The 72089-nt window shown below is 45.3% G+C and overlaps 2 protein-coding genes across 2 annotated transcripts; both read left to right on the top strand.

Annotated features, from left to right (window-relative positions):
• Positions 1–21980: 21980 nt before the first annotated feature.
• On the top strand, positions 21981–31005 carry LOC123146092 (transcriptional corepressor LEUNIG_HOMOLOG). The gene is made up of 18 exons (XM_044565679.1): positions 21981–22256; positions 22357–22389; positions 22494–22591; positions 24397–24506; positions 24604–24899; positions 25013–25088; positions 25174–25285; positions 25783–25832; positions 25898–26200; positions 26309–26413; positions 27681–27896; positions 27997–28135; positions 28201–28310; positions 28419–28568; positions 29460–29615; positions 29732–29848; positions 30053–30250; positions 30490–31005. The coding sequence occupies exons 2-18, from the start codon at positions 22358–22360 to the stop codon at positions 30631–30633; spliced, it is 2412 nt and encodes an 803-aa protein (XP_044421614.1). The 5' UTR covers positions 21981–22256; position 22357; the 3' UTR covers positions 30634–31005.
• An 831-nt stretch (positions 31006–31836) lies between these two features.
• LOC123146093 (transcriptional corepressor LEUNIG_HOMOLOG-like) lies at positions 31837–40958 on the top strand. Its single transcript, XM_044565680.1, has 8 exons — positions 31837–32241; positions 32327–32405; positions 32481–32593; positions 32708–32857; positions 38928–39083; positions 39180–39293; positions 39708–39905; positions 40580–40958. Exons 1-8 carry the CDS (start codon positions 32107–32109, stop codon positions 40721–40723), a joined length of 1089 nt encoding a protein of 362 aa, XP_044421615.1. The 5' UTR covers positions 31837–32106; the 3' UTR covers positions 40724–40958.
• The last annotated feature ends 31131 nt before the right edge of the window (positions 40959–72089 follow it).

Here is a 72089-nt window from a genome sequence, read left to right on the forward strand (position 1 = left end):
GTCTCACCTGCCTCTCCGTCTTCTTCTACTACGTCCTAGGTAAGCCAACCGCTGCTTCCTCTCTGCCCTCTCCTTTACAGTATACATCGAGCCGTGCTATTTTTTTCTATAGTAGGAAGTTTTGTTTGTGATGTGGTGATTGCTACACTTGGGTTACACGAATTTCTCAATATAGCCAATCTTTTCTAATTGGTATTAATTACGATACTCTCGAATTGGAGTCGGAGTTCATGCATTCGAGTAATTGCTTTATCTGCCTCCCGCTTTATTTTTGCTATTATGTTCGTTGGCACTTTGACAGAATGTGATGTTTTCTCTTCAAAAACACAGAACTGAAGTAGTACAAAGCTGTATTCTAAATGTAGACAGTATGCTGATATACCGTTTCCATCCACGGTGCTTCATGTAATATTGATTCTTGTGAACCCTATGTTGGCTTCCCATGTGGCTATTATATCTGTAGGTAGATGGTAATCTGATCAAGAGTGATTCCTTTATGCAGGGAACTGGCAAAAGATTTTTGTGGTTTTTAATACTACTTCGGAATCATTATATGGTGCTTGTGGGTCCATGTACAAACCAGACATGGTATGTTTCCTTGCTCGAGAGATGTGTACTTGCTAATTACTCTTATGTATTTCCTCATGAAAAATGCTATAGTAATTTCCCTGTCAGGTTTTGTACTGTAAATATAACAATTTTTTAATCATTTATTTGATAAAGGAACCTGAAGAACTATTTGAGACAATCTCACAAGCATTGTTGTCTTCTGTTGATCGTGATTGCCTGAGTGGTTGGGGAGGTTATGTTCTTATTGTGTAAGTTTCACGCATCTCTCAACTCTTACCCCCTCGTTACATAATGCAATATACCAAAGTGTGATGATCTCCCCGCCGACCGACTGACTGTTGATGCAATTTGTTAGTTATTTGGGCACTTTGTGTGTTCTGTAGTGTAGCAAATGGGTGAGTGCCGGTGGCAACACGTTGCGAACATGTCAATGGCGGCTGTTGAAGCTTGACTTCAGCTACAAGTACAGGTGGCCGTCGGCACGGACATGTCGTCCCTGAGCTTTAGTTCCAGGCGAGATTCAGTTTTGCTCTATTATGCTTGCAGATTTGATTGTGAGAATTACAAGATTAGACTGGTTTGTGAAGGGACGGAGTTAATTATTTGCCTTCTGTGAATTAAGTTAATTTGACATGATAATATGTATCTGCTAGAAGGTCTATTAATCATAAAACGATAACAGTGATGGCACCAAGCATAGATCTTGACTCTATTAGTAAACATGTCAGGCAAGTTTCATGCCTAAGTATGTATCTCCCAAGCCATTATGTTCCGGAAAATCTACATCTTGCATTGCTAAATGTTGCAGTAAATCAAAAGGTCACATGTGGCATAATTTGACATAGGCAATCATTTATAGAGAACTTCCTTCTCAATGTTATACTATTTCTTGTGTATCTTAAGCTAATGCCAGGCATAGTTGAAGTATGCGCCAAAAGCATATTTACTTTGTCTCTTCTATTATGCTTGAACTCAGGCGCACAGAAGGAGCTCTTCTCCAAGATGCCAGTGGCCAGCGCACAGGGTCTCTGTTCGACCGTATCCCCGGCAAGCAAGGTAGATCATGTACCGGTTGCTTCTCTGAATCTATCTTCGTACCGTGATCATGTAGAATACACAAAACTAGGGTTTCTATTTTATTTATGCTGAACATAAGGTGGCTTGACACTTTATTTCTAGCTAGAGCACTCTTCTCTACAAAACATATTTGATCTGACTTTAAAACATGTCTACAATGCCACACTGTTATTAGCCATCATCTAAATGCTCCATCATAGCAGTGAAAAATATATTAGTCTGTCTGTTTGGTCGTCATACTTCAGATTACATTGGTTAGAGGATCCCATGTGTGTAGGTCTGGCTAGCACGAGTCTGGTGTCATCGGAAACTATTGTCGAGAGCCATATCCAACAAGTAGATAGCCTTGAGGTTGTCGGGTGGCACCAGCAGTCTCGCCGGCTCCGCTCTGTATATGGTTTCAATATGTGTTTTTTAGTCTTCATTACTGATAATACCATTAGTTGTCGGTCTTTGGATTCATTGTCTCTCAACTAGGTTACGACTTTTAAGTGAACATTACTGTGGTTAAATATCAGTCCATGTAGGTAGTTGGAGTTGATAATTACTATGTAGATTGTTTGCTTTATCGGACTGTTTGAATGCATTATTTGTTTCATTCAGGAAGGTTGTCGAAACGTAATTGCAATTTCCTGCTTCCTTCCATTAGGTAGAACATGATGTGACTAGGTACCACTAGCATCAGTCCCTCCTTGAAATATATTTTTGTGGAGTTCTATGCACCCTATTGAAGTAACTGTTATGACGATAATTCCCTAATTGTGAATGTGGTACTTAATCTTTATGCAAAGGTAGAAAAGTGATAATATTATAATAGTTTATTGCAAGTAAATTTTGCATACCATTGTTCTTGAAACAAGATTGCTAATATTAAGCCGGGTGTCACTGTATTTATGTTTCTTCCTATTGATAAATAGCATATCAGCCACTTTGCATTAACCCTGCTTTCTCACTTGAGTAATAGCTTATAAGAGCCATCAATTTGCTAAACTCCAATCCTTTATTACATGCATGTTATGCCACTTTGCGGGCCTTTATCAGGAAAACTTGGAAGTAGATCATGATGAGTGTCATCTGAGACTCGGGCTCAGTGAGAACATGATGAGTGTCATCGTTCTCTCTGACACTGATGTTCAAGACGACAGGACCTGTCCACCACGTATGCAGATTACTGGTGCTCACTCCTCCAACAACAATATCTACCGTGTATGAACATTGCATCCTTTAATTTACCCTGTATATGAACATTTCATCCTTCAAATGTGTTGTACTATCACCACTAGTAGAAAACTGGGCTTTGGTCACAGGGAAATATTCACATTAGTCCCGGTTCAATCACGAACCGGGACTAATGCGAGCATTGGTCCCGGTTCGTGCGGCCAGGGGCCTGCCGGGCCTCGTGGGGGCATTGGTCCCGGTTCGTCCGGTCCCTTTGGTCCCGGTTGGTGGGACAAACCGGGACCAATGGGCCACGCTCCTGGCCCACCACCCTTTAGTCCCGGTTCATACCACAAACCGGGACTAAAGGCGTGGTCCTAGTTGCGGCCAGTGTTTGGTCCCACCTCGCCAACCGAAGGGCGCTCACACCAGTTTATAAGCCCGTCCCTCTCTGCCTTGTTGAGCTCCTCTCAAAGTGAAAATAGATGCCCTTATACAGGAAATTTGACCTAAATTCACAGTAAATTTCTTTGAATTTCATAGAAATTTATTATGAATTTAGGTCGAATTTTCTCTATAGGCGTATCTATGTTCTTTTTTTTATAGTAAATAAAATAAATAAACCTTAATAAAATAAATAAATAAATAAACCTTAATAAAATAAAATAAAATAAACTGTAGTAACTAAAATAAATAAACCTTAATAAATTAAATAAAAATAGCAGCAGTAAAATAAATAAAAATAGCAGCAGTAAAATAAATAAAAATAAAATAATTAAAGTAAAATACATAAGTAATTAGAAATAAAATAAATAAGTTTTGTTGTAAGTAGAAACAAAACAAAACAAATAAAGCAAAAGAGAAAACAAAAAACAGAGGAAAAAAATTATGCCACCTACTGGGCCACCACGGCCTGAATACGACTTGAAACCCATCCGTGGGCCAGGATTCAGGCCCGCAGAAGGCCCAGTAGGCCCCACAGGCAAAGAGAACAGTTAGGCCCGAAAGCCTGCAGTTGAGAGGAGCTCGAGAGGGTGGGCGCAGCACCGCTTATAAACCACTCTCGAGCCCTCTCAACTAGCGAGGTGGGACTAAACTTTTGACGCGGGGCAGCACAAGGCCTTTGGTCCCGGTTGGTGCCACCAACCGGGACTAAAGGGGGCATTGGTCCCGGTTCGTGGCACCAACCGGGACCAAAGGCCTTTAGTCCCGGTTGGTGCCACGAACCGGGACCAAAGAGTTCCCTATATATACCCCATCGCCACAGCAGAGCACTCCAGAGTGCTCTGTTTTTTCTGGCCGGCGAGGGGAGGGCATTTGGGTGCTCTAGCTCACCTCCTATATACATGAGGTGTTCGATGAAATGTCTGAGCCACACTAGTTAATCTTTCTCCTCTCGAAACTCGACCTCCGAGCTCCATTTTCCCCGAGATTTGTCTAGGTTTAGCGGTCTGTCATGTCCCGTCCCCGTCTTCATCGCCGTCGATCGCCCGCGCCGATCTCGTCGCCAGCACCACCGTGGTGAGCCTCTTGTTCTTATCTTCTTTCTGAAAGGAAAAAAATTCTTACTTTAGATAGTTACTTGTCTAATTTTGTTACTTTTATTATTCCTTCTTATTACATAGTGCGATGGTTTTGGTATCCGCCCCCGTCGGCCCTCGTCCTGTCTATGATTCGGATGTGGTATATATTATCTTTTTATAACTATTTGGTTCATTTATTGTTTATGACAAATATACCGACCAACGTGACATAGATTTTATTTATCTAGGAGGTGGTTGAACCGGAAATTCTAACCGACCCTATTGTCGAGAGGTTAAATTTAGTTGAAGAAGAAAACAATTACTTGAAGGAAAAAAATAAAAAAATTGAGGAGGAGAAGATGATATTGGAGTTGCATATTGCGGATGTCGTCGATGATCACAAGATCAAGATGGATGCAATGCGCTTGAAGATTAGAAAGATTAGAAAATATGCCATTCATACCGAGGCTTGGTATCATTATGCCGTTGGATCAATTGTTACCTTGGTTGCGATTATGATCGCATTTGTTTTCGCATTGAAATATTTTACATAGTTTCAATGTATGGTTTTATTAATTAGATGCTCTCGAGAGCTATATGTTGTTAGATGAGAACTATGTATGTACTTTGGTTTTAATGTGATGATGAACTTCTATTAATTTGGTCACTTAATTATCTATTCATGATGTTCTGTAATGGTTTTTGACACGCTTAATTATATATAATGCACGCAGATGGAACCGGCAATGGATGTACGGTGACAGACACACCTCCGAGTACATTAAGGGCGTGCATGATTTTCTCGAAGTGGCTGAGGCAAACAAGCAGAATGGTTTTATGTGTTGTCCATGCCCTATATGTGGGAATACGAAGTCTTACTCTGACCAGAAAATCCTTCACACCCACCTGCTTTACAAGGGTTTCATGCCACACTATAATGTTTGGACGAGGCACGGAGAAATAGGGGTTATGATGGAAGACGGCGAAGAAGAAGAGGACGATGACAACTATGTGCCCCCTGAATATGGTGATGTTGCAACGGGGGAAGCTGCTGAAGATCAAGAGGAACCAGACGATGTGCCCAATGATGCTGCAAGGGGGGAAGCTGCTGAAGATCAAGAGGAACCAGTGCCCGATGATGATGATCTCCGCCGGGTCATTGTCGATGCAAGGACGCAATGCGAAAGTCAAAAGGAGAAGCTGAAGTTCGATCGCATGTTAGAGGATCACAAAAAAGGGTTGTACCCCAATTGCGAAGATGGCAACACAAAGCTCGGTACTGTACTGGAATTGTTGCAGTGGAAGGCAGAGAATGCTGTGCCTGACAAAGGATTTGAGAAGCTATTGAAAATATTGAAGAAGAAGCTTCCAAAGGATAACGAATTGCCCGACAGTACATACGCAGCAAAGAAGGTCGTATGCCCTCTAGGATTGGAGGTGCAGAAGATACATGCATGCCCTAATGACTGCATCCTCTACCACGGTGCGTACAAGGATCTGAACGCATGCCCGGTATGCGGTGCATTGCGGTATAAGATCAGACGAGATGACCCTGGTGATGTTGACGGCCAGCCCCCCAGGAAGAGGGTTCCTGCGAAGGTGATGTGGTATGCTCCTATAATACCACGGTTGAAACGTCTGTTCAGAAACGAAGAGCATGCCAAGTTGATGCGATGGCACAGTGAGGACCGTAAAAAGACGGGAAGTTGAGAGCACCCGCTGACGGGTCGCAGTGGAGAAAAATCGAGAGAAAGTACTGGGCTGAGTTTGCAACTGACCCAAGGAACGTATGGTTTGGTTTAAGCACGGATGGCATTAATCCTTTCGGGGAGCAGAGCAGCAATCACAGCACCTGGCCCGTGACTCTATGTATGTATAACCTTCCTCCTTGGATGTGCATGAAGCGGCAGTTCATTATGATGTCAGTTCTCATCCAAGGCCCTAAGCAACCCGGCAACGACATTGATGTGTACCTAAGGCCATTAGTTGAAGAACTTTTACAGCTGTGGAATGGAAACGGTGTACGTACGTGGGATGAGCACAAACAGGAGGAATTTAACCTGCACGCGTTGCTGTTTGTAACCATCAACGATTGGCCCGCTCTCAGTAACCTTTCAGGACAGACAAACAAGGGATACCACGCATGCACGCACTGTTTAGATGACACTGAAAGTATATACCTGGACAAATGTAGGAAGAATGTGTACCTGGGCCATCGTCGATTTCTTCCGACCAACCATCAATGTCGAAAGAAAGGCAAGCATTTCAAAGGCGAGGCAGATCACCGGAAGAAGCCCGCCATGCGTACCGGTGATCACGTACTTGCTATGGTCAATGATTTACACGTAATCTTTGGAAAGGGTCCCGGCGGACTAGCTGTTCCGAATGACGCTGAGGGACACGCACCCATGTGGAAGAAGAAATCTATATTTTGGGACCTCCCTACTGGAAAGAGCTAGAGGTCCGCTCTTCAATCGACGTGATGCACGTGACGAAGAACCTTTGTGTGAACCTGCTAGGCTTCTTGGGCATGTATGGGAAGACAAAAGATACACCTGAGGCACGGGTGGACCTGCAACGTTTGCACGAAAAAGACGGCATGCCTCCGAAGCAGTATGAAGGTCCTGCCAGCTACGCTCTTATGAAAGAAGAGAAAGAAATCTTCTTTGAATGCCTGCTCAGTATGAAGGTCCCGACTGGCTTCTCGTCGAATATAAAGGGAATATAAATATGCCAGAGAAAAAGTTCCAGAACCTAAAGTCTCATGACTGCCACGTGATTATGACGCAACTGCTTCCGGTTGCATTGAGGGGGCTTCTACCGGAAAACGTCCGATTAGCCATTGTGAAGCTATGTGCATTCCTCAATGCAATCTCTCAGAAGGTGATCGATCCAGAAATCATACCAAGGCTAAGGAGTGATGTGGCACAATGTCTTGTCAGTTTCGAGCTGGTGTTCCCACCATCCTTCTTCAATATCATGACGCACGTCCTAGTTCATCTAGTCGACGAGATTGTCATTCTGGGGCCCGTATTTCTACACAATATGTTCCCCTTTGAGAGGTTCATGGGAGTCCTAAAGAAATATGTCCGTAACCGTGCTAGGATAGAAGGAAGCATCTCCATGGGCCATCAAACAGAGGATGTCATTGGGTTTTCTGTTGACTTCATTCCTGGCCTTAAGAAGATAGGTCTCCCTAAATCGCGATATGAGGGGAGACTGACTGGAAAAGGCATGCTTGGAGGGGACTCAATAATATGCATGGACGGATATTCTTGGTCTCAAGCACACTACACAGTTCTACAGAACTCTACCTTGGTGACCCCGTATGTCGATGAACACAAGAACAGACTGCGCTCCAAACACCCGGAGCAGTGTGACGACTAGATTACATGTGAACACATCAGGACTTTCAGCAGTTGGTTGGAAACACGTCTCAGAGGTGACACCACTGTTTGTGATGAGTTGTACTCGTTGTCCAGGGGACCATCTTCGACTGTATTGACTTACAAAGGATACGAGATAAATGGGAATACATTTTACACGATAGCCCAAGATCAAAAGAGCACCAACCAAAACAGCGGTGTCCGCTTTGATGCAGCAACCGAGAGGGGAAAGGACACATATTATGGTTACATAATGGACATATGGGAACTTGACTACGGACATGATTTTAAGGTCCCTTTGTTTAAGTGCAAATGGGTCAATCTGTCAGGAGGCGGGGTACAGGTAGACCCACAGTACGAAATGACAACAGTGGATCTGAACAATCTTGGGTACACTGACGAACCGTTCGTCCTAGCCAATGATGTGGCACAGGTTATCTATGTGAAGGACATGTCTACCAGACCGAGAAAAAGAAAAGATAAGGAAGCGAATACATCATACGATGAGCCAAAGCGCCACATAGTTCTTTCAGGAAAAAGGGACATTGTGGGAGTGGAGGGCAAGACAGACATGTCTGAAGATTATGAAAAGTTTCATGAAATTCCTCCCTTCAAAGTCAAGGCTGACCCAAGCATCCTGATAAACGATGAAGATTATCCATGGTTACGGTGCAATAAGCAAATGACACAAGCGAAGAAAAAGTGAAGACTTCTCCCGCAACTATTATGATGATACCATGCCAACTTTGTAACAGACGAGTATGATACCATTGTCCGTTTTGTACACGAAGTGCATCTAGTTTTTGCCGTAACCCTCTCAACTTTCTTGCACATGCTATGTGGATGAAATGATGATACCATGCCAACTTTCAACCTTTTCAGAGTTCATTTGAAATGCTTTTCAATTTTAGGGTCTTATAGCTCAAAATAATTAGTAAATGCATAAAAAATAACAGGCCAAAAATTAAAAATTATGCCACCTACTGGGCCACCACGGCCTGAATACAATTAGAAACCCATCCATGGGCCAGGATTCAGGCCCGCAGAAGGCCCAGTAGGCCCACAGGCATGTACAGAGAGGTTAGGCCCGTAAGCCTGCTTTAGAGAGGAGCTCGACAGCTCAGGCGCACCGCACCTTATAAACAGGTGCGGCTCTCTCTCAGCTAGCGAGGTGGGACTAAACTCCCACCACCACGCCGCTGTGCAAGGCCATTGGTCCCGGTTGGTGGCACGAACCTGGACCAATTCCACCCTTTGGTCCCGGTTGGTGCCATGAACCGGTACTAATGAGGCTGTGGCCCCACGAGCACCTTTGGTACCGGTTCGTGGCACGAACCAGTACTAGAGTTTCTTACTAAGCAGTTTTTTAGTCCCACCTCGCTAGCTGAGAGGCACTAGGAGCGGTTTATAAGCCCTGAGTGCAGAGACGATGAAGAAGAGGCGCAATGCTCACGTTGCTTAGCTTCAAGCCTTGAGGAATAAGGTAGGCTGCATGGAGCTATGTGCAGTGCAGTCTACACTATTCCGAAAGGCTTGAAGCAAATCAACGAGCATTGCGCCTATTTTTTATTTTTAATAACTTATTACAACTCCGGACTTCTTGTGTTACAACAAAATAAAATAAACTTTAATAAAATTTATGAAACTAAAATTAACAAAGTATTTTCTGTTCAAAACATTATAAGAAACCTCTAGTATTATTGAAACTAAAATCATATAAAATTGATGCAACTAAAATTATCGAAGTATTTTCTGTTCAAAATCATTAAAAGCAAAAAGAATTTTCATAAAGAACTTTTTTTGATAGAAACTTTAATAGCAAAAAGAATTATCATAAAGTAAAATAAATAAGTAATTAGAAACAAAATAAAATAAAATAAATAAGTTTTTTGTTGTAAGTAGAAACAAAAGAAAATAAAGAAAGCAAAAAAGAAAACAAAAAAACTAAATACAGCAAAAAGAATTTTCATAAAGAACTTTTTTTGATAGAAACTTTAATAGCAAAAAGAATTATCATAAAGTAAAATAAATAAGTAATTAGAAACAAAATAAAATAAAATAAATAAGTTTTTTGTCGTAAGTAGAAACAAAACAAAATAAATAAAGCAAAAAAGAAAACAAAAAAACTAAATACAGCAAAAAAATTGTTGGGGCGCTGCCCGCTGGGCCTTCCAATCCTCGGGTTTGCAAATACAGGCCCAGAAGGGCTAGAGGGCTCAACGGGCAGCGCGCCAAAGTTAGGTCCAGAAGCCTGCTATAGAGAGGAGTTCGAGACAGCAGCCGCGCCGGGGCTTTTAAACTGGTGCGGGCGCCCCTCGGCTAGCGAGGTGGGACTAAACTTTTGGCCGCGACGCGGGCAGCAAGAGGCCTTTGGTCCCGGTTGGTGCCACCAACCGGGACTAAAGGGGTGCATTGGTACGTACCCGGTTGGTGGCACCAACCGGGACCAAAGGCCGCCGCTTCCCGCCCTTTGCGCTGCTGAAAAGAGGGCTTTGGTCCCGGTTGGTGGCACCAACCGGGACTAATGCCTACCTTTAGTCCCGGTTGGTGCCACGAACCGGGACTAAAGGCTTTGCTATATAAGCAAACACTTAGGAAATTTTTCGGAGTTCATCTGCAGTTTGCCCCGACGACACCGATGCCCCTAGGCTGCCCCGACGCCGCCCGCCGCCCGCCGTCGCCGTCGCCCGTGCCCGTCGTCGCCGTCGCCGTTGCCCGCGCCCTCGCCGTCAGTCGCGCCCCTGCCCCGACGCGCGCCGCCCCGGCCCGTCCCCGTCGTCGCCGTCGCCCTGCCCCGCCCTTCACCGCCGACGCCTCTGCCCCTGCCCCGATCACGCCGCCGTCGCCTCTGCCCCTGCCCCGACGCGCCGCCGTCGCCTTGGTCAGGGCCGGCACTGCCCCCTTCCTTCCTGTCTTTTTATTGCATTTTTATAAAAATGTATATATGTATGTTCATGTATATATGTTCTCTGTGTATATATATGTATGTTCATGTATATATGTTCTCTGTGTATATATGTTCCCATGTACGTATGTCGTCGTTGTCGATATAACCCCCTCCCGATAACTTCAACACATGGGGGGTCGATATACCCCCTCCCCGATAACATTATTTTCCCATGTATGTATGTCGTCGTTGTCGATATATATAACTCGACATGATGGACGGTCGATATTTATACCCCCTGTCGACCGTGATAACTTATACCACGGGAGCACCCCCCGGCCCTCTCGCTCGACCAAAACTCTCGAGGACACCCAAACCCTAGAAAAAAACGATGTCGGTCTCCTACCCCCTCCCGCCGCGCCCCTACCCTTGAAGCGTTGCCGAGGCAACCCCAAAGCCGGAATAAGCTAGGTCTACGTTTGCACTAACCACCTGCTGTCATGTTTGTGTAATAATTGTCATGTTGTAATATTTGCAGAAACAATGGAGCACGGACGAGACGAGCAAGCAGAAGAGGTGTTGGGGGACATAATCTTAGCCGGAGGTGATATCTTGTCATATCTTAACGACAATGATGGTCTGGAAGAACAGGGTGAAGAAGCAGGCTACGGTGATCGAAGAGTGGAGGAGGAAAGACATGATTATGATGGCTCCGGTGACCCAATGCTGGTGCAAGAAGGAGCCCGTGGTGACGGCTCCGGTGACCAAACAGAGTCCGGCCAGGTAAATATATTAGTTAAGCCTGTCCTGACTAGCTAATTGATGCATTCATTGTTTTGGTATGTACACATATTAATTAACACTCGTCTTTCTTCTTTTTCTAGCCCTCCGGATCGAGCACAACTGCGGTAAAGAGACGAGGCCCGAAGAGAAAGTTGCGCTCGGATGAAAGGTTTGAGATCACAGCAATCGCGCGCGACGGCCAACCGATTGAACCCATCCGGACAAAGGATGCATTTGCTGCTCAGTGCGGGGTTCTAGTTAGGGACAAGATCCCGATCAGCATCCACCAATGGTATAAGCCTAAGAAGGAAGACCCTGAGGTGTCTTATGTCAATGATATGCAGAAAGATGATCTTTGGACTGAGCTGAAGGCAAATTTCACCCTACCGCCAGAGGAGGATCCGGAGAAGCCAGTTAAAGAGCAATTAATCAAGTCTCATGCTCTTAAGAAGATGGCAGACCTATTCAGGAGGTGGAAGAATGAGCTGAAAATGTTTGTCGACAAAGAAGAGACACCAGAATTCATCGGCCGGTATGAGAAGATCAGAGATCACTGGCCCGCATTTGTGGCCCACAAGACATCGGAAAAGAGTAAGAAGATGTCAGCGACAAACAAGAAGAATGCTGCGAAGAAGAAGCTTCACCATCGCACGGGGTCAGGTGGCTACCTCAAAGCCCGGCCTAAGTGGGCCAAGGCTGAGAATGATCTGCTTGAAAAAGGGATCGAACCACAAACAATGAACTGGACAGACCGTTGCCGGACTTGGTTCTTCGGGGCTGGCGGAACCTTGGACCCTGTATCAGGGAGGTGCGTTTGGACGAACAAGCTTTTGAGAATACCAGTCAAGAAGATTCAGCAATATATCGATGCAGCGCAGGAAGGGACGTTCATTCCAGACAGAGAGAACGACGAGCTCACAATGGCCCTTGGGAATCCTGAGCACCCTGGACGGACACGAGGCACGCCAGGCTCCGTTCCGTGGAAGGCTGGTTTTCCGGACGCAGGCGGTTACAAAAGCCAGGAGAGGAGGAAAAAAATGGAGCAGACCCAAATTCAGAAGCTGCACGAAAGGGTTCAAGCGCTAGAGGAACGAGACAACAATTGACATGCCGAAACTACCCCCGAAGCTACCCCGCCATCTCAGCGGAGAAGCAGCGTGGCTTCCACCGAGCTGCTTCAGCTGGAGCATGTCTTGACGGCTCCTGCTAGTTACCCCGTGGATGCTATCACGGAGTCTCAACATTGCCACCTTATGGCGCAATGGCAGAACTTCAAAGTTAAGGCGGTTGTTGGCTCTGTTTTACCTCCTGAACCCGGCGCAACCTACCACTGCCGGCCGATTCCAGAAGGATATGCTAGGGTGATGGTGGATGAAATAACGGAGGGATTTGAGGACCTCTAGCTTGACCACCCTACCGGGGAAGGGGAGACTCGGCTGGGTTTAGCTCTGAAGACTCCGTGCCTATGGCGGAAGGAGCTCATCAACCTTCCGAACTGGACGGCTCCGGCGAGTAAGGGCACTCCGCCTCCTCCTCCGGCGAGTGATCAGGGCACTCAGCCTCCTTCTCCAGCGCGTGGCGGCACTCCGCCTCCTCCTCCACCTCCTCCTCTGGCGAGTGATCAGGGCACTCAGCCTCCTTCTCCGGCGCGTGGCGGCACTCCGCCTCCTTCTCCGCCCGCGCCGGCGCGCCAGAGCAGCCAGCCTCCTCCTTCTCCGCCTCATCAGCAAGGGCGGAAGAGACCCGCCGCCGCTGCGGCTGCTCCGGCGCGTCATAGTCCTTCTCCTCCGCCTTGTAAGCAAGGAAAGAAGACAGCCGCAGCCGCTCCGTCTGCTCTGCCGGCGTCTAGCAGTACAGCTGCCAGAGGTGGGAGGCAATACAGATTCTGTCCTTCTCTGAAGACTCCAGAGAAGTTACCATACGAGAGGACCGAGGAGGAAACCAGGAAGATCGTGCGAACCGAAGTGACAAACTTCTTTGAAGGGGTGAAAGCAAAGAAACATCCACCTCCGGAGGAGAAGGTAGATCCGGTGAAAGCAAAGCGCACTCTGGCTGCCCTGACAAAACCACCAAAGTCTCCGCCGAGAGGCAACTATGAGCGCATTCTTGCAAAGACATATGCCAAAGCGGAGTGGTCGGGAAGTACTGTCAGTGATCAAAGGTTAAAAGAACGACGAGCTGGGAAAAAATTGCCCAGCTCGGCGAACAAGCGAACCAATCGTGCCCCCCGCTCAAGGTGTCAAAAGACATCGTCGCTAATGATCCGAGGATGGTGGCCGGTTATAGCAATCTTGGAGATTACCTGCCCGACGATGTACATTATGAAATCATGGAGGTGGACGAACACAAATACCATTACGGGAAGCCTCTCGTCAAAGATGAAAGATCTCTAACAATGATGATGCGAAGATTACATGATTGGTACATGAAAACCTGCAGAAAGTCTGATGGGATGAATACTTTGACGCTGAGAGTTAAACCGGAGCATGACCTCGTTGGAATTGAACTGTTGAATGTTCCATTTGAGGATTTCTTCCAGTTTTACAATCAAAAGGCCCTCGATAAAACAACGATCACTTGCTACTGTCTGTAAGTAGTACTACTTCTGTCTTTAAGTCTCTCTATATAGGTCAGCTCTTTCATTGCATGTATTTATAATTATCCTCACTATATTATGCAGATTGAAGATCGCCGAATTGAAGAAAAGACAAATCGGTGATATTGGGTTCATTAACACAAATATCATAGATGCATATACGGTTGAAAAACATGCCAAAGAAGCCGAGGCCAACTTGCTACGATCGTTGGTATTAAATCAAAACAAAGATATAATACTCTTTCCTTACAACTTCAAGTGAGTGTTACTGTCTTGTGCATATTCGGTTTCCCTTATTAGTCCAGGTTATGGTAATGTAATTGATGACTTATGCATGCATGCGTAGCTTCCACTATATTCTCCTAGAGATTAAGCTTGAGCAGGGAGTAGTAACCGTCTTAGACTCGAGACGAAAAGATCCCCAGGACTTGCGAACATGACTCAAATACTCGAGAAGTAAGTTAAATCGATCATTATCCACCATATCAGCAACTTTGTTTATTTCCTGATATCAAGTAATTGTTTTCTTTGTCTGGCAGGGTTTGGAGAAAATTCACCACAAAAGCTCCGGGACTGCCGAAGAAGCTGCAATTTAAACACCCGAAAGTAAGTACTATAGTAGCATGTTCCGCGCATCTCCTAGTGATTCAAGCGCTAGTTTCATCAATACCATTTAGCATGCTTGCTTATCAGTTTGATTGACCTCTATTTCTTGTAAAGTGGTTGTGGCAGGAACCCGGGAATAATTACTGTGGATACTACGTTTGCGAGTCCATCCGCTACACGACCTATGAGCGGGGCTACTCTGACGAACAATATGAAGTGCGTAAGCAATAATATTCACAATTTTATTTTATTACCATCATTTGTGTTGAGTTTCATTTATTCATATATATATATATATGTATTGACCCCCTTCTTCAAATTAGATGTTTCGGAAGTGGGATGAACTCCTAGCACCAGATCGTATGCGAGCAATTCAAGAGGAATTGGCGGCATTCTTCCTTGACCACGTGATCGCTGAAAATGGAGAATACTATGTGGACCCTGCGTTCTTACAATTTAATTAGGAGATTGTATTGTAAGAGATAATTATTGTATATATGTAGCCGGTAGTGTCGGATAGATATACGAGAACTTGTTGTTCGACCAATCTCTCGGAGAAGGAGAGGTGGTCGATATCACTTCTCTCTGTATGCATATGTTCATGACGATCTTCTGTTTCCTTCATTTGATTACTAGCTAGCGTGTCTAGTCCTCTCCATACGTATATAGTACGTAGCGTCGACCAAGCACGGAGATAAGAGAGGACACTTCTCTCTATTAATTAGCTAGCTAACACAATATATGAAACACCTAAATTAACCCCCCAAACCCCCCCCCCCCTTTAAAAAAAACAAAACCCCCAGCCCCTGAAATGCTGACGCGTGGATGCCTATTGGTCCCGGTTGGTGACACCAACCGGGACAAAAGGCCCTGCCTATTGGTCCCGGTTGGTGGCACCAACCGGGACCAAAGGCCCCCCTGCCTGGGCTGGCAGCAGCGGCCACGTGGAGGACCTTCTGTCCCGGTTCGTGTAAGAACCGGGACTAAAGGGTTAGGGCTTTAGTAACGACCCTTTAGTCCCGGTTCGAAAACCGGGACAAAAGGCCCTTACAAACCGGGGTAAAAGCCCCTTTTCCTACTAGCTGGTGGCTATGGAGACGTATTGTTCTATAGTTTTGGTATCCATCGATGATGTCTTGCTCTGATTACGTGTGAATGTTTCTTCTTTTATTTTGTTATCCTCATTGAACGCACACGCTAAGCCTGGCTTTCTACGAACTTCACCATTATTTGCTTGGGCACATCGTTGGAACCGGCACCCTCGCGCCAAGGCGTGCTGCCGATTAGAGCTTAGTCTTAGATATTTTATTTGTAATTTAAATTTTCTCGGGTGATTACTCCACCATTACAATGCTGTTTATAGCGGCAAAATGATTTTATATATGACCGATTGATACAAATGCTGGACATTATGTCGAACCTTTTCTCTTGCTATGTGCTTGCATGTAGCTTTTTGTTTTAGTTAAACAATTATGCTTTGTTGTGGGGACGTGAGTATTTGGTTTGCTATATTTAGGACCAGATCACAATACAACTATGATACAAGATCCCATGGTCACCTATTAGCTGGTAGCAACGTCATGTTCTTTTGAGGTTGACACTTCTTCCTTAGCCTTTATTTTTTTAAATGGTTTCAACAGCCATACAATTAGGCTGTCGGCTAGAGAAAAGACTGGAAAATGGCCCCCATTAGACGTACAATCATTGCTCAAATGGCCATATGCTCTTCTTCTTTTTACTTTCGAGTCTTTTAACAATCGATCCCTTTCTTTAGTAATCTATTGTATTAGTTACTAGACATACACTTTTTAAACCTTATTGGGTTTGAAATTGGTATTCCATTATGTTTTGCCACTTCTGCAAGCAAGAGTGCTTAAAATAAATGTCATGATGTAACTTCATATGATTTCCAGTTAACAAATTCCTGCTGTTTTGGCACTCCAAATAGATACAAGGAAGTCTACCTGCTATTCTAAGATTCAGATATCATTCACATACATAATGTATCATCTCTCATGACTCTGATGGTTTGTATCTTGGAAGCAATTCGGGTGTTGGTCTAAGGTTGCCAAGGGGTATTGCTGATAGTTGTAGTCTGGTGATTGTTGTTATCTTATAGAAGTGCTTTTGCTTCGCTTCAAGGTACAGGATGTGGTCATTTTGTTTTGACTGCTTTCTTATATGCAGACAAGATAGCAGTACTATAATGGGGTTTCAGTTATGTATTTTCTTTTGCTCGTACTTAAACTGTGCTAGAATGGAGTAAGCATCCTTATTGGTTGGCATCCCTTGTTGGTTGGCATCCCTTGTTGGTTGGCATCCTTATTGGTTGGCCTATGCTCTTATGCCAGGCGCTCACAGCTGAGTCGTATGTGTATTGCAGGGTCTTCTATTTGGAGCACTGGACCAAGAGCACATGGAGGGAGCTCTTCTCCACCATGCCGGCGACAGGAACAAGGAAAATCCAGTCCATGGTGCCACCAATGAACAAGGTAAACACGAGCTATCAGCAGCTTATAGATTCCATATTTCTGTAGTGTTGATCTAGGGTTTATGTGAGTGAATCTTACTGTTCTTTGGTCTATATATAAAAATACTAATCGGTTGACAGTAGTTGCTATAGTTTTATTGTTGTGAAAGCCCCATGGTCCAGTAGAATGCCCTTTTCGGAGAGAATACTCCAGATCTATTGACTCTGATCTAGTTTTGGTATTGATTTTTATTTGGTATGACTAGATAAAGATAGTGAGATCATTTACGTTTTGGTACTTGCTGAGATAGTTAAGTTTGTTTATCTATGAAAAGAAAATACACTTGCAGTTCTGTATGTGTGACTTGGTGTATGCGTCAACTGCAGTTTAGAATGCCAATAAGTTTGCAGTGGTATACATGCGTACTACCTCGGGGATGCCAATAAGATTATACTGCTGATCAGTTTGTGTTGTGCTTCTTAGTATCTTGCCAATTCTAATTTGCCTGCTCGAGCATGTTCTTTTTCCTTGCTACCATGTCAAGAATCCAAAGAATGCCAACGTGTTCTTATTTAGTTCCACTATAATTTGTTTTCTGTTGCCAAAAGTGGTGTTTCTGAAGAAAAGAAAATGCATTGTGTCTTTTGTGCAGGTTGGTTTGCACAAGGTGCTGCAGTTTTCAAGATATATCATGTGCTCAAATGTTTGAAGGCTTATGTTGTGTACCGAAAGAATCCTCAAAAAAATTAGAAGGTGAGTTCTATTGGAAATATGTTGGTCCTTTCTATTATGATCTTATCTTTTGCATGAACATTTGATGCCCCAAGTTAAACAAAATCATAGTAATCTTGGTATTTTCTGCTTTTATTGTTCCTAATTTTATAGGAGACCTGGATGTCTACCTAGGATTTAGATGTGTTATCCCAGACCCCAAGATATATCATGTTCTCAATGTTACATATATATTCACATTTAGAGGAAATGAGCATGCAGTAATTAACTGGACTATATAGTAGATGGACTATAGTGTGATCCATTTCTGCTTATATCATAGTCAGTGTAAAATGTGCTTATACTGTTATACATCTGAAAATTATGTGTCTCTTTGTGCCTCCTTCCAATGACGACGATGAACATCTTTTCAATGTAAGAACATACATTCTCATGATTCTGTATATTTAATGTCAACCTTTTCTGTTATTAAACGTAGATGCCTACACGTCCCCTACCTTTTCTGTTATTAAACGTAGATGCCTACACGGCCCTCTGATTGTGTTGCTAATTTTGGTCGTCCAACGACGATAATAACAAATTGTAATTTTGAGCCTATTTACTATTATTGATTTGTTAACTCCCCTCAGTTCTAAGCATTGTGGAGTAGAAAGCATGACCCCATTTGAGTGTATTTTTCTGCTTAGTGTAAGCTATATAATCTGCTGGAGTTGAATACTATTTAATTCTTTTTCATACCATATTACTGCCAATTTAGACCTTTCTTTATTTCCAGTTCCAAGAATGATGATGTGCCGCGGGGATGGACAGTGAAGATTGTTTGTAGTTTTTCCACTTGATGTTTGTTCGGTAAGAAAACAACAATATATATGATTGATGAGTTGCATCCTATAACCGCTCACTGATGCTAATTGGTTCTTACACGTAAAAACAAGCTTCAAAAATTGTATCGGTACTTCTATCGTCAATGCTCCTCCTCTGTTTTTTCATCTTCAGTTCAAAGAATCATCCTCCAATCCAAAAAGTAAATGTTAATTACTGGTCTTCATCGCGTGTTGGATGGAAAGGCCCCTTCTATCTTAGCATCGCTTTTCATATGCCATGTTACTTATAATGTTGTGTTCCATTTTACCATTCATGGATGGCCTCACCTTATTGTCTATGAACAATCATACTCTACAGTTAGTGCTTTGGTTTGTAATGGATTTGTACTTGTGAAGCTCATTCGTTTAGCCATGTGTTGCTAACTGATGTACCTATGTATTTGACAAGCAGACTACAACATATATGATCATGGTATCTTTCCGTCTCTAAATGGTATCTGGCTGTGACATGCTCTGTAACAACTAGATTAACCTAGATACATAATATCTCCTTTTCATCACTATGACTGCATTTATCCACGACCAGTTTCCATGATGACCTTATGTTTTGTGTTCTCGTGCACTGCAGGATACCCAGCGAGTTTTTAGGATCCCGCACAGGACGGTTCTTGACAGCCTTTTAGCACACCTTTTGCTGTCACCATCCCAATACGATCGTGTTGTTCATAAGGATGGCACAATTCGTGTAACTGTCTCTTTCGACACCTCTACCTTGGATCTTGGACCAATCAGCGACATCTCCGTGCCGTGACTTTATTGCATGGACGACGAGACTGCTGAGGATACTGCTGCCATAAAGGCTGTTAGATACCTAGAGGATATGACCAACACGGTTGTCAGAGACTTAAACGTTGCTTCGTCCAAACGACAGCAGCGCCATGCCGAACGCCTGCACGGGAGTTAAAGGAGTCACGCACCAATAAGAAGGAGCTTGCTAGAGGTTGGCTTCTTGCTGTCAGATATATGCACTACTTCTCTGTGCACATTCGAAATGCAGTTGCCGTGGGTATTCTGTTGGAGATCTTCCAGACCAAATGGAAGACATGAGCGGCCGCTTGGAAGGGCATCTGGATAAAAGGTCGCGCTATTAGAAGCCGGTTCTCCTACTGAGTAACTACCGCTATGCCTATCGAAATGATCTGGACTTATTGTACATATGCTGCACTTTATTTTGGATGTGTCATGTTGTCGTTTCTATTATGCTAAGACTTTAGGTACCTATGCAAATTTCTGGATCGTCTTTAAGCCACCCCGTGCTGTCGCACACTCTATGCTTATGATATTTGGTGTTAAATCTATCGTGAAGTGTGCTTTCTATGTTTGTATGCTGTTTGGTGGCTTCTCATTTTGTGCACGTGAACAATCTTTGTTTCCAACTGGTTCTTTGGTGATTCTTCCTGTTATATATGTATCCCCCTTAATTTTTTTGATATGGCTTCATTTCATTCTGTTTTAGCTTACTTACAGTTACTGATTTTACAGTCAGCTCTTGGCATCGCGCCCTTTTGCCTCACGTACACAAAGTATAACATTTATCTATACCTTGCAATGCAACAGTTTTATGGATGGGTGTATCGAGGTTTCTCAGGTTGCAATACGAATAGTTTGAAAGACGTTAAGCAAATACCACCTCGCTTACTTTGATACAATATGAATAGTTTGAAATACTTTGATAAATACACAAAGTATAACATTTATCTATATTTTTGGTGGTGACCTTCTCACACGTACGTACGTACGTTAAAAGGCTGTATGTATACGTACGTCACCACCGGCATCAATTGCATCAGGGCAATACACAGCTCTGCCTACCTTACGTGCACATTCAAAAGCTCCACCTGCGTTACAGCTAGCTTCCCCGCCCTCCCTTACGTGCACGAAAGAATTAAAACCAAAAGCCGAACAGAAAAACTGCACACGAGGACACGCACGCAGCGCAGCGGGCACAGAGGTGGCCACAGCGGGGCGGGCCGCATGGGATCCCGGACACGCGGGACATCGTCACTGTGAAAGCTCACCACACCTCGCCCCCGCCCTTTCACGGATCCCCTGGCGAAACAGCAGACACCAAACGGGTCCAGCGGCTCGCGCCGCCACATCATTTGCTCGCGCTGGGCTGGCTGGATTTCGTGTTTGCTGTTCGGCGCGGCGCACCGGGAGCGCCATAGTAATCCGAGCCTAATCGAGTGCTCCAATCCCCACGCCTCCGAGCCTGCCGCCTCGGCTCCGAGTCTAGTCGGACGGATTCGCCTCGCGGTCCCTGTGTTTCCCTGCGTATTGCCAGCACGGGCGTAGGGGGGCTTTGTGTGTAAAAAATGAGGTCTTCCAACATTTTAACTTTGGCATGCACTCCTCTAATTAGTCCTTTTTATTTTCGCGGCTGGAGGCAATCGTCGCATGCCTTGAAGTAAATGCAAATATCTCACGTATAAATAAGCATGAACGTATCATAATATTTCTTTTGATACACTGGCGAGCAGTGCCGGCAAACGCCCCCACGTCTCCTACGTCAGACTCGATGTTGTCGTGACCTAGGATGGTGGAGTGCACATTAAACTCATGATCCGACCAGAAGCCCGAAGGTAACATCGCATGCCTCGGCGTAAATGCAAATATCTCGCATATAAATAAGCAGCCACACATAAAAAAATCTACGATGCACTGGCGCGCGACGGTAAATGCTCCCAGGTCTCCTACGCCAGCCTCGATTTCATCTTGACCCGAAACGATGGGGTGCACATCCGGCTCATGATCCGATCAGACAGCCTGGAGGTGACGCTGCATGCCTCGACGTAAATGTGGATATTTCACATATAAATAAGCAGCCACATATTAAATGTATTTCCTAGGATGCACTAGCCTCACATCAAAAAATTTATTGAGACGCACTGGCGCGCGACGCCGGCAAGCGCTCCCACGTCTCTCCCACCTCGGTCTCGATGTCATCGTGACATGGGGCGGTGGAGCGGAGTGCATCGACTAAATGCGAATATTACACATATATAAATAAGCAACCATATATCAAAATATTTCTTGGGATCCATAGGACAGAAATAGTCTTGAGGTTGTTTGACACATTCTTGTTCCAACAATCATTTTTGTCATAGTATCCTAGTGTTCTACCACTGGCAGCAAGCCAAACAGGATGCCGCTCTACTGAAATAGCAGGTTCCCGGGGCGCGGTTCTGCAAAAAGCACTGCGGCGCCCGCCTGTCATCCGAACCTTCGTGAACCCGGCTCACGATTCCGAGCCGCGGATCAAACCCCACCCCCACCCCCACACCCTCTCCTCCCCCCTCCTTCGCTCCCTGTCTCCCTCCCCTGTCCCATCTACTCTACTCCTCTCCTCTCTTGCTCCGAGGCGGTGGTGCTACCCGAGGCCAGCCACCCGCTCGCTCGCTCGCCCGCCCGCTCGCCAGCGCTCGGGGCGCGCGCCCGCCGGCCGCCCGCTCCGAATTCGGCGCGCCTGCCCCCGCCAGCGCGCCGCCGCCGATCGAGCATTACCGGCCCTCCCGCCGGCCGCCCCGTCGCCCGATTTCCGCGGGATTTCCGGGGCCCCGGGCCGCGGGACCGCCCCCAGCCGGTAATGTGGCCTCTGATCCCTTCGTTCCCCGCGAATTGGCGCCCGATTCGGCCGCCTCCCCGACTGATTTCCGCTGTTTTGGCTCTTCTCGTGGCTGCAGAATGGCGCAGAGCAATTGGGAAGCGGATAAGATGTGAGCGAGCTGCTTCCTTCCTCCCTCGCTCCCTCGATGTGTTGTTTGGGGGTGGGTTTTTCGCTGCTCTGTTTTTGGCTAATTTTTTGCTGGTGGTGGTGCAGGCTCGATGTGTATATCTACGACTACCTGCTCAAGCGGAACCTGCAGACGACCGCCAAGGCGTTCATGGCGGAGGGGAAGGTCGCTGCCGACCCAGTTGGTGAGCATCCATCCCCAGCTGCCGCTTAGCTGTCTGAATCCCCGTGCTGTTTTTCTGGGGTTAGGTTGGTTTGTGAGGGGTGTGCGTCTGTAGGTGGGGACGTGAATTCGGAATGCGGAGTGGTTTGCCACTTTCCCAGTGTTCTCAGCTTAGGTTGCTCTGAGAATTCGAGTGTAATGGTGGGTTCGTGCTAGCTAAGTAGTAGGGCTGGGAATTCCTCATCTTAATTGACCCAGCGGGCAGTTTTGTGCCAAATCAGGGCAGGGAGTTCAAGGCCTTGAAGGTGGCTTTGCAGAGTTTTGGGGGAAAATTCAGCACGGTTGCTGGGTACACGGGGTGGAATTTTGAGGGTTCGAGCTGAATGAGGTGGAATATTTTCAAATTTCAAGAGAGGTTTGAGATCTTTGAGGTCACGCTGGGCGCATGGCTTTCGGGGGAGTCATTCCCTGAGCTGTGTAAATAGTCTTCAGTAACTATCATTATCGCGAGGACGGCGGTAATTGTGGTGCATTTGTGTTCTGGATGTTGTTTGCATGCTTTTACTCATCTTACTTGATCAAGGCTACAATTTATTATACCTGCGCCCGGTGGCTTATAACTAACTTGTGTTGATCTGGTTTGTTGGGAGTATTTCAGTTACTTGGTTGTTAGCGTCTTTTGTTGGGAGTACATGAATGTATTGTATGGATGTGCTGTGCTGTGCTGTGCATGCATGCAAAGCAGAACTGCATGGATCTTTTGTGGTCTTGTTCATACAGCAAACACGAATTATCTTGGGATAGCATTACCATACAGTAATGAGTTTCTTGATGGTGATTCGGATGAATTCGCTGTTATATCCAAAAAAAAGAGATCCATGGGCACTAGCATCCTGGACATATTTTTATAGAAGAAGCCCACCCGAGTGAGGCGTCAGAAATTCGTTTCCGACGGGATTCGAACTCTGGGCGCAGGGTGCACCACTGTGACCCTTGGCACTAGGCTACTGTCTAGTTCTCAATTCGCTGCTATTTCCCATAGTGATGATTTGGATCATGTCAGTGTGTTCTGTTTTGCTTAAATTGGGTTGAAGATTCAGATAGATTTACTATGTCTAGTAGGGTTAATTATACGTGTGAGTTCTTCAGATATATTATATAGATGAGTTGACGATGCACCTTCTCACAAGCTGTTGAGAGTTGTCACATGTCAGTCATGTTTCTACTGAACGCTACTAAAGAAGTAAACAACGTATAAATAGAAATTAAGAAAGTACAGTTTGACCTGTTAGTTTCTCAAGTAATAACGGTTTACAGTTTCATTGCCATGGGGTGCATACCTATTTTGAATGGTACTGTAGTTGTATAGCAGGATTGGATGCGCACAGCTTCTAGAATCTACATTAGTTTATATCATGATATGAACACGTATCCTAAAGGGACCTATCTACCACATGGCTAGTGGCACATGTTCACATCTGGAAAGAGAACTAGAGTGGAAAACAGCACCACACATGCAAGGTAAAATTAGTAACATGAGCATACTGGACAGGCAAACAATGCCATACATGGGAATTGAACTCATATCCTTAGGAAATGGTGTGAAACAGAATATTGCCATTTTAGTCATATCCTTAGGAAATGGTGTGAAACAGAAACAGTTGCTGTTTTAGTACCTTGTGTGCCGTTTTAATACCTTCCAACACCTTATGCATGTGGTATTCATTCATTTTATTAATCATATTGTTGTTATTATTATTATTATTTTATAGATGTAGAGGAGACTCATCCAAATACCACTGTGGTTAATTTTGACTTGTCATGCAGCAATTGATGCTCCTGGGGGCTTTCTCTTTGAGTGGTGGTCTGTCTTTTGGGATATATTTATTGCAAGGACAAATGAGAAACATTCGGAGGTTGCAGCAGCTTACCTAGAGGTAGATTGGGAATTGCCAATTTGCGTAGTCACTCACCATGCATGAGTTCATATTTTGATAGGACATCCTTACGCCATGTATATTTCTTTGAATACAGGCACAACAAATAAAAGCGAGAGAGCACCAGCAGCAGATGCAGATGCAACAATTGCAACTCATCCAACAAAGGCATGCTCAAATGCAGCGAACTAATTCAGGCCACCCTTCGCTTAACGGTCCAATAAATGGCCTAAACTCCGATGCCATTCTGGGGCCATCGACAGCTAGTGTTTTAGCTGCTAAGATGTACGAAGAGCGCTTGAAGCACCCTCATCCAATGGACTCCGAAGGATCGCAGCTTATCGATGCTAGTAGGATGGCTCTTCTTAAGTCGGCTGCAACAAACCATACAGGGTGATCCTCCAGATCTCAGCCCAATTTTTTGATAGATTTTTCAAAAAGAGAAGACAGATTATGTATTCGTGTGTTATTGTTATTCTCACTAAAACATTTTTTTTTGGAAACAGGCAATTAGTTCCTGGAAATCCTGGAAATGTATCTACTACGCTGCAACAGATTCAGGCTCGGAATCAACAAACAATTGTGGGTTACAGCACCCCTTCTTGTTTTATTTTAGTTCACAGTTTCTTCCATTAGTCACTGAAATGAATACTCTGATTTCTAACAGGACATTAAGAGTGAAGGCAACATGGGTGTAGCCCAAAGATCTATGCCCATGGATCCATCTTCCTTATACGGACAGGGAATAATTCAGCAAAAACCTGGATTAGGTGGTGCAGGTAGCTTTCCTTGATTTCCTTTTTAGAGTCAGCAATTGGCAAGAAATGCATTGCTGTGTCAAACTTGCTGTCTTTCCTGTCTTTTTGTCATAGAATTGCGGGAACCAAATTTCTAGATGAAAGCTTATGCAATTTTTATGCTTCAAAGTGCATCGTTACCATCTCTTGTTTCTATCCTGATAAACACCATTTTGAATGATAGTAACCTATTACGCTTATTGTATGATGGCGTAGATGGACTTCCAATAACCCTCTTAATTAACTTTCCTTTTATCTTTGTGTAGCATGAGTAAATTTGTGCAATAGCTTTATAAAGTTAAAGGCTAATGAATATAGAAGCCATACTAAATTTGTTTTTCTGAGGTTTTTTAGTCGGTGGGACTATCTCCTGGATATAACGTGATATATTACTTAGCAAATGTTCTCAAGATGAAAATTATCGTTCTCTCGTTTTGTTCATTCTGCTTTTGTGGTGAGGTGTCTTTTCCTGTCAACAGGACTGAACCAAGGAGTGAGTGGTCTACCCTTGAAGGGCTGGCCATTAACTGTAAGTTCTCCAAATATTTATTGCCTCCATATACTATGTTCTTGAATCTAATTATCATCTTACAGGGAATAGACCAACTTCGGCCAAATATAGGTGCCCAAATGCAGAAGCCATTTCTTTCAACACAGTCACAGTTCCAACTTATGTCACCACAACAGCAACAGCAACTCTTAGCACAGGCTCAAGTACAAGGGAACCTTAACAACTCAACTAATTATGGGGATATGGACCCCCGCAGATTTACGACATTGACCAGGGGTGGCATGAATGGTAAAGACGGACAACCTGCTGGGACTGATGGCTGCATTAGTTCCCCAATGCAATCAAGTTCACCAAAAATTAGAGCAGACCAAGAATATCTCATGAAGGTTTGTCTATTCTGGAAGTTTCTATTCCTTACATGGAGTTTGGTCTTAAGAGGTTATTTTATTTAGCTGTATACGGCTGGAATCTAACTATGGCGGAAAGTTATCCAGATGCAGCAAACATCTTCTCAGCAATCACAGGAACATCTTCAGCAGCAACAACAGCAGCAGCAGAACCAGCAACAGCAGCAGCTAAATCAGCAGCAAATGCAACAGGTATTGACATCATGCCCAACCCAGGAAAAGACACTTGGCACAGTATTGTTTTTCTTTGTTGGTTTCCTTGGGAACAGTTCTCTTGGAAATAATGCCTGGAGGGAGTACAATCACGAAAAATCTGTATGGAGATGACTATGGAATTTGTCGACTTAGTTATTCCATTGAAACAAATCTAAGTAAACTCCATGGCATTAAAAGTTTCAAATTTCATGTTTGTCTCCGTTCCCCCTCTCCCCACCTCCGCCCCACCCCATCCCCTGTCCTCCTCTTTTGGGCGCACATGTGTGGGGTGATTTCCTGACAAGTTATTGACCTTCGATTTTGTTTCTTTACGAGCAATGTGCCAGTGCATTGCAACGGATCAAAGTAGAATAATTCATGTCCACAAACTTGAAAGAAAAACACTCTAGTTTTGGTATATATATATCACTAAAAATTTATTACGTTTCACTCAAAATATATTCCTCAGGCTGTTTTGATGAGGTGAGGAAGGGATGTGGTTGGTTTCAAGATACTAAGGGGTTTTCTGCAAATTGGAGCTGAGAAGTGGGGTATTGTTGCAAAAATGCCACAACTTACCTCACAGTCGTTAGATGCAGATCTGATGGTCAGAAATGACGGGATGGCAGACACACCATCATCACCAACTGAGTCTTTTATAGGAAAAAAACTAGTAAGATGCCCGCGCATTGCACGGAACACCAAGATTGGGGGTGGATGGCGCCGGCAGCGGCCATCACAACAGATTGTTCCGTGGCCTTCTGGATGTGGTGGGGAAGAGCTAAGGCTGATTGTGAGAGACAAGGAGTTGTTTGTAAATATGAAAACAAGTGTCGGGCATCTTTTTGCAAAACTGCTGCAGTTTGCTTTGTATGCGTCAGATCTAGATCCGACGGCTACTGGTGAAAGATGGCAGGCACACCATCATCACCAACTCAGATTTTTATAGGTGTAGAAAAAGTAGAGAGTAGAGATTTTGTTGTACTATTTCGAACTAACTGGCGGCTACTGCAATTAACATCCCAAGTATCCATATCCATAACATTTCATGTGCTCAACATGTTGTTAACCTCAAATGTATTTTCCTTGTATTGTTTGTTTCAGCTATTTGAACTAATTAATGCTGACTAGTGGACTGATTTTCCATAAAAAGATATCTGAATGCATGATTTACTTTAAATTTGCTTCTTTGTGATGTAGTCATGGTTATCTTATATTATATCTGCTTGGTGTTATGTAACTATGTTTAATTGTTTATCTCCAGAACAACAGAAAAAGAAAGCAAGCTACATCGTCAGGCCCAGCAAATAGTACTGGAACAGGAAATACGGTGGGCCCTTCAGCCAACTCTCCACCGTCAACTCCATCCACACATACACCTGAAGGACTTGCAGTAGCTGGCAATATGCGCCATGTTCCAAAAAATTTAATGATGTATGGTGCGGATGGAACTGGGCTCGCATCCTCTTCAAATCAAATGGTAGCTCATTTACCTTTTCTCATCTAATATGTTGTGCTGGATTTGTCTTACAGCCATTCTATGCCAGTTAGATATGTAAGGTTATTGTTTTATGTAACAGGATGATCTTGAACCTTTTGGTGATGTTGGCTCATTGGATGACAATGTTGAATCTTTCTTGTCCAATGATGAGGGAGATGCAAGGGATATTTTTGCTGCACTTAAAAGCCCAACAGAACCTAATCCACCTGCTTCAAAAGGTAGCACTTATGATGTTTTTAGTATTTGCAAACATCACATACATAACATACCCTTTTTTGTTTAGGTTTTACATTCAGTGAGGTTAACTGTTGGCGAACAAGCAACAGCAAGATAGTCTGCTGCAATTTTTCTTCTGACGGCAAGATCTTGGCAAGTGCTGGACATGAAAAAAAGGTACGAGTAACTGCCATGCTATAAATGAGCCTTTTTCTATGAAGAGTGGAACCTGCTTGCCTTTGGTGTTTATGGGTGTGCTTCCTTACTTGATTTTTGTTCTCTCAGGCTGTACTTTGGAATATGGAGACTTTCCAGACACAGTATTTACCAGAAGAGCATAGTCTCATTATCACTGATGTCCGTTTCAGACCTAACTCTACACAGCTGGCAACTTCATCTTTTGACAGAACAGTTAAACTATGGAACATTACAGATGTAAGTTACGCTCATCAGTTTATGTATGTGCCAGCAAAAAATATCTGTTAGAACAAGATTAAGTTTTCTGGAAATTCATAAATGTTGGTTCGAATTTTGTGAATCAAACTCAAAAGTTGTTCTAATTTTTTTGTATGAACGGGACCCAACCATACTGGTATCTATTCAATGCAGCTAGCCTAGTGGCAAGACCCCCCACACACAACCAGTAGATACCGTGTTCGACTCTCATGCAAGGCATGTTCTATTTTCACGCTTTTAAGCTGTGATACCAACATTTCAGTGTTTTTTTTAGAAAACAAGGCTAGGCAGATACGGTCATGGGATTCCTGACCAAGCGATACAACAAACAAGCAACGGCACCAAGCTGCTCATCTCTTTGGCGTAGTTTGTGCTTTTCCTTTTTCGCAGCCATTCAAGAAAACAGAAGAAGTTTGTCCAGTTCAAATTTTTACTACCAAAATCCGTTTTCCAGTGAGCTTCGCCAAATCTTGCCCAATATTGCACTCCATGGTATGCTGACAAACTATTGCTCAGGGGTGCTAAAAATTTGCTATGCCTCACTGCCTTGTATAGCAACATAAGCCACTATATGCTCAAGCACACTGTGTCTAAGTACTGATCTGTGCTTACTACTACTAGAGTATGGGAAACGGTGGTGGAAGTTATTTCAGTTATCCGTATAATTCGTTACTCAGATTATAATACGAGACATGAGCATTGTGAAAATAAATTAGAGCATAATACAAATGTACTATCAGAGGTGAATGCATCCACTATGTGGCGATTGTTTAAGTGTGCCACCATCAGACCCCTGAATTTTGAACTAGCTGTATGTATATATGTTTGCATTTTGTATATTGCCTGAAACTTGAATTTCTTGTTTGGCAGCCTGCATTCTCGCAGCATACATTCACTGGGCATAATTATAGTGTTACGTCACTAGATTTTCATCCAAAGAAGACGGAACTTTTGTGCTCTTGTGATGGCAATGGTGAAATCCGATACTGGAACGTGGCTCAGCATTCCTGTATTCGTGTCATAAAGGTTGGTACTCTTCTTTAGGGCCCCTGAAAATCTTCTTAATAACTTATATAATGAACAAAAAATATGTGATTGAATAATCTGTCTTTTTGTAAGTCTGACTACTTTTTTTTGGACAGGGTGGTACTGCTCAAATTCGTTTCCAACCTAGCACCGGACAGTTTCTCGCAGCTGCTAGTGAAAGTGTTGTCTCCATATTTGATGTTGAAACACATACCAAAAAGTACACCCTGCAGGTCTGTTTTTCAACACAAACGCATCGATGTTGCACTGTTTCATTTCTTTCATGAGAAGTTTATCTGCAATGTTTTCTGTTATTGCCTCCGCAAATGCACATTCCAAATCCCTCATCATTGGGATTTTTTTTAATGCGGCGGTGCTTGTAATCAATCAGATTGTACCAAGTAATCATGAAACTTAAGCGTTGATTATAATCTCAGGGCCACAACACAGACGTGCAGTCAGTGTGCTGGGATAACACTGGGGAGTACCTTGCGTCTGTCAGCCAGGATCTAGTTAAGGTGTGGTCAGTATCATCAGGAGAGTGCATTCATGAGGTCAGCTCAAATGGAAATAAGTTCCATTCTTGTGTGTTCCACCCAAGTTATCCCAATCTCTTGGTGATTGGAGGCTACCAGGTAGTACTTGCTCTTCCATTGAGTTTTAAATTTAATATTCTGCATTAGGATTATGTCCAATTGTTTTGTGAAGTGTGCACCCTTGTATTATTTTTGCCAATGAACATCTTTAGTCATTTTCGCCTCACTAAAAATATTAGTTTACAGAGGGAGTATTTAGCCATATGCTACTAAAACTCTGATGTGACTTTTTTTTTATACTCACTAAAAATTTATTGTCGGCATTTTTGTCGGTGCAGTCTTTGGAGCTATGGAACATGGTAAAGAACCAAAGCATGACGGTACCGGCGCACGATGGTCTGATTGCGTCTTTGGCACAATCACCGGTAACCGGTATGGTGGCTTCTGCGAGCCATGACAACTCCGTCAAGTTGTGGAAGTAACAATAATAATAATAAAGCCGATGTGCCTAGATAGTTTTTCTTCTTCTCCAGATAAATTGATATTCCATCAGTCGAGGCATAGAATGAGTTGTTGTCGATTGTGTTGTACCTCCATCAAGGCGAATAAGGAAAGAGTAGCTTGGCTGGTTGCCCGCCGCGGTCGAGCTGTTTAGGGCTGATTGCGGCGAGTCTGCGGAAGGAACTGTATGTATCTTGATAGGTGGTGTGTGTGTAGCGTAAAGACAGGAAAGAAGAAATGTAACATTCCGGTGCTTAACTGGAAGAACTCATTGCAATTAGCCTCTGTCGGTTGGTTGTGAAATCGTGGGTCTTGCGAGCAACAGTATATGGTAAGTTAGTTCTGAGTTGTTACTGCTGCTGTTCTTGTTTGATCTTCTGCATAAAATTGGTACGCTGCTGCTTGCAAGTATTGGTATGCATGCTCCAGTTTGTCAGGTTTTGAAGTGTGCAGTCCGTCAGGTTTTGAGATGCCAAGTTGATAATTTAAACACTAAAAGAGATAGTGTTCATATGTTACAGCTTCAGAAGGAATTATTTATAAGTCTTTTTCCGGAGGGAGTCGTCCCTTTTTTTCTTTGCAATGTCACATGCATACGCTGTTCTCGTGTTCAACAACTTTTTTTTTTGAAACATTCAACAACTTTTTTGAGGTATTCCACAACTTAATTTTGATCGTGTTCCAGTGGCTTGCTTCAGCTTTTTCCTAACTCGTTACCAGTGATGAACATATTGTTTCCCCCTCTCCTGAACAGAGATAGAATGAGAGATCAAGAGCTGTTATTACTTGTTTAGCTTCTATAAAAAGAAAAACCTCCATTTGGGTGTATAGGAGTACTAGGTTGACAATTTAGCTAGCTAATTATGTATTGTAATTTGTATGTGATGAAAAATATCTGTACGAAAACTGCATCCACATATGAATCCAATTATATGATATTTACGAGACATACCACATATTTAGTTAATCAAATTGATGATCTAAAACTACACGCCCGTCCTATACCAGCTGTCCTTTTAGTTAATCCCACAGCACGCCAAAGGCAAACCAGCCAAAACGTGGAGCAGCCGTCGGTGGTTATAAGGGGAAAGCAAGATTATCCTTAATTAATTAACCAAGTCTTCTCGCTAACAACCATCGGCCCGTCCCTCTCACTGGCTCACACTCACACCACACCAGCTCGCCCCGCCGGCTCCCTCTCCCCTCTTACCGGCTCCCTCCTTTCTTCTTCCTCCTCCTCGCTGCCGGAGACCCGGAGACCGGTCCTTCGGATCCACCTCCGGTGCATGGCCGGGGCGGGGCTTGCCGCGTCCGTGGCTGCTGCAACTTATATCCCTAGTAATCAGGCTTGAAATCAGCTTCTTTCTGATGTGATGTACCCACAGTTATTATATACTCCCTCCGTTTCAAAATAAGGGTCGTGGTAGGTAATATTTGCTTGGCACCATGTACCTATGTTTAATTTCTTATTATATCCACAGATACACCTGAAGGACTCGGAAATGGCTGACAACATGCGCCATGTTCCAAAAGATTCAATGATGCATGGTGAGGATGGTACTGGACTCGCATCCTCTTCAAATCAAACGGTAGCTCACTCTCACGCTTTGCTCGATGTAACTTACGGCCATTATACGTCGGAAAGATTTGTAAGGTGATTGTTGTGTCTACCAGGATGATCTCGAAGACGTAAAGGGCATTTTTACTCAACTTAAAATAAGCCCGTCAGAGCCTGATCCGGCGGCTTCAAAAGGTAGTATAGTGTTTCTGATGTTTTCCAGTATTTTGCCAACACCATCGTCTATGTAACTTGCCCCTTTTCGCCTAGGTTTCACCTTCAGCGAGGTTAACTGCTGGCGACCAGCAAGCAGCAGGAAGTTAGTCTGCTGCAACTTCTCTTCCGACGGCAGGATCTTGGCAAGTGCTGGACATGAAAACAAGGTGCGAGTAAGAGCAACTGCCATGCTGTGTGAACCTTTTTCTCTTAAGATTGGAACTTCTGCACCTTTGGTGTTTATGAGTATATGTGGTGCCTCACTTGATTTTTGTTCCCAGGCTGTAGTTTGGAACATGGACACTTTCCAGACTCATAATTTACCAGAAGAGCATGCTTACCTTATCACCGATGTCTGTTTCAGACCTAACTCTACACAGATGGCAACATCTGCTTTTGACAAAACAATTAAGCTATGGAATGCTAGAGATGTAAGTTATGCTTAGCTTTCTGGAAGTTCAAAATTTTGGTTCAAATTTGTGAATAAAACCTGAAAGTAGTTTTTTTTAGAGGTAAATACACTAGGGGTCTTAGAACTTGCACGCGACGGTCACTTTGGTGCATAAAGTTGCAAAATACGTGTTTGTGCTCACTAAACTTGCGAGGCCGTTCAAATACAGTCGCTCTCACCGTACGCATGCGTATCCGCCGACGTCAGCATGGCACAGGCCCGCTGTCAGCCACTGTAAACGTTCCTGTATGATAGATTTTTAGAATAGCCCTCAGCCTTTTTTTATTTCCGTAGGAAACCCCTCAAATAAAAAAGGCAAAATAGTGGGGCAGGTGATTTCGATCACACGTTCGTACTGCTAGGTGGCTCGATTGGACAACCACCACGCCAACAGTACCTAAATGTTACTTAGCACGACTACCTTATATATCCTATTAGCGCGGACTGAAACTTTTTAATGAAGAAATCTATCTAATAACCATAAACAGTGCAACAGCAACAGCGACATGTGATGTAGTTTAGGGACAAACAATGTATCACTCTTGTTCTATGTAAGTACGTGCCATATAAAAATGTTTGTGTAATTCAAAATATGTTCAAGCATTAAAAAGACCACGCGAACAGTTTTCTGAATTATGTGAATATAATTGTACGTTGTGTAAACTACACGAATATATAAATTTTTTGAAATGTGTCAACATTTTTTAATGCAATGCACATGCTTTAATTTACACACATATTTTTACAGTGTTTTTTTTTACAAATGTCATGTAGTTTTTTAACGCACATACATATTTTGAATTGCATATATAATCTTGTATAAACTTTAAACATTCTTTTAAAACAAAAAAAATGTTTAGTTAATAAAATTTAAATATTAACTTGTGTATATTTTTTACTCATGACTTATATTCAACAAAATTATAATTTAAATATTTGACACGATTACATATTCATACCAACAATTTAGATTTTAAAGTATGAACATTTTAAACTATACCAAATGTGCATGTAATTATTGAAATGCTTGTATAATTAAAGTAGTATTTACCAATTTACTTTTAAAAAGTACTAGTATTATAATTATACAAATATTTTTATTATTCATAAATATAATTTGAAAATAATACATGAATTTTTTTTATGATCCACGAATCATCTATTCCTAAATAGGTACAACCCACTATGTAATTTTCCTCTCCATGCAACAATGCCACATCATCAAGTCATGCATGGAGTCATAAGTTACTTTTTCCACCAACCTCATGCATGAATTTGTTTCCAGGAAATTAATTCATGTAACAGACGTTTATATTTGTTTTTGCATTAATATTAGTCTTCTACCACATATCCATACATTTTTAACAAGGTTGCCGCTGCAATGCGCGGGACTTCGTCTAGTTTATAAAATAAAACAGACAGGTGTAATGATAAATGAAATTTTTAGCTATGAATGTTTCTAGAAAATGAACATTTTTATAATTATGAATATTAAAAAACTATTTGTGTTATTATTATACAAATATTTTATAATTCATAAGTATTATTTTAGAATAATACATGAACAATTTTTGGAAGTTATCTTATTATTGGCATTATAATTTACATAATATCTTCAAATTTCTGAAGAAAAAACAAGTGTAAAATGGGTCGCGTGGACCACAACCCATTTCTGCTCGACGAGCGCTTCCGTTTTTTACATTAAAAAAAAGGTTTTTATCAGTTTTGCCATCGGTTGTACTACACTACTCAGTTATGCCACTAAATTATTTCACTGCTCAGAAATGCCACTGTTCCGTTAGGCGCGTGCTAAAAAAAGCCATTTTTTCACCGTTACCGTCAGATCAATGGACGTTGACCATGTTATATGACTATAATGCCCCTGGGCTCATTTGCAAGATCTCTCTCCATGGTGTGGGCCCAATTTGTCAAGGAGTAGGAAAAGAAATTAGGAGGAAAAGAGAGATGAGGTGGATCCAACCAGAGACGTAAGTGTGGTGAGCGGGCAAGCTAACCACCACACCCGATTGAAGCATTTGATTGAGGAGCAGATGTACTTACCCTTATCCAATACTTAACCTGCTCGTATCAGTTTCTCAAGCCGGAACCACAATTCCTAGCCGTCGCCTGCCGATGCTCAACTGCAACAGCCGGTCGCCCGGCTGCCCGCCCAGCTCCGGCGCGACTCCACTCGCCACAGCCGTCGCGCTGCCCGCCCAGCGCTGCCCTCGTCACGGCTTCCGCGCTGCCTCCCGCCCAGCACCGCCACTCAAGGCAGGCAGCTCCGACATTTCTCCCGCCTGACTTCGCGGCTCCTCCCAAGTCCAGCTCCGCCACCTCCCGTGATGCCTTGAAGTGATTTGTTCCATGGCAATGGCGACGGACAACCGTCCTGAATCGGAGAAGTGCGTCGGCCACCGGACGCCCCAACATGTTGTAGCCTCTAAAATTCCGGCAGGGTGAGTATGCTAATTCTTAGTGTGGTGCGTGTGTGGCTCATAGTAGCTAGTAGAGATGGAATTTCTTGTGTAGAATTTGTAGTAGCTGATTGGTCCCTTGTTGATACTCGTGTGCAATTTGGTACACGTGTTCTGATGGTCAGGATGGCTATGGAATTATGGATACTGGAAGTAAAAAAAGGCTGCACCTGTGAAGTTTGTAAACCTTGCTGCATTTGTGTTGTTTTCAGAAAAATGGGCAAGCACCATGCTGAAATATTCAGAGGAATTTAGAAAATCATGTGCTCCTGCTATCATATTTGTTGTTGCTGTCAATTAGCGTGTGATGCATGAATTAGCTAGCTGGAGAAATGGAGTAGTGAGCAACAAGAAAGGATATTATATACTGTTTGGTTTGAATATTATATTTAACTAAAGGATATAGGATATACGTTTCCTTTTGTATCAAAACTTTCCCTTAGCTCAACTGGTTAGCACGCGCACCTGTCTAGGACGTGGTCTTGAGTTCGAAATCTCCTGGCTCCAATTTTTCTCTTCTATTTTCATGCTCGCCTTACAGGTGGGCCCATAGCTCAAACAAAGAGAGGATAGTTGACAAATGGGATAGGGGTATTTTCGTCATCTACCTTTGGTCAACGTCCATTGACCTGGCGGTAACGGTGAAAAAATGGCTTTTTTGAGCACGCGCCTAACGAAACAGTGGCATTTCTGAGCAGTGAAAAAATTTAGTGGCAGAACTGAGTAGTGTAGTACGACCGATGGCAAAACTGATAAAAACCCTTAAAATAATTATCCCTGGTAGTTGCGTACAGACTTCTGGTGCAGTGGCTGTGACGTCTATTGTGATAGTTTTATGGGGTTCGAGACTTGGCCGTTCATACATTTTTAGATAAATTATCGCTCCTCCTGACAGGTAGGTCCCATCGGTGGTTGACTTTTTTGTACAAAAACGAAAAGAAAGGTTTTTGTGCCAAAATGCGTCCATGTGTCACTGACAGCAGCCTGTGCCACGCTTGCGTCGACGTATACGCGCGTACGGGGAGAGTGACGTACGGGGAGAGTGACTGTATTTGAACGGTCTCATAAGTTTAGTGACCACAAATATGTATTTTTCAACTTTGTGCACCAAAGTGACTGCCACGTGCAAGTTCTAAAACCCCTGGTGTATTTACCTCTTTTTTTAAATATATGAACTGAACCGAACGTCCGAACCACATTGGTATATCTATTGAATGCAGCTAGCCTAGTGGCAAGGTCCCACGCGGCACGCCCACAACCATACCTTGTTGGTACATGTCAGTGATTTTTCTTTTTTGAAAAAAAGGCTAGGCAGATATGCGTATCGTAACCCAGACCAAGCGATACAACAAATAAGCCTCGGCACCAAGCTTCATGTGTTCGGCGTAGTTCATGCTTCTCTTTTACGCAAGTCATCAATAAACTGGAAAACTATTGTCCAGTTTAAATTTTTACTGCTCAAATCTACTTCCACTGAGTTTTGCCAAAGTTTGCCCAACATGCACTCAATGGTATGCTGACCAAATATTATTTAGGGGGGCCTATTTCTTTTATGCCTCATTACAGAAAAGACTCAGCCCGAGCCTGAAGTAGGCTCGGACCTAACCCGGCTTTGAATTAACAAAGCCATCAACCGGCGAAGATTACACGAAACAGAATACAAACGACATAAAAAGAAACATCAGAAAACGCCCGAAAGATACAATGGGGCACTCTCCACAACTTACAGCACATCGCAAAGCTAGTAACTAGAGATACAAAGATAAAGCACAACTAGCAGAAGCAAATGACCGCAACTCTCAGGCGCCAAGGACAAAGAGCAGTAGAAGCACCACTGGGACAACTTGAACTGAATGGACGACAAGAACAAGGATGAACACTGAAAAGGTTGAACGCAACACCTCCCTCCACCACCGAAGAGGGCCACAACCCTCACGTCTTGGCTCAAAAGACGCTCACCGTCGGACTTGGGAGATGCTCACCGAGAGCTAGAGAGAGGCAAACTCAAAATCCAGGGCACCCACAGATCTTGACCTTCGCGACGAAGACAACTCACCATGCCGGACACACTGACCCGGACCTAGAGTGCCTGGCAGCAGCAGACAGGCGGACGCAGGGCAGCGGGACAACACCTCAGCACTACACCCGCAGGAATCAGCCGCTGGCCAAAGCCCCTACCTTCAACAACCCACACCCGAATCCATAGCTCCCCAGGCAAGACCTCCATGGAGGGGATGTCACGCATGGCGCCACCGCTGCCCAACCAGGCCGGATTTTGGATTTTCACCCTGGAGAAGAAACAGAGGTGGCAAGAAAAGGAACAACGACACCGCCTCCAAGAAGAATACGACACCCAAAGCCGACGTCGCTGCCGGGCCGAACCTAGGGTTTCCCCCAGCCCCGATCTACACCACCATCCCCAAAAGCACCGGATCCAGCAGAAGCCGTTGGCAACATGCGCAAAGGGGAAGGGGCGGGAAGGAGGGAGTAACAAACCTTCAGATCTGGCAAGGAAGAAGGCCTCCACGCTGTTGCCGCCAAGCGCCGATGCCCCACCACCTCTTTGGCCGAGGACACCGACCTGAGCCCCTTGCACACACCGTCCAGGGCGCGAACGGTGACGCCGCACCGGCAGGGGCCGCCGCCCCGTGGATCCATACCTCCGCGAACAAAGCAGCGAAGGCCTTGCCGTCACCGTCACCGGTGGCCGCGCGGGCTTGCCCGGCGACCTCCTCGGGTGGCGGCGAGGAGGGGGAGGGGATGTGTAGGTGGCAGCTCTTGAAACCCTAGCCGCCGCTCGAGTCGCCCATGCACTCCACTTCTCAGTACTAAGATGTACTTACGGAAATCTGTTGGTGCTCCGGGAGCGCGCGCTCCTGCGCACAAAAATATTTTTTGAAATGCCAAAAAAATTCCAACACAAAATTCTGTGTGTTCTTTGTCACATCCACGTGCTACATATAAATTTGTAGGCAAAAAGATTAAACATTTTGTCCTGTGTAAAGAAAACAAAATAAACACCAAATGTTACCCTAAATTTGTTTTTACCGGAGAAAAGCTGCTGCTCCGTTTGGCATAATTTTTAAGGATGCTTGCGACACTAATAGGAACATCAACAAAAAATCCAGAATTTTTTGAAAGCATTTACTATATACTCCCTCCCTTCCTAAATATTTGTCTTTCTAGACATTTCAAATGGACTACAACATACGTATGTATGTAGACATATTTTAGAATGTAGATTCACTCATTTTGCTTTGTATGTAGTCATTTGTTGAAATCTCTAGAAAAACAAATATTTAGGAACGGAGGGAGTATGTTTTGTTTACTATTCATGCGGGAAGTGCGCGCTCTCCCGGGAGCCAGAACGCCATTCTCGATGTACCTACCACTACTAGAGTACTGGAAAAGGCTGTGGAGGTTATTTCAGTTATCTATATTATTCATGACTCGGATTATAATATGAAACATGACTATTGTGAAAATGAATTAGAGAGCATAATTCATATATGTGTATTATCTGTGTGTTTGCACTTTGTATATTGCTTGAAACTTCAATTTCTTGTTTGGCAGACTCGATTCTCTCATCATACATTCTCTGGGCATAAATATCCAATTGTGTCACTAGATATTCATCCAAAGAAGACAGACCTTTTGTGTTCTTGTGATAGGAATGGTGAAATCCGGTACTGGAACGTGACTCAGCTTACCTATCTAGGTGCCATGAAGGTTAACACTCTTCTTTCTGATCCCTTAAAAATCTTCTTAATAAGTTATACAATATGATTGAATAATTTGCTGTTTTGTAAGTCTGACTTTGGACAGGACGGTCCTCTCGTTCGTTTCCAACCTAGCACTGGACAATTACTCGCAGCTACTACAGGAAATGTTGTCTCTATATTTGACGTTGACACACATACCAAAAAGTACACCTTGCAGGTCTGTTTTGAACACAGATGCATCAATGTTGCAATGTTTCATTTCTTTCAATGAGAAGTTCATTTGCAATGTTTTCTTCTGTTGTTGCCCCTGCACATTCACATTTCAAATCCCCTGCCTCTCTCTCCCTTCCTCACTCTCTCTTTTAAACAATAAAAAAAATAGCGCGCTACACAAAATAGTGTCGCCCCTAAAAATATGCTATTAGCATATGCTATAGCGCGCTATAGCATGCCATTAACGAGACATTGTACACTGATTAATTTAGCAAGACAATTTCCTTCACGCTATAGCGTGCTATTAGCGGCCCTATAGCGCGCTATTTTTTCCAGTGCTTTTAAATAAGCTCGTGATTGCAATCATTAAGTTTGTGCCAAGTAATCTTCAAACTTGAGCGTTTGATTATAATCTCAGGGCCATAACATAAGCGTGCAGTGGTTGTGCTGGGATAACAGTGGGGAGTACCTGGCATCTGTCAGTGAGGATCAAGTTAAGGTTTGGTCAGTATCATCAGGAGAGTGCACTCATGAGGTCAGCTCAAATGGAAATGCGTTCTATTCTTGTGTGTTCCATCCAAGTTATACCAACCTCTTGGTGATTGGAGGCTACCAGGTATAGCACTCGCTCAAACATTTGAGTTTCAAACTCTTTACTATCTGCATTTGAAGCATGTCTAATTGTTTTTGCGAAGTGTGTACCCTTGTACTTTTCTACCAGTAAATTTAATTAGCTATCTTTAGAAATCTTCATTTCTGCTTTGTTGTTAAGGTTCTTTTTTCTAATTATAATGTGAAGGCTGCTAATATTTACCTATAACATCCATATGCTAGCCGAAGCTATGTTGATATGTCTTGTAATGTTTGGGTCCTGTTATTAGCTTATATAAGATGTTAACATCAAATTTTGATGTTATTGTTTTCCGTACTTTAGTATCATATACAGGGTAATCCTCAACATAAAATTCTTTAAAATGGGGTAAAAGTTGGCAAAAGGCGCTGTAAATTAGTAGACATAAATTATCCTCTGAAAGTGGCAAAAAATCCAAGTACCAGCCTCTGATATTACTGTTAGTAGACATAACTCCATCGACCCTTTGCCTGGCAAAACAACCAGTAGAGGAGCTATATATCCGCAACATAAAATTCGTTAAAAGGGTTAAAAGTTGGCACAACAATCGCTAATGGGGTAATCCGGATGAAAAATTGTTAAATGAGGTAATTCGCGTAAGAAATGTCAAAGTAAGGGGGTAAATACTGGAATTCACTCAAAATTTATCGTCGATGCAGTCTTTGGAGCTATGGGACATGGTAAACAACCAAATTATGATGGTACAAGCTCACGAAGGTATAATTGCCGCGTTGGCACAATCACCGGTAACCGGGATGGTGGCTTCCGCGAGCCACGACAAATCTGTCAAGCTGTGGAAGTAAGAATAATATGTGAGAGGAAGGAAGTGTATTTATCTCGATAGGTGTGTGTATGTGCGGAAATTGGCAATGGCTCCTAGGTGCATATGCACCCATTGTCTAAATACACATTTTGAAAAGTTGAAAAATTCCGAACAAAAATCCCGTGTGTATATCCGGACATTCTATGTGCGTGTACAAAGTTTTCGGTGAAAAACAAGGTTTTTTGTGGCTTGTGTAAAAAAAGACAAATTCTGATGCTTCATTACAACTATTCATTTTGTATTTCTTTATCTTTTTTACACAAGCCACAAAAAATGTCGATTTTCACCCATATTTTGTGCATGCACATAGAATGTCCAGATATACTGCGGGATTTTTGTTCTAGATTTTTTAACTTTTCAAAATGTGCATTTAGACAATGGGTGCATATGCACGTAGGAGCCAAAACACCGCGTCCGCGCAAAGATAACAAACATGAAAAGGACTAAAGTTGCGCTCTCCCCGCCCCCCTATTCCGTTTTATGAATGCTTGTCAGATGTAAGATGTAACATTTCCTATGCTCAACCGTAACTCATTTGTAATCTTGATCTCTTTGTAATCAGCAAAGTTGTGAAATCGCCGTGTGTTGTGAGCGAGAATATATATAGTAAGTTAGTTTGAGTTGTCGACTCTTGCTATGTGTGCTCCAAATTGTTAGGTTTTATCTGCCTAAACACAACAATGAATGAGATCTCTCTATACCCCCTTCTAATTAAGGGTAGTCACTAGCTCGCTCGCCTCTGTGTGATTGAGCCATAATTTGTCGCAAGGAGCGGTAAATAGGTATATCCATCGTCTTTCCTAAAAAAAGGTCTTTCCATCGTCTTTGGCGCCGTCAGCTTTTTCTCAAATTTGTGAATCTTTTCAGTTTAATGAATTTTTATGCAACATTTTTAGTGAAAGTTTTTCTAAAATCTGTACAAAATTTACATTTTTTTACAAACCAACGATTTTTTTGTATAGGTAGAAATTGTGTTACAAAAAGATTCTCAAATTTTAGAAATAGTTCACAAATTGGTGGATTACTTTTCTTTTTCAAACTCTCTGAATTTTTTACAAAAATATTACGAAAAAAGAGATGCACTTTTTGCAAATCAGCGAATGCTTTGTTTGGCCCAACGGGAGCAATGTGGTCGCCTAGTGAGGGCCAAGCCCTAATTTTTTTTCTTTTCTATCTTTTGTTTTATGTTAATTCTTTTTCTCTTTTCTGAACATCATTATTCTTTTAGAAATCTGTTCAAAAATTTGAAATATTCTTGGGAATGCCAAAAAATGTTCTTACCTTTAATTTTTTTTGACTATTTACTGTAGAGCAACAGCCCCACAGTCCTTTTTATTCCAGAAATTTTTGCCCAGGCCTGTTTAAATCCGCTCCCACCGGGAGTCGAATTTTAAAAATGTTTTCATTTTCGAATTTTTTGTTCACAAAATTAAGAAATGTTTGTGTTTAAAAAATAGTTGTTTTTTAAAGTACATGTTCTGAAATTTGTGTTCAACATCAATTGTTAGGAATTTGTTAGTAATTTTGAAAAATGTGTTTGATTTTATAATTTTTTCATACATAATTTATAATTTCAAAATTATTGAAAAATTTAAAGAAATGGCTAGTACATAAGAAAATGTTCATGTTGATTGATAATGACAGAAAATGCAAATAATAGAATCATTCGAATTAAAAAAAACTACATTGTCACGGATGCACCCGTCTAGCCTAATCTAGCACACTCCTGTGAAGTGGTGGTTTTCTGGACTATGGATAAATGTCTCTTCTTGCAGCAGTATGGCACAGACATATGAGGCATAGGTCTGAACGACTTCTGACACCGTTTGCACGTTGTTACATGTCCGACCCTTTATTGGTCCTTTTTCACTGAGAAAACATCAGAAAATGAAAAATTTGTCAGAAATCCAAATAACCTGGCATAATGCCTTGAATTAGTCATATAATATGGCGGAAATTTGTTTGGGTCATTTGCTGGATGCCGAAAAAATGTTCTTTCAAACGAATCCTTGTAGCCTACCCGAACACCCTCCGTTGCAACATCCTTAAAATGACCCCAACTTTTGCAAGTAGGTGGGCATGACCATGATAGGCATCCATGCCTGGTTTGCATGTCTTTCGACACTGTATGCAAGTTGCGATATGCCTGACCATATATCGGTATTTTTTAACATAGAAAACTCCAAAAAAATGCAAAACTTGTCGAAAACCCAAAAAACTTGCATGGTGCATTGTATTGTTCATACAAGGCCATGAAAACAATCAATCTATTTAAGGGATGTCAAGAATTGAAGTGCTCCCAAACGTACCCTCTGGCCTACCTGAACACTCTCTGTTGAACATAGTATTATTTAAAAAATCTCATTACTAACCGCAACTTTTTCAACAGTTGGGTATGCCCATGTGAGCCATCCCTGTCTGGTTTGAACGACGTTCGACCCTGTATGCATGTTGTGACACGTCCTACCATTTGTCATCTTTTTCCCACGAAGAAAACTCTAGAAAATGCAACTTGTCGAAAACTTAAAAAATTGGCATGGTGTCGTGAATTAGTCATACAAGGCCATAGGAAAAAAATTGGGGGTCGTTTCAAGTATGTCGAGAAACAACATGCTTTCACACGGAGCCTTCTAGCCTACACGAACACCGTCCGTTCAACATGGTGTATTTTTGGACATCCTTAAAATAACCCCAACTTTTGCAAGCAGGTAGGAATGCCAGTGGTAGGCATACATATCATGTTTGAACAATTTCCGACACCGTATGCAAATTGCGACACGCCTGACCATTTATTGGTCTTTTTTTAACTGAGAAAACTTTAGAAAATGCAAATTTTGTCGAAAACAAAAAAATCTGGCATGGTACCTTGAATTGGCCATACATGGCCATGAAAATTAAAAGTTGGGGCCATTTCAAGGATGTCGAGAAAGAACGTGCTCTTAGACAGAGCCTTCTTGCCTACTCGGACAACATCTATTGAACATGGTCTATTTTGGATATTGTTCAAATGACCCCAACTTTTGCAAGAAGGTGAGTGAAAGATCATGGATGTCGCCATGGGGGTGTGTGTGAATAAGCGTTTTAAAATAATTATGATTTAGGTTTGAACAAATGCGAGATAAAAATATCATTTTATTTGTCAAGCACAAAACCTAAATCGAGTAGGCTCACCTATGTGCATCAACAACTATGCTAAGTAAGATAAACAACTAAGTGATAACATGTAACACTATGGCTATCACAAAGTAAAGTGCATAATTAAAGAGCTCGGGTAAGAGATAACCAAGGCACGCAGAGACGACGATGTATCCCGAAGTTCACACACTTAATAATTCTAATCACCATTTCGAGTGGTGTGAAGGCATAATGCTACCCAAAATGCCATTAGGGCCACCGTAATATCCTCACTCCCTCGCACAATGCAAGATGTCGTAATTCCGGTAAGAGACCCTTGAGGACGGTCACCGAACCAGTACAAATAGCAACCCTTGGGGGCGGTCACCGAACCCATACAATTGACAACCCTTGGGGGTGGTCACCGGAACCAGTACAAATTGCTCGGGGGAATCTCCACAATTTAATTGGAGACCCGACGCTTGGCTCGAAGCTTTCCACCACAATGATTGAGCTCCATGACACCACCAACCGTCTAGGGCGCCCAAGCACCCAAGAGGAACAAGATCTAGGGTATCAAGCACCCAAGAGTAATATGCTACTCAAACTTCACTTCCACGTATCCCCGTGGAGAACTCAAACCTATGCACCAAATGCAATGGCAAGGGCACACGAAGTGCCCAAGTCATTCTCTCCCAAATCCCACCACAACAACTAATGCTATGGAGAAAAATGACAGGAAGAACAAAGAGAAGAACACAAAGAGCTCCAAGTCTAGATCCATAGGGGTTCCCCTCACTTAAGAGGGGAAAGTGATTGGTGGAAATGTGGATTTAGATCTCCTCTCCCTTTTCCCTCAAGAATTATCAAGAATCATTGGAGGGATTGAGAGATAGCAAGCTCAAAGGAGGTAAACAATGGAGGGCAAACATGATCTCAACGGATAAGATCCATTGGGGAGAAGACCCCCTTTTATACGTGGGGACAAATCCTACCGTTATGGCACAACCCGTAGTAAAGCGGTACTACCGCTTCATGCGACAGTACCTAGAGAACTGCGATACTAAGTTGATCGATGATACGTCTCTAATGTATCTATAATTTTTGATTGTTCCATGCTATTATAATATCTATTTTGGATGTTTAATGGGCTTTAATATGCTCTTTTATATTTTTTTGGGACTAACCTATTAACCGAAGGCCCAGTGCAAATTGCTATTTTTTTTGCCTATTTCAGTGTTTCGCTGAAAAGGAATATCAAACGGAACGAAACCTTCGCGAGGATCTTTCTTGGAACAAACGCAATCCAGGAGACTTGAAGTGGAAGTCATAGACGCAACGAGGCGGCCACGAGGTAGGGAGGTGCGCCCAGGGGGGTAGGCGCGCCCCCACCCTCGTGGGCCCCTCGTAGCTCCACCGACCTACTTCTTTCGCCTATATATACTCTTATACCCTGAAAACATCCAGGGGAGCCACGAAACCACTTTTCCACCGCCGCAACCTTATGTACCCGTGAAATCCCATCTTTGGGCCTTTTCCGGCGATCTGCCGGAGGGGGATTCGATCATGGAGGGCTTCTACATCAACACCATAGCCTCTCCGATGATGTGTGAGTAGTTTACCACAGACCTTCGGGTCCATAGTTATTAGCTAGATGGCTTCTTCTCTCTCTTTGGTTCTCAATACAAAGTTCTCCTCGATGTTCTTGGAGATCTATCCGATGTAATACTCTTTTGCGGTGTGTTTGCCGAGATCCGATGAATTGTGGGTTTATGAACTTGATTATCTATGAATATTATTTGGTTCTTCTCTGAATTCTTATTTGCATGATTTGATATCTTTGCAAGTCTCTTCAAATTATCGGTTTAGTTTGGCCTACTAGATTGATCTTTCTTGCAATGGGAGAAGTGCTTAGCTTTGGGTTCAACCTTGCGGTGCTCGATCCCAGTGACAGAAAGGGAAACGACACGTATTGTATTGTTGCCATCGAGGATAAAAAGATGGGGTTTATATCATATTGCTTGAGTTTATCCCTCTACATCATGTCATCTTGCCTAATGCGTTACTCCGTTCTTATGAACTTAATACTCTAGATGCATGTTGGATAGCGGTTGATGTGTGGAGTAATAGTAGTAGATGCAGAATCGTTTCGGTCTACTTGACACGGACGTGATGCCTATATTCATGATCATTGCCTTAGATATCATCATAACTATGCACTTTTCTATCAATTGCTCGGCAGTAATTTGTTCACCCACCATAATACTTGCTATCATGAGAGAAGCCACTAGTGAAACCTATGGCCCCCGGGTCTACTTTACATCATATAAGTTTCCAATCTACAATTCTAGTTTACTATTTATTTTGCAATCTTTATTTTCCAATCTATACAACAAAAATACCAAAAATATCTATCTTATTATCTTTATCAGATCTCACTTTTGCAAGTGGCCGTGAAGGGATTGACAACCCCTTTATCGCGTTGGTTGCAAGGTTCTTGATTGTTTGTGCAGGTACTAGGCGACTTGTGTGCAGGCTCCTACTGGATTGATACCTTGGTTCTCAAAAACTGAGGGAAATACTTGCGCTACTTTGCTGCATCACCCTTTCCTCTTCAAGGGAAAACCAACGCATGCTCAAGAGGTAGCAAGAAGGATTTCTGGCGCCGTTGCCGGGGAGATCTACGCCAAGTCAAGACATACCAAGTACCCATGACAAACTCTTATCCCTCGCATTACATTATTTTCCATTTGCCTCTCGTTTTCCTCTCCCCCACTTCACCTTTGCCGTTTTATTCGCCGTTTTTCCATTCGCCTCTTTTCACTTGCCTCTTGTGTGTTTGTGAGTTAGATCGTCTATTTCGCCGGCATGGCCAGTCCTCCTATCATTGTTAGTACTCCCGATAATGAAGTTCTTAATTTTAAACAAAGGGAGGGAGAAAATCTAAAAGATGCTTGGTATAGAATTTTCAATGCTCAGAATAGATCTACTAGGAAGCAATCTACTTTCGTTCTTCTTCGCAATTTTTACATAGGCATCACTCCTTGGAATAGATATATTCTTGATACAATTACCGGAGGGAATTTCTTGGGTAGCCATACCTTTGATTCTTATAATGCTATGATAGATTTTTTAGGCCCACCACCTCTTTTGGTTAATGGAACTATTTTAACTTTGGAACATGTGATGCAAAGGCTTGATATTATTGAAAATAAAATTGCCACTGTAGAGTTGATCAAGAATTTGGATAAAAAGATCCACAACCAAATTACCCAATATGGATCTAAGGTAGGAGTTACTCTGATTTTTTTTAGAGAAAAGGAACCCATAGTTAATGAAAAGATAGATCAAGATTCCACTAGAATTGATAAACTCGAGGATATTATTACCAACTTAGGCTCTGCCTTTTCTGCCGTTAGAAACACTTCGAACCTTCCTCCTACCAAAGTTGCCAAGTTTATGTATGTTCCTAAAAATAAGGGTGAATCTTCTAGTAAGGAGAATGAAGATCTCAAATCAATAAGTGTTCACCCCAACTTTTTTGCTATCATTAAGGAACCTTTTGCTACAAACGAGTTTCTTGATTTCTTGCCTAAGAGTTTGATCATCAACAAAAAGAAATAATTTCCTAAGGTTTATAAGTGTTCAATTGAAGTGCCTAGCAAAGATGACAATACCTAGATCTATTCTTGTTTTTATGCCTAGCTAGGGGCGTTAAACGATAGCGCTTGTTGGGAGGCAACCCAATTTTATTTTTGTTCCTTGCTTTTTGTTCCTGTTTAGTAATAAATAATTCATCTAGCCTCTGTTTAGATGTAGTTTTATGTTTTAATAGTGTTTCTGCCAAGTAGAACCGTTGGGAAGACTTGGGTGAAGTCTTTGCGATCTTGCTGTAAAAAACAGAAACTTTTACTCTCACGAGATTAGATGCCATTTTTTACTGGAGAGTGCTTTTAGGTTGATTCTTTTTGAAGATGATTAATAGAAAAATTCCTCACGTCCACCAATTTATTTAATAATTTTGGAGTTACATAAGTATACGTTTGATACAGATTCTACAGACTGTTCTGTCTTGGACAGATTCTGTTTTTGTGTGTTGTTTGCTTATTTTGATGAATCTATGGCTAGTATCGGGGGGGGGGGGGGGTATGAACCATAGATAAGTTGGAACACAGTAGGTTTAACACCAATAAATAAATATTGAGTTCATTACAGTACCTTAAGGTGGTGATTTGTTTTCTTATACTAACGGAGCTCATGAGATTTTCTGTTTGAGTTTTGTGTTGTGAAGTTTTCAAGTTTTTGGGTAAAGATTTGATGGATTTTGGAATAAGGAGTGGCAAGAGCCTAAGCTTGGGGATGCCCAAGGCACCCCAAGGTAAAATTCAAGGACAACCAAAAGCCTAAGCTTGGGGATGCCCCAGAACGCATCCCCTCTTTCGTCTTCATCTATCGGTAACTTTACTTGAGACTATATTTGTATTCACCACATGATATGTGTTTTGCTTGGAGCGTTGTAACGCCCGGATAATTAGGCTACAGTAAAACTCTCCTGATGATGCCATGTCATCTCTGTTACTGTTGCTAATCAAGTGTTAGTTCAAAACATTTGAAATTCAAAAAAATGAATTAGTGACAAACACCCAAAGTTTTCAAAAGTCAAAACAAAAATGTTCGGTGGGTGCCAAATATTGCACTTGTAATTATTGTGGAGAAAACAATTTTTTAGAAAGTGCCTAAGTATTTTAAAGTGAAATAAAACAGAAAAGAAAAATAAAGAAAAGAAAAGAAAAGGAACCCCCCCTCACTGGACCAGGCGGCCCAGCTCACAGGCCAGACCGGCCCACCTGGCCCAGCTGGCCAACCGCCAGCCCAGCCCCCTGCCTCGTCTCCCTTCCCTATTCCCACGACCCGGGTCGGAACAGGGGCGCGTCGCCACCAGACCTCCCTCGTCGGCGTCGAGGAGAGGATAAGGTCGCCAGCGCCCCCGCCTCCTCGGGCCCCTCTCCCACTCGCCCCCGCTCTCCCTCTCGGCCTCTGCGCCTCTCCCTCTCCCCTCAGATCCACGCCGCTCCCTCCTTCCCCACTGCCATAGCGTGCTCGCCGCCGTTCTCCATCGTCCCCGCGGCCACCGTCATTGCCCTGCACCCCCGACATGCCGTAGGCGTCCGACGTCGTCCTCCATGTCGACCGGTGCCCGCCGTTGGAGCCGGGAGGCACCACAGCGCCGGATCCACCTCGTCCCCTTCCGCCTCGGCCGCCGGTGATTCCCGTCGACCGCGGCCTCCCTCTGCGCTCCCGTTCACTCACGGGGCCTCCTTGCGCCCGCACGGTGAGCACCACACGTCCTCCCCCTGCCTCCCCCTCGCTCTGCTGCGCATAACGTCGCCGCCGTGGACGACCGAATGCAGCTCCGCCGTGCCGCTCATCGTCGTCGCTTCCTTCGATGCCATGGCCGTCCGAGCACACCATCGTGCTCGGGGCACTCCAGTGGTGCAGCCTGGCGCTTTAGATTGTTTATGCGCACGCTAGTTCTTCGTTTTCGCCGAGCTACCGTAGACCATCGACGCCGGCGACCTTGCAGCTCCCTGTTCCGGCCATCTCCGGTCGGTCCAGTGGCACCACTCGACGCGCGGCAGCGTCAGCGTTCGAACGCAGGTGAAAACGCATGGTTTGGCGTTCTGTAGCGAAGATCCGAGCCTCCCCGGCGAACTCGCCGCCGCGGAGAGCTCGCCGGCGCAACTCTGGCGCGGGCCGCCGACGTGGCACACCTGGGGCCACCCTCCGTGTCACTGCCAGTGGGGCCCCTGGACCCCTATTGACCAGTTGACCTGGTCAACTGTGCTGACTAGGCAGGCCCCAGCCACTGACGTGCGGGTCCCACCTCTTAATCCTCTAATTAAAACATTTTAATAATTAAAACTAATTAGTTTAGTTAATTAGACACTGACAGGTGGGCCCAGTAGTTTTACTAACTAAATTTAGATTAGTTTGAACTCTGTTTAACCCACTGTCTATGACAGGTGGTTCCCCCGTGTCAGTTTTGACCAGTCAACCGGACTGTTGACTGCTGACGTCACTCATATGTCATGCTGATGTCATATTCCTTTTTCTGTTAATTTAAGTAATTCTAGAAAATGATTAAATGTTTAGAAAATCATATAAAATAATCCGTAACTCGGATGAAAATACTTTCTACATGAAAGTTGCTCAGAACGACGAGACGAATCCGAATAGGCAGCCCGTTCGTCCTCCACACACCCCTAACCTATTTAACTCGCAACTTTTCCCCTCCGTTTCATCTGTCCGAAAACGCGAAACACCGGGAATACTTTCCGGGATGTTTCCCCCCTTAGCAGGTATCACCTAGTACCGCGTTTGGGCACACCTAGCCTCACGCTTTGTCATGTCATGCATCGTTATGCATCTGTTTGCATTGTATTCATTGTTTCTTCCCCCTCTTCTCTCCGGTAGACTACGAGACCGACGCCGCTGCTGGTGCCCCGACCGACTACGCTGTTGACGACCCCTCCTTCTTGCCAGAGCAATCAGGCAAGCCCCCCCTTGATCACCAGATATCGCCTATTCTTCTCTATACTGCTTGCATTAGAGTAGTGTAGCATGTTACTGCTTTCCGTTAATCCTATCCTGATGCATAGCCTGTCCTTGCTACTACTGTTGTTACCTTTACCTGCAATCCTACATGCTTAGTATAGGATGCTAGTTTTCCATCAGTGGCCCTACATTCTTATCCGTCTGCTGTGCTATACTATCGGGCCGTGATCACTTGGGCGGTGATCACGGGTATATACTTATATACTCTATACATGATACCTGTGGTGACTAAAGTCGGGTCGGCTCGTAGGAGTACCCGCGAGTGGATCTTGTGGCGGAGCGACAGGGCAGGTTGAGACCACCTAGGCGAGAGGTGGGCCTGGCCCTGGACGGCGTCCGCGGTTACTTCAAAATAACACGCTTAACGAGTTCTTGGTATTTGATCTGAGTCTGGCCATTTGGTCTATACGCACTAACCAACTACGCGGGAACAGTTATGGGCACTCAACATCGTGGTATCAGCCGAAGCCTTCGTGACGTCAGCGACTGAGCGGCGCGCGCCGGATTGGACTGGAACGCCTACTAGGCTAGGTCTGCTTTCGGTTGCGTTCGCAACGTGCAGGTGTGCAATGGGCGATGGGCCCAGACCCCTGCGCCATAGGATTTAGACCGGCGTGCTGACCTCTCTGTTGTGCCTAGGTGGGGCTGCGACGTGTTGATCTTCCGAGGCCGGGCATGACCCAGAAAAGTGTGTCCGGCCAAATGGGATCGAGCGTGTTGGGTTATGTGGTGCACCCCTGCAGCGAAGTTTATCTATTCGAATAGCCGTGTCCCTCGGTAAAAGGACGACCCGGAGTTGTACCTTGACCTTATGACAACTAGAACCGGATACTTAATAAAATACACCCTTCCAAGTGCCAGATACAACCCGGTGATCGCTCTCTAACAGGGCGACGAGGAGGGGATCGCCGGGTAGGATTATGCTATGCGATGCTACTTGGAGGACTTCAATCTACTCTCTTCTACATGCTGCAAGATGGAGGCTGCCAGAAGCGTAGTCTTCGACAGGACTAGCTATCCCCCCTTATTCTGGCATTCTGCAGTTCAGTCCACCGATATGGCCCTTTACACATATAACCATGCATATGTAGTGTAGCTCCTTGCTTGCGAGTACTTTGGATGAGTACTCACGGTTGCTTTTCTCCCTCTTTTCCCCCTTTCCTTTCTACCTGGTTGTCGCAACCAGATGCTGGAGCCCAGGAGCCAGACGCCACCGTCGACGACGACTCCTACTACACCGGAGGTGCCTACTACTACGTGCAGCCCGCTGACGACGACCAGGAGTAGTTAGGAGGATCCCAGGCAGGAGGCCTGCGCCTCTTTCGATCTGTATCCCCGTTTGTGCTAGCCTTCTTAAGGCAAACTTGTTTAACTTATGTCTGTACTCAGATATTGTTGCTTCCGCTGACTCGTCTATGATCGAGCACTTGTATTCGAGCCCTCGAGGCCCCTGGCTTGTATTATGATGTTTGTATGACTTATTTATGTTTTAGAGTTGTGTTGTGATATCTTCCCGTGAGTCCCTGATCTTGATCGTACACGTTTGCGTGCATGATTAGTGTACGATTAAATCGGGGGCGTCACAAGTTGGTATCAGAGCCGATTGCCTACAGGAATCCCCCTTTCCACACTCCTTGGCCGAAGTCGAGTCTAGACATTACAAAACTTTTACTAACATGGCTATGTGTCTTACGGGCCCACGTCGCCATTGGGTGGTACTAGGATCTTTTACTCCTCGACCTTTACTCTGGGACTCTGAACTCTCTTCTACTCGGGTTAAACGAATTTACTAACTCTAACACTAGGATCTCGTGACCACATTCACCCCAAAGTTGGATAAGCCATAGTTATTTCTTAGAATAGTATTTTGAACAATTCCCACACTGTCATTTAACTCCTTTGAAACATCTTTGCTTTCAGATGGAACCCACGAGGCAGGTCGTGCGCCACACGACGGCCATTGGTGCCCCGGGATCACCTGCTGTGCTAGCTGAGATGATGACCTATCTGGGTTACCGTTGGCACCCTGAGTACACCGTCTACGAGGAGTACCAGGACTTTAGCCAGGAGTAGTACCGTGCCATCGTCCACCTCTACTCTCGGGAGTATGACTCCACTACTGTGCTGCACACCGCTCATGGTGTTGGAGTGACCATCGATATGGCTGTCCATGATGCTGCTTATGCTGCTCTGACACGTCTTCGTGGAGAGTATCGGGAGTTGGACACCTCCCCTTTCAGGCACATTGCTATCGCATCTGATGTTGGTGCAGAGGGATACTATACTGCTGCCTATTCCACTGTCACCCGAGAGCCCTTCTACCATCAGAACCTGGTTCTGCATGCTGATGGGCTGGATCGAGCTAACCGAGCTCTTCGCCACGAGTTGTACACCACCCGTAAGCACCTTTACCGTGCTCTGACGCTGTTGCACCCCTTTGTCCGATCTAGAGAGCTGCCCCGTTCTGCGATCTAGCTAGCCAGGACTGTGATGCCCCAGGGTGTCGGCTGGCCAGAGGTGGGAGGCTACTCTCCCGCACTTGCTCCTCTTCTGCCACCTGAGCGTCAGGTTCTGCACCAGAGTATTCGCGGACCCCAGGTTGCTGACGTGGAGTTCCCGATGCGACACTACCAGCTTTCAGGCTACACCTACCTCCACAGTACCTCTTGGGACTGATGTAGGCTTGCTTGTTAGTGTTAGATGCATTCGCCGCGAGCCTGTGTGCCGCCTATGGTGTTTTAGTCTATGTACTGAACTCCGTGTACTGAACTCTATGCATGACCCCTTTTGTAAGTTATGCCGACTACTATGTAGTAGCTATCGTGCTCCTTTCATTATGCATGTTTCATCATGAATGATTCTTGTCTTTGCAAATTTCTCAATGCTGAACTACCCCTGTTATATATTAGCAGGATGGTTAGACCAGGTGGTCGTGGTAGTGGTGGCAATGCCCCACCACCACCTGAGTACATGGCTGGTATGATCCAACAGTTCGAACTGAACCGCCAATTCATGGAAAACATGATGGCTCAGTTTCCTCGCCCCAATATGGACCAGCAGTCAACCCCAGTAACTCTGCAGGATTTCATGCGCCTCAACCCAACTGTGTACCGCAGCTCAACTCAGCCTCTGGATGCTGATGACTGGCTCCGTGACATCACCTATGAGATGGAGTCTGCCGATGTAGCCCCTGCCAGCTATGTCACCTTTGCTTCCTTCTTCCTGAAGGGACCCGCAGCTCAATGGTGGGACAGCCACAGGCGTACTCTACCAGCTGGAACAATCATCACCTGGCCAGACTTCCAAGCTGCTTTCCGTTCCCGCTTCATTCCTCAGGGAGTCATGGACTGGAAGAAGCGTGAGTTCCGCAACCTCACCCAAGGCAACAAAACTGCTGAAGCTTATCAGCGGGAGTTTCTGGACTTGTCTCGCTATGCTGAAGAGGACATTGCAACTGATGCACGCAGACAGGAGAAGTTCCGTGATGGCCTTCAAGCTGACATCAAGCTCGCACTTCTAGTGCATGACTTTACTGATTTCGCCACCTTGGTGAACAAGGCCATCAATGTCGAAACTGGTCTGCAGGAATACCAGAGCTCTCACAGGCGCAACTGTGACACGGGCTCATCTTCAGGCCCACCCTCGCAGAAGCGTAAGATATGGATTCCCAATAGCATGTACCAGCCAACTGCACCTGCCCCAAGGCAGACCTATGCTGCACCTTGTCTGCCTACTCCTGCAACTAGGCAGCCAAGGCTTCCAGGACCACCACCCCGAGCTCCTGCTCCCACTCCCAATAATGGTTTGTGCTTCAGGTGTGGTCAACCAGGACACCGTGCTAGAGAATGCAACCAGAACCAGAATCAACTGGCCCTTCCAGCAACTGTCCATGGAAGCAACCAGCCCCGCAGCAAAAATGCCAAGTCTTATGGTCGTGTTCATGCCAACCACGTTGATCTCAACGAAGCTCAAGACCAGCCTGCTACCGTGATGGGTACTCTTCTCGTAAATTCAGTACTAGCATCCGTTTTATTTGATACAGGAGCATCCCATTCATTCATATCAGCAGAATTTGCATTCATGCATGGCATTAAATACGAAGAGATGAACACTCCGCTAGTGGTACACACCCCTGCGGGCCAATGTCAAACCTCTATGGTTAGTCACGACGTTCCTGTTGAAATTGAAGGACTGGAATTTCTTGTCTCTCCCATCGTACTGAAGTCCTGTAGCATTGATCTCATTCTGAGAATGAATTGGTTAAAAGCGCATACTGCTTCTATCGTTTGTGCCACTAAGACCGTCCATCTGCTACACCCTTCAGATGAAATAGTTACTTACCAAGCTCATCTGGTGCAAAATGCCGAGGCAAGGCTCTATGCATTGAATGCATTGAAAGCTGCACCACTCGAGGGCATTGAAAACATTCCCGTCGTGCGTGAATTCCTCGACGTCTTTCCTAAAGAACTTCTAGGGATTCCCCCTGCTAGAGCTGTCGAATTCATCATCGACTTGAAACCAGGCACCACTCCTATAGCCAAGCGACCCTACAAGATGCCGCCACATGAACTCCTTCAGCTTAAGGAGGAAATCGACAAATCCCTTCGCAAAGGATTCATCCGCCCAAGTTGCTCTCCTTGGGGAGCACCTTCTCTCTTTGTCAAGAAGAAGGATGGGACAAACCGATTGGTCCAAGACTACCGTCCTATAAACCAAGCTACCATTCAGAATAAGTATCCTCTTCCTCGGATCAATGATTTGTATGATCAACTGGCTGGTTCGTCAGTGTTCTCTAAACTCGACTTGAGGTTGGGTTACCACCAGATCCGTGTTCGCGAAGAGGATATCCCAAAGACCGCCTTCGTGACTCGATATGGTTCATACGAGTACACCGTCATGTCTTTCGGTTTAACTAATGCTCCAGCCACCTTCTCTCGTCTGATGAACTATATATTCATGGATTACCTCGACAAGTTCGTCGTGGTTTATCTGGATGATATCCTGGTATTTTCCAAGAACGAAGAGGAACATGCTGAACATCTTCGTCTTGTGCTGGAAAAGCTACGAGAGCATCAACTATATGCCAAGTTCTCCAAATGTGAATTCTGGCTACCCGAAGTAACCTATCTTGGGCATGTCATCTCTAAGTGGTATTGCCGTCAACCCTGAACGAGTCCAGGCTATCCTTGATTGGACTCCTCCCAAGAATGTTAAGCAAGTCAGAAGTTTTCTCGGTCTCGCCAGCTATTGCCGTCGATTCGTCGAGAACTTCTCCAAGATCGCCAGGCCTCTGACTAACCTGTTGCATAAGGGCGTCAAGTTCCAATGGACAGACAAATGTCAGGAAAGTTTCCAGGCACTCAAAGACAAGTTGACTTCTGCCCCAGTGCTAGCTCCACCTGATACTAAGGACTTCGTCATTTACTGCGACGCTTCCCGTCAAGGATTAGGCTGTGTCCTAATGCAAGACCGCAAAGTGATTACCTATGCCTCTCGGCAATTGCTCCCTCACAAAGAGAACTACCCAGTTCACGACCTCGAACTTGCTGCTGTCATTCATGCGCTGAAGCAGTGGCGACATTACCTTCTCGATAATCGTTGCGAGATCTTCACTGACCACCAAAGTATGAAGTATCTATTTACTCAGCCAGACCTGAACCTCCGTCAACAGAGATGGATGGAGATTGTTGCAGACTTTGACTTGGGTATTTCCTATACGCCAGGCAAGGCTAATGTAATGACTGATGCCTTGAGCCGCAAGTCGTACTGCAACCACCTCCAGGTTCACAAAGTTCAGCCCTAGCTTGTTGAAGAATTCAGAAAGCTGAACCTCCATATTGTTTCTTCGGGTGCACTCGCTCCCCCTCCTAAGGAGTTTCGCAAGATGAACCTCCGTGTTGTTTTCCAGGGTTCCCTCAATACCCTGGCTGTCGAACCAGATCTCTTGGACTCCATCAAGAGAATACAGGGATATGACTCTGAAGCCCACAAGATTAAGCGCTACCTCGCAGAAGGAAAGCCCTCATTCTTCACTATTGCTGATGATGGCACTTTGTACTTCAAGGGTGTAAGGGCATATTTATCCCTAAGATATTTTGGTGATTGATGACAATGCTTTTGCGGACTAATCGTGTGCATTGAGTTTTTCGGAGATTCATCCTTTGGCACGAGACGATTCCCTCCCCTCGGAGTTTGAAGCGAAGACGGTGTAGTACTTTCGAATTAGTTTGGTGGACTAGTTTCGTAGGGATCACCGTACTATCAAGAGGAGGTCCGCTTTGGAAAGGCTAGGGCGGAATCATCACGTACACTTCCTTTGCACACCCTCCAAGCCTTTCCGCTTCGTTGATGAGCTCGTTCCCCTCTCTCAGTGTGCCCTCTCTGGTCCCAGCGGTAGTACCGCGGGCCGGAGCGGTAGTACCGCTTGGGTACTATAAGCGGCAGTACCGCTCCACAGCGGTAGTACCGCTGTAGCCCCCAGCCGTAGTGCCACCGCGGCTTCGTGCTAGTACCGCCTCGATTCGAGGGGTCTTTTTCTGTGTCGGGTTTTACGGTACTTGCCGCGGCAGTGGGGGGGGGGGGTAGTACCGCTCGAGTGCGGTAGTACCGCCCTGACAACCGCGGTAGTACCGCTCAGGGCCCAGTGGCAGTACCGCGAGAGGGAACGGTAGTACCGCTGGCTAAGCGGTAGTACCGCTGGCCAAGCGGTAGTACCGCTCTCTGCGGGGCTGAAGTGGGGGGTAATGATTGGATTGCTTCCCCCACTATAAAAGGGGGTCTTCTTCCCCAAAGTTGACCTACCTCTTCCCCCAAAAGCTCCATTGTTGCTCCAAGCTCCATTTTCGCCCGATCTCTCTCCCTAGCCAATCAAACTTGTTGATTTGCTCGGGATTGTTGAGAAGGCCCCGATCTACACTTCCACCAAGAGAAATTTGATTCCCCCCACTTATCCCTAGCGGATCTTGTTACTCTTGGGTGTTTGAGCACCCTAGACGGTTGAGGTCACCGTGGAGCCATAGTCCATTGTGGTGAAGCTTTGTGGTGTCGTTGGGAGCCTCCAATTAAGCTGTGGAGATTGCCCCAACCTTGTTTGTAAAGGTCCGGTCGCCGCCTTCAAGGGCACCAATAGTGGAATCACGACATCTCGCATTGTGTGAGGGCGTGAGGAGAATACGGTGGCCCTAGTGGCTTCTTGGGGAGCATTGTGCCTCCACACCGCTCCAACGGAGACGTACTTCCCCTCAAAAGGAAGGAACTTCGGTAACACATCCTCGTCTTCACTGGCTCCACTCTTGGTTATCTCGTCCCTTTACTTTCGCAAGTTTACTCGTGTTATATCTCTTATTTGCTTGTGTGCTTGTTGTCATTGCATCATATAGGTTGCTCACTTAGTTGCATATCTAGACAACCTATTTTGATGCAAAGTTTAATTTGGTAAAAAAGCTAAAAATTGTTAGTTGCCTATTCACCCCCCCTCTAGTCAACTATATCGATCCTTTCAATTGGTATCAGAGCCTCGTCTCTTTTTAAGGACTTTACCATCCGAAGAGTATGGTTGACGTCGTAGACGGTGTGGAGGAGCACTCCGGTGTGAATCCAGTCTCGTCTACGGGAGATGGGGGAACCGCGGTCTCTCGTGAGGAATTAAATGTGGCGTTGGACACATTAAAAACCTCCATGACTACCGAGGTCGAAAGCATGTTTAATAAATACTTAGAAGGGCTTAAGCTTTCCACCGCACCGTTGAAAGTGGGTGATCCTGCCAACAAGGTGATGGATGCTACCTCCAACAAAGGGGAAGCTACTAGCGAGAAAGCTCCTTCTTCTAGTGGTAAAAAGGGCACCGACATCTTTGCCCATGTGGAACCTCCACCTGTCTATGGTGGACCGCTCCCTTCCACTCATTTAAATCATGCCGGCCCGGCTCCTAAGATTGAGAAGAATGTAGATTTTGATTCTTGGGTCTATTGTTTTAAGCGTCATTTAGATCATGTGAACACTAACCTTTGGAGAATCATTGAAGAAGGTTTTTATCCGCATGACCGAAGTAACTTCACTCCTAGAGAAGTTGTGGATCATCAATTCAATGAGAATGCTCTCTTCATCATCCAAGAAGCAATCCCACCGGAAGATCTTCCTCATCTCCGGCCTTACACCGTGGCCAAAGATGCTTGGCTCCAAGTTGTTTCCCTCTATCGGGGAAGCGCAAGCATTCAACGCTCCAACTATGAAGTAGTGCAAGATGAAGCTGACGAGTTTGCAATGAAAGAAGATGAAGAACCTCGTGAGCTTTTTCAGAGAGTAACGAAACTCGCGGTCTCTCTCCGAGATCATGGAAGTAAGGACACGGATGACAATTGGATCAAGCGCAAATTCCTCAAGGCAATGATGCCCTACCACAAAGCCATGTCCTCCGTAATTCGTCAAAGGCCGGACTTTCACACCTTGTCCTCAAGTGAAGTGTTGGATGAGTTTTTTGCTATGAGCATCTTGGACAAGACCGCCGACAATGCGGTTCTTCGCTCTCAAAGAGTAAAGAAGCCCAACCTTGCTCTAAAGGCCAAGGTTAGTATGGAGGAAGAGGATGAAGAGGAAGAAGAGGAGGGCAACCTCGAAGATACAAAGTATGCCTATCATGAACACATGGCTCTTGCTTCAAGGCAATTTTGGAGCAAGAAGAACACAAGGCCAAACTTCAACAAGAGCAATTCAAGTGGCGCAAAGGGCAAGCAATGAGTGAGGACTTGCTTCAATTGTGGCAATGTGAGCCACTTTGTTGCGGAGTGCCCTTACGAGAAGAGGGAAGACAATGGTGGCAAGCTCATTAGAAAGGACAAGGCCAAGTCGTTCCCCAACAAGAGCAACTTCACCAAGAAGACTCCTCCCAAGGCATTGGTGGTACAAGAAGAGTACAATGAGGATGATGACGATGATGAAGATGGTGAGTCAGTTGCCATGGCCTCCGTTGCCATTGCGAAGACTCCACGGATGTCTCTCTTCGACTCACCCAATGAGAACATCACCGCCAAGTGTCTCATGGCTAAAGCCACCAGCAAGGTAATCCCCAACATCAAAACTACCATCATTAATCATCCTTCTTCGACGGATAGCATTGATGAACATGAGGGGACAAATGTGGAGGAAAATGAGTTTGAGACCTTTATGGGTAAACTCAAGGGTAAATCCAAGAAGCACTTCGTTGCTCTCTTGGAACAACTTGGTGAAGCCAATGACATGATCGAGGCTCATGAAGATACCATCTCTAAGATGGAGGGGCATAGTCGTGACTATGCCGATGAGATTTCGGATCTTTCCAATGCTCTTGATGAAGAGCGTGGTCTTCATTTGGCTCTTGAGGAGTCATACAACGATGATCTTGCTAAGTTAAAGAAAGATCTTGATCATGCTCTTGTTGTGTCTCCTGTGCTAAACTCCGAGAAGGCAAAACTTGGGTTGATCTTGCTAGACTTAAAGAGGAGTTTGACATTCTCGACAAGGCTCACAAAGTCTTGAAGGGTGTTCATGCTAGCCTCAAGGAGTCTCATGATCAACTCCAAGTAAAGCTAACTAAGGAGAAAGCCACCTTTCCTCATATGGTGATAATTGATAATGCAAATGCTACTAACCCTTGTTGTGAGCATGTGCACCTTGTTGAGGAGAATGCTAAGTTGAAGGAGCAGCTTGAGAAAGGCCTTGTGTCATGCATACAAGGTGAGAAGAACCTCAACGACCTTTTGAGAAACCAAAAGGAAGATGTGGCCAAGGAGGGGATTGGGTTCGCACCCAAGCCCAAGAACAAGAAGAAGAATGACAAGACCAAACGACCTCCTCCTCTCAAGCAAACTTTTGTGAAGGAGGGAGAGGGTGCTTCCAAGGAGAAGAAGAACAATGCGAAGGCTGACGGTGTCAAGAAGGGCAATACCACCCCATCCAACAAAGCCGGCGACTTTAATCCTTCTTATGTGTTATGCCGTGCTAGTGATGGGCATGTTTATGCCAAATTTGTTGGTTCTCCTCATGAGTATATTGAATGGTCCATTTGGGTTCCTAAGACCCTTGTTACTAACATCAAAGGACCCATTACAAAATGGGTACCTAAAACCAAGCATTGATCTCTTGTAGGTGTTTGCTTCCGGTGGGGGATCATGGTTGCTCGATAGTGGAGCTACAAATCATATGACCGGAAGCAAGGACTTGGTGGTGGACGTGCACAAGATTCCATCTATGCCCACCAATGTCGAGTGGGGTGATGCCTCGTCTTCTAAGGTATTGGGACTCGGGAAAGTTGTCATTTCTCATGATCTCACGATCGAGAAGGTCATGCTAGTTGAGTCCCTTGCATACAATTTACTTTCAGTTTGTCAACTTGCTATCATGGGCTTTGCCACTTTCTTTGATATTGATACCGTGGCCCTCTTGTGGAGCAAGACTCTTAAAGTAGCCTTTGTTGGGCATGTCGAGAATGGTCTCTATGTGATTAACTTTTCGGAGCGACCCACTAAGACCGCGACATGCCTAATGGCTAAAGTTGACGTGGGATGGCTTTGGCATCGCCGTTTAGCCCATGTCAATATGAGATCTTTGCAAAGTCTTCTCAAGGGGGACCATGTCCGTGGACTAACAAACGTTAGTTTTGCTAAAGATCGTGCTTGCAGTGCTTGTATCGAAGGAAAGCTTCATGAGAAGGCTCACCCTCCCACGACTCTCATTTACTCGAAGAGGCCTTTGGAGCTCCTTCATTTGGATCTCTTTGGGCCTCCATCCTTTGATAGTCTTGGGGGTAGAAAGTATTGCTTGGTAATTGTGGATGACTATTCAAGATACACTTGGGTGTATTTCTTCAAGAGGAAGAGTGAGACCCAACAAACCGTCATTGACTTTGCAAATGAAGCCCAACGTCAACACAATGCAAAGATCTTGACAATAAGAAGTGACAACGGCACCGAGTTCAAGAACTACACCTTGGATGAGTTTCTTAGTGATGAGGGGATCAAGCATCAATATTCCGCACCTTACACCCCTCAACAAAACGGTGTTGCGGAGAGGAAGAACCGGACGTTGATGGATGCCGCAAGGACCATGATGGCGGAGTTCAAGTCTCCATACAACTTTTGGGCCGAAGCCATCAACACCGCGTGTCATGCATGCAATTGGCTCTACCTCCGCAAGGGCTTGAACAAGACTCCATATGAGATACTCACCAGTAACAAGCCCAACCTCAAGTACTTTCGGGTGTTCGGGTGTAAGTGTTTCATTCTCAAGAAAGGTGTTCGATTGTCTAAATTTGAGGCTAGAGCATATAAGGGCATATTTGTTGGTTATGCTACAAACTCTCATGCTTACCGTGTCCTCAATAAATCCACGGGACTTATTGAGGAGACGTGTAACGTGGAGTTTGATGAGAATAACGGCTCCCAAGTGGAGCAAAGTGGCACTTGTGATGTAGGTGATGAAATTCCTCCTCAAGCCATAAGAAGAATGGGTGTTGGTTTTATCCTAGCCATTGAGGAACCCCTTGTGGCCGAAGGAGAAGGACAATGCTCCACTCAAGTGGAGCCATCACCAACCCAAGGCACACACGCTTCCGAAGAACAAAGTGAAGGCCCTCAACATCATGAACAAGACCAAGGGCAAAATCATGATCAAGACGGTGGAGAAACACCAAGTGATGACCAAGGTCAAGTTCTCTCCTCCGAGCAAGTTCAAGATCAAGAACAAGCTCAAGACGGCGCTCAAGATGATCAAGTGACCGCTCCTCAACTCACCTCCGAGGAGGAATTGGAGTGTCGTGCCGCCAAGATTGCTTCCAAGCTCTCCACCAAGGGTCATCCCATGAAGAATGTACTTGGAAGCATTCAAAAGGGGGTAAGCACTCGTAGACAATTGGCAAACTATTTTGAACATCACGCGTTTGTCTCTTGTGTGGAACCCCAAAAGGTATATGAAGCTCTCGAAGATCCGGATTGGCTCAATGCCATGCATGAAGAACTCAACAACTTCGAGTACAACAAGGTGTGGAGATTAGTGCCAAGGCCAACGGGGAACCACAATGTCATTGGAACGAAGTGGATATTCAAGAACAAGCAAGATGCTCATGGGACCATCATCCGCAACAAGGCATGATTGGTGGCACAAGGCTACTCCCAAGTCGAGGGTATCGACTACGGTGAAACCTTTGCTCCCGTTGCTCGCCTTGAATCTATTCGTTTGTTGATTGCTTATGCTTCTCATCACAACTTTAAGTTGCAACAAATGGATGTGAAGAGTGCTTTTCTTAATGGACCTATTAATGAGTTGGTGTATGTCAAACAACCCCCCGGGTTCGAGGATCCCTACTTTCCCGATCATGTGTATCAACTCGATAAGGCACTCTATGGCCTTAAACAAGCCCCACGGGCGTGGTATGACCACCTTACCGAGTTGTTACAAGATCGTGGGTTTGAAGTTGGGCTAATCGACCCCACTCTTTTTACTAAGAAGGTCAAAGGGGAGTTGTTTGTGTGCCAACTATATGTTGATGACATTATCTTTGGTTCCCCTAACAAAGCTGTCAATGAGGAATTTGCCGCACTCATGACCTCAAAGTTCAAGATGTCTTCCATGGGAGAGTTGAAGTTCTTTCTCGGTTTCGAAGTAAAGCAAAGAAGAGAAGGAACCTTCATCAACCAAGCCAAATACACTCAAGACATGCTCAAGAGATTCAAGCTAAGTGATGTCAAGCCGGCGTCCACTCCAATGCCCACCAAGTGCCAACTTGACATCGATCCCAATGGTAAAGCGGTGGATCAAAAGGTATATCGCTCCATGATTGGTTCATTACTTTACCTTTGTGCATCTAGACCAGATATCATGTTGAGTGTGGGAATTTGTGCACGATTTCAAGCCGCACCTAAGGAAAGCCACTTTGTGGCGGTCAAGCGAATCTTTCGATATTTGGCTCATACCCCAAACTTTGGCTTATGGTACCCAAGAGGAGCAAACTTCAAGCTTGTAGGTTATTCGGACTCCGATTGGGCGGAAGACAAAGTGGATAGGAAGTCCACTTCCGGAGGGTGTCAATTTCTTGGTTTCTCGTTGGTAAGTTGGTCTTCCAAAAAGCAAAGTTGTGTGTCTCTCTCATCCACCGAAGCGGAGTATGTGGCGGCCGGGAGTTGTTGTGCACAACTCTTATGGATGAGGCAAACTTTAAAGGATTACGGTGTCATTTGTGACAAAGTGCCTCTTTGGTGTGACAATGAAAGTGCCATCAAGATTTCTCTCAACCCGGTGCAACACTTCAAGACGAAGCATATTGAGATTCGGTATCACTTCATCCGGGATCATATTAGGCGAGGGGAGATCGAGCTCAACTATGTCAACACTCATGATAACCTTGCAGATATTTTCACGAAGCCATTGGATGAAGCAAGATTTCGCGAGTTAAGGCATGAGCTAAATATCATTGATTCGAGCAATGTTGCTTGAGCACTTGCACTCCCCACCATACTCGACTTGTTATATTGTTTAGGTGTAGGCATGGACATAGGGGGAGTGTTGTTCTCTTAATGAACTCTCCCTCCCCTTATTATGCATAAATTGATCAACTCTTTCACATTAGCCATTTTTGATGGTACTTGTGCTTCAAAGACGAGTTTTGGTCATGGGCCCAAGGATAATTCTTCGCGGTGCCATACCAATTGACTCAAACATAGGTGGCCTCGGCCACCGCCCTCTCTTCTAGAGGTGTGTGGTTCTTCTCCTCGTGCTGATGCTTTTGTTGCTGTGTGTTTTGCTCTCTTTTCTTGCCGTTTGTTTCTCTCTTATTTTGAGCTAAGCCTCTGTGTCTAGTCTTTGGAGTATTGGCTGGGCGGTACTACCGCTGGTGGTGCGCGGTACTACCACTTATGTTGACAAGCGGTACTACCGCCCACCCGAGCGGTACTACCGCTTATGTTGACAAGCGGTACTACCGCCCACCCGAGCGGTACTACCGCTGGGGGGCGGGATTAGGGGGTTATGTCGGGGCAGGGGGAGGTTTCTCCTCCCCCATAACCATTCGCACCACCCCTTCGTCCCTCTCCCTCTCTCCAGCGACTCCTCGCCGCGGGAGGGCTCCGGCGGGCCGCCGTCTCTGGGCCATCCCTCTCCATTCCCTTCGGTGGAGTCGACCCCCACCTCGTCCTCTTGCCATGGATGCCGGTATTGCCCTCGTTCTTTCTCTCTTTTTGTCTAGTTCTCAGATCTAGTGTTTTTGGAGCAATAGTGGTTGCATCTCTAGATTTTTGGCTAAATCTCGGCTTGAGAAGTTTGGAGAAGGCGTCTAGACTATGTGGATTAAGTTTTGGTAGGATTATTTTTGAATTTGGCAGTCCGGTAGTGCCGGATCTGACCACGGCAGTAGGAACCGCCGGTTCCCCGTCTTGCGCGGTACTACCGCTCCCGCTGGGGCGGTACTACCGCTTGGGCGGTACTGCCGCCTATGGCCAGCGGTACTACCGCTGTCTGCCAGATTCCATCATTCCCTACCTTTGTTTGATCCATGTTGTTTTGTTTGGAGGCTTACGCTTTCTTCTTTCGTGTTGGTTTTCTGTTCGTGTGTTTGGTTCCAGGTGATGAACATCCTGAGCAGCAAGTCCGCCATGTCAACCCCGGACGTTCAACGTCAAAGCGGTACCGCACATATGAGTCTGCTGGTGGTTCCTCCAGTGCTCCACCGCCGCCAGTGGGTGCTTCCTCAAGTGCTAATCCTCAACGTCAGAAGAAACTTGCCAACAGGCCGAAGCCAAGGGCCAAGACTGTGACTGAGATGTCTGCGAAGGAGTTCTGGGCAAAGCGTCGCCGCAACCCCTATGCGGAAGACCAAGAACCCAGTTTGGTCAACCGCCCGTTCTGGAACCGCTTTCAGTTTGCCATCTACTTTGATGTGATCAAGGCCAAGAAGAATCTCTTTGTTAATGTTCGCTCCATCGACATGGATGCCATGGAGAAGGATCCCGAATACTTTGGTGAAGCTCTTCAGATCTGTACTCAGCTCAACATTCTCAGAATCATGCAGTTCAACAAGGACTTTGATGCAGATTTGGTGGCTCAGTTCTTTGCTACTGTCCATCTTGGAACTGATGTAGAAAGGACTCTGACCTGGATGACAAATGGCAAGTTACTGTCTGTCAAGTGGAAGGCTTTCATGGAGTTACTTCATGTGGAAGATCGCGGGCTTGAGACTCCTATTGGCTTTCGCCCTCACCACAACGTCAACTCCACTCACAAGCAAGCCCTCTGGCCCTACTGCACTGTGAAGGTTCACCCTGTGACTAAGAAGGAGACCTATGAGTTGTCTGCCTACCTGGACATCCTTCATCGTGTCTTTTGAGAGACCCTCTTTCCTCGCATCGGGAATCTGGATATGGTTCACTCCTATCTCGTGGATATGCTTCTCTTCTGCCAGCGTGAGAAGAAAGCAAACACTGGCGAGTCCCTGGACATCTCTCATGTTATGTGGTCTGAACTTCTCACTGCCATTTCTGAGCGCAAGTGCCTGATCTATGGTCCATTCATCATGTTGCTCATTGAGAAGGCCTGGAGACGTTCCTTTCCCGCGGAGCAGCTGGAAACTGGAGAGTTGGTTTCTCATGAGATCAAGCGTCTGAGGAAGAAGGATAATTGGGGCACCTCCGTTCCTACATCTGGGGTTCCGTCTTCTGCCGCTACCATGGAGACCGAGGGCGAGGATGAGGCCGATGATGACGATGAGGATTATGTGCCTTCTGGGACAGAGCCTTCTGCGGCAGAGCCCTCTTGGGCAAAGAAGCTCAAACACAAGATGAAGAAGCTGTTCTGCATGGAGTCTCACGGTCAGTACATGACTCATGTGGCTGAGAAGAAGGCAAGGGGACGTCACAAGGAGCTTATGCGTCAGTTGGGTGCGACAGTCACCAGCGGCTCTGAGGGTCAGATCACTGAGGAGGAGGAGTGGATCCAGCAGCACTGTCCGTGGACCGATTCAGATGCCGAGCAGTTTCCGGCCGAGGATGGTGGTGTAGATGATCACGCAGAGTCCTGATGTTCGAAATCCTCAGCATGCTCTCACCTGGAGCCGTAGGTTAGCTCTTTGCCCCTTTTGGTGTCTCGATGCCAAAGGGGGAGAGAGTTTAGGGATTTGCGTCGTTGTGTTGCGAGTGTGTCTTTGTCTTTGTGCTTTCGTTGTGTTTGCTACCTTGTGCTTTGTTTGGTTTGTGTTCCGTGAGACCTAAGTTCCAGTCATATGGTGTGAGACATATGCTACCTTATCCTTTTTCATATCTTTATCTATGTCTCTAGTCTTTTGGTATCTCATGAGTTGCATGCTTATTATGTTATATATCCTGCTCTCTTGAATCACGCTTAGGTTGTTGGTCTCTAAAATACAGGGGGAGTGTTGATCCTAGTATGTGTGTCGTGCAGTCCAAAGCACTTATCTTGATGTCACACATCTAGGGGGAGCCCGTCTATATTTTAGAGATTTGGGGGTTTGCTTATGTCCTTTGTCTTTTCCCGTTTGTGCAAATCCCGTATTGTCATCAATCCACCAAAAAGGGGGAGATTGTAAGGGCATATTTATCCCTAAGATATTTTGGTGATTGATGACAATGCTTTTGCGGACTAATCGTGTGCATTGAGTTTTTCGGAGATTCATCCTTTGGCACGAGACGATTCCCTCCCCTCGGAGTTTGAAGCAAAGACGGTGTAGTACTTTCGAATTAGTTTGGTGGACTAGTTTCGTAGGGATCACTGTACTATCAAGAGGAGGTCCGCTTTGGAAAGGCTAGGGTGGAATCATCACGTACACTTCCTTTGCACACCCTCCGAGCCTTTCCGCTTCGTTGATGAGCTCGTTCCCCTCTCTCATTGTGCCCTCTCTGGTCCCAGCGGTAGTACCGCGGGCCGGAGCGGTAGTACCGCTTGGGTACTATAAGCGGCAGTACCGCTCCACAGCGGTAGTACCGCTGTAGTCCCCAGCCGTAGTACCGCTGCGGCTTCGTGCTAGTACGGCCTCGATTCGAGGGGTCTTTTTCCGTGTCGGGTTTTACGGTACTTGATGCGGCAGTGGGGGGGGGGGGGTAGTACCGCTCGAGTGCGGTAGTACCGCCCTGACAACCGCGGTAGTACCGCTCAGGGCCCAGCGGCAGTACCGCAAGAGGGAACGGTAGTACCACTGGCTAAGCGGTAGTACCGCTGGCCAAGCAGTAGTACCGCTCTCTGCGGGGCTGAAGTGGAGGTAATGGTTGGATTGCTCCCCCCACTATAAAAGGGGGTCTTCTTCCCCAAAGTTGACCTACCTCTTCCCCCAAAAGCTCCATTGTTGCTCCAAGCTCCATTTTCGCCCGATCTCTCTCCCTAGCCAATCAAACTTGTTGATTTGCTCGGGATTGGTTGAGAAGGCCCCGATCTACACTTCCACCAAGAGAAATTTGATTCCCCCCACTTATCCCTAGCGGATCTTGTTACTCTTGGGTGTTTGAGCACCCTAGACGGTTGAGGTCACCGCGGAGCCATAGTCCATTGTGGTGAAGCTTTGTGGTGTCGTTGGGAGCCTCCAATTAAGTTGTGGAGATTGCCCCAACCTTGTTTGTAAAGGTCCGGTCGCCGCCTTCAAGGGCACCAATAGTGGAATCACGGCATCTCGCATTGTGTGAGGGCGTGAGGAGAATACGGTGGCCCTAGTGGCTTCTTGGGGAGCATTGTGCCTCCACACCGCTCCAACGGAGACGTACTTCCCCTCAAAAGGAAGGAACTTCGGTAACACATCCTCGTCTTCACCGGCTCCACTCTTGGTTATCTCGTCCCTTTACGTTCGCAAGTTTACTCGTGTTATATCTCTTATTTGCTTGCGTGCTTGTTGTCATTGCATCATATAGGTTGCTCACTTAGTTGCATATCTAGACAACCTATTTTGATGCAAAGTTTAATTTGGTAATGAAAAGCTAAAAATTGTTAGTTGCCTATTCACCCCCCCCTCTAGTCAACTATATCGATCCTTTCAAAGGGCCGCCTAGTGGTGCCATGTGCAGAGAAAAACCTGGATATGAATCAGGAGGTTATGAAAGAAGCTCATGATACGCCTCTATGTATCCATCCTGGTAGTACAAAGATGTACCAAGACATCCGTCAGAGATTCTGGTGGTCTAATATGAAGCAAGACATTGCTCTTTATGTTGCTGAGTGTGATGTTTGCTGTCGTATCAAAGCAGAACATCAAAGGCCTGCTGGAACTCTGCAATCTATCTCTATTTCTGAATGGAAATGGGACCATGTTGAGATGGACTTCGTCACTGGATTTCCCAAATCACAGAAAGGTAATGATGCTATTCTTGTCGTCATTGACTGGCTTCCTAAGGTTGCACATTTTCTGGCAGTCAAAGAAACGATCACTGCTAGTCAGCTGGCAACGCTCTATATGTCCAGGATTGTTTCACTCCACGGTATTCCATTGGTTATCAGCTCAGACCATGGCAGCTTATTCACTTCAAGATTCTGGGCAAGTTTCCAAGAAGCTATGGGAACTCATCTGTCATTCAGTACTGCGTTTCATCCTCAGTCGCAAGGGCAAGTTGAACGTGTCAATCAAGTTCTCGAAGACATGCTTCGAGCTTGTGTTATTTCCTTCGGCAAGAAATGGGAGGAATCTCTCGGTATGCTGAGTTCTCTTATAATAATAGCTATCAAGCTAGTCTGAAGATGGCCCCCTTCGAAGTGTTATATGGACGAAAGTGCCGAACCCCTCTGAACTGGTCAGAAACTGGGGAACATCCACTCTTTGGTCCGGATATTATCCAATATGCCGAAGAACAAGGCCGCATTATTCGTGAGAATCTCAAGACTGCTCAGTCGCGTCAGAAGAGTCAGTATGACCGTCATCATAAAGACATGGTCTATCAACCTGGCGAAAAGGCTTATCTTCGAGTCACACCAATGAAGGGTGCTCACCGCTTCGGAATCAAGGGCAAACTAGCTCCTCGCTATATTGGCCCATTCAATATTCTCGAAAGGCGTGGAAAATCGGCATACCAACTGGAGCTTCCGCCGAACCTTTCTCAGGTTCACGATGTGTTCCATGTGTCACAGCTCCGCCGTTGCTTAAAGGACCCAATCCGAGCAGTGGATCATGAAGTGCTCGAATTGCAGCAGGACCTCTCCTATAAGGAGCATCCGGTCCGCATTCTCGACCAAGCTGAACGCCGCACACGTCAGAAGGCGATCAAGTTCCTCAAAGTCCAGTGGTCGCACCATTCTGAAGATGAAGCCACTTGGGAACGCGAGGATCGCCTGCGTGATGAATACCCCGCACTATTTCCTTCTACCTCCTAAATCTCGGGACGAGATTTCTTATAGTGGAGGAGATTTGTAACGCCCGGATAATTAGGCTACAGTAAAACTCTCTTGATGATGCCATGTCATCTCTGTTATTGTTGCTAATCAAGTGTTAGTTCAAAACATTTCAAATTCAAAAAAAATGAATTAGTGACAAACACACAAAGTTTTCAAAAGTCAAAACAAAAATGTTCGGTGGGTGCCAAATATTGCACTGGTAATTATTGCGGAGAAAACATTTTTTTAGAAAGTGCCTAAGTATTTTAAAGTGAAATAAAACAGAAAAGAAAAATAAAGAAAAGAAAAGAAAAGGAACCCCCCCCCTCACAGGACCAGGCGGTCCAGCTCACAGGCCAGACCGGCCCACCTGGCCCAGGTGGCCAACCGCCGGCCCAGCCCCCTGCCTCGTCTCCCTTCCCTGTTCCCCCGACCCGGGTCGGAACAGGGGCGCGTCGCCACCGGACCTCCCTCACCGGCGTCGAGGAGAGGATAAGGTCGCCAGCGCCCCCGCCTCCTCGGGCCCCTCTCCCACTCGCCCCCGCTCTCCCTCTAGGCCTCTGTGCCTCTCCCTCTCCCCTCAGATCCACGCCGCTCCCTCCTTCCCCACTGCCCGAGCGTGCTCGCCGCCGTTCTCCGTTGTCCCCGCGGCCATCGTCATCGCCCTGCACCCCCGACATGCCGTAGGCGTCCGTCGCCGTCCTCCACGTCGACCGGTGCCCGCCGTTGGAGCCGGGAGGCACCATAGCGCCGGATCCACCTCGTCCCCTTCCGCCTCGGCCGCCGGTGATTCCCGTCGACCGCGGCCTCCCTCTGCGCTCCCGTTCACTCACGGGGCCTCCTTGCGCCCGCACGGTGAGCACCACACGTCCTCCCCTGCCCCCCTCGCTCTGCTGCGCATAACATCGCCACCGTGGACGACCGAACGCAGCTCCGCCGTGCCGCTCATCGTCGTTGCTTCCTTCGATGCCATGGCCGTCCGAGCACACCATCGTGCTCGGGGCACTCCAGTGGTGCGGCCTGGCGCTTTAGATTGTTTATGCGCGCGCTAGTTCTTCCTTTTCGCCGAGCTACCGTAGACCAACGACGCTGGCGACCTTGCAGCTCCCTGTTCCGGCCATCTCCGGTCGGTCCAGTGGCACCACTCGACGCGCGGCAGCGTCAGCGTTCGAACGCAGGTGAAAACGCGTGGTTTGGCGCTCTGTAGCGAATATCCGAGCCTCTCCGGCGAACTCCGGCGCCGGCCGCCGACGTGGCACACCAGGGGCCACCCTCTGTGTCACTGCCAGTGGGGCCCCTGGTCCCCTGTTGACCAGTTGACCTGGTCAACTGTGCTGACTAGGCAGGCCCCAGCCACTGACGTGCGGGTCCCACCTCTTAATCCTCTAATTAAAACATTTTAATAATTAAAACTAATTAGTTTAGTTAATTAGACACTGACAGGTGGGCCCAGTAGTTTTACTAACTAAATTTAGATTAGTTTGAACTCTGTTTAACCCACTGTCTATGACAGGTGGGTCCCCCGTGTCAGTTTTGACCAGTCAACCGGACTGTTGACTGCTGACGTCACACATACGTCATGCTGACATCATATTCCTTTTTCTGTTAATTTAAGTAATTCCAGAAAATGATTAAATCTTTAGAAAATCATATAAAATAATCCGTAACTTGGATGAAAATACTTTCTACATGAAAGTTGCTCAGAACGACGAGACGAATCCGAATACGCAGCCCGTTCGTTCGCCACACACCCCTAACCTATTGAACTCGCAACTTTCCCCCTCCGTTTCATCTGTCCGAAAACGCGAAACACCGGGAATACTTTCCCGGATGTTTCTCCCCTTCGCCGGTATCACCTAGTACCGCGTTTGGGCACACCTAGCCTCACGCTTTGTCATGTCATGCATCGTTATGCATATGTTTGCATCGTATTCATTGTTTCTTCCCCCTCTTCTCTCCGGTAGACTACGAGACCGACGCCGCTGCTGGTGCCCCGACCGACTACGCTGTTGACGACCCCTCCTTCTTGCCAGAGCAATCAGGAAAGCCCCCCCTTGATCACAAGATATCGCCTATTCTTCTCTATATTGCTTGCATTAGAGTAGTGTAGCATGTTACCGCTTTCCGTTAATCCTATCCTGATGCATAGCCTGTCCTTGCTACTACTGTTGTTACCTTTACCTGCAATCCTACATGCTTAGTATAGGATGCTAGTTTTCCATCAGTGGCCCTACATTCTTGTCCGTCTGCTGTGCTATACTATCGGGCCGTGATCACTTGGGCGGTGATCGCGG

Source organism: Triticum aestivum, chromosome 6D (assembly GCF_018294505.1).
Source record: "Triticum aestivum cultivar Chinese Spring chromosome 6D, IWGSC CS RefSeq v2.1, whole genome shotgun sequence".
Lineage (NCBI taxonomy): Eukaryota > Viridiplantae > Streptophyta > Magnoliopsida > Poales > Poaceae > Triticum > Triticum aestivum.

Excerpts from the sequence above, each read along its gene's own strand:
- LOC123146093 (XM_044565680.1), top strand. The coding sequence starts at position 32,107 with ATGTTTAATTTCTTATTATATCCACAGATACACCTGAAGGACTCGGAA. Across the intron at positions 32,858-38,927 it reads AGCTATGGAATGCTAGAGAT|ACTCGATTCTCTCATCATAC; the intron begins GTAAGTTATGCT and ends CTTGTTTGGCAG. Across the intron at positions 39,084-39,179 it reads CCTATCTAGGTGCCATGAAG|GACGGTCCTCTCGTTCGTTT; the intron begins GTTAACACTCTT and ends GACTTTGGACAG.
- LOC123146092 (XM_044565679.1), top strand. The coding sequence starts at position 22,358 with ATGGCGCAGAGCAATTGGGAAGCGGATAAGAT. Across the intron at positions 22,592-24,396 it reads GGTCGCTGCCGACCCAGTTG|CAATTGATGCTCCTGGGGGC; the intron begins GTGAGCATCCAT and ends CTTGTCATGCAG. Across the intron at positions 26,414-27,680 it reads ATCAGCAGCAAATGCAACAG|AACAACAGAAAAAGAAAGCA; the intron begins GTATTGACATCA and ends GTTTATCTCCAG.